Source organism: Sinohyriopsis cumingii, unplaced genomic scaffold (assembly GCF_028554795.1).
Source record: "Sinohyriopsis cumingii isolate HCF-2022 unplaced genomic scaffold, ASM2855479v2 utg000873l, whole genome shotgun sequence".
In the NCBI taxonomy this organism is placed as follows: domain Eukaryota; kingdom Metazoa; phylum Mollusca; class Bivalvia; order Unionida; family Unionidae; genus Sinohyriopsis; species Sinohyriopsis cumingii.
In genome coordinates this window covers 960,040-1,032,128 of record NW_028315938.1, presented here as the reverse complement: position 1 = coordinate 1,032,128, position 72,089 = coordinate 960,040, and the positions used below count along the sequence as shown (strand labels likewise).

The 72,089-nt window shown below is 41.2% G+C and overlaps 1 protein-coding gene and 1 pseudogene across 1 annotated transcript; one reads left to right on the top strand and one right to left on the bottom strand.

Moving 5' to 3' along the window:
- The first annotated feature begins 35,190 nt into the window (after positions 1–35,190).
- Positions 35,191–43,644, top strand: LOC149773141 (uncharacterized; annotated as a pseudogene).
- Positions 43,645–43,993: 349 nt separating this feature from the next.
- On the bottom strand, positions 43,994–45,791 carry LOC149773140 (uncharacterized). Its single transcript, XM_089946713.1, has one exon. The coding sequence runs from the start codon at positions 45,104–45,106 to the stop codon at positions 43,997–43,999; it is 1,110 nt and encodes a 369-aa protein (XP_089802839.1). The 5' UTR covers positions 45,107–45,791; the 3' UTR covers positions 43,994–43,996.
- Between the last annotated feature and the right edge of the window lie 26,298 nt (positions 45,792–72,089).

Sequence of the window (72,089 nt, the reverse complement as noted above, 5' to 3'; positions counted from 1 at the left end):
TGTGAATGCCAGTCTCTTGCATGCATTCGAAATCGAAAAAGATGAAATTGCCTTTCGTCTTGTGACCATCCTCTTTCTCTGGTTGGGGTTGGTATTTTTGCATGTAGCATTGGTGTTCCAAGTCCACGATGTTTTGACAAATGTGACATTTTTTTTTCCTGAACATATGTGTGCCTTGGTACTATTGGTACGTATGCCTTGTCGACAAGTAGGGCACAATCTCAGGAGTTGACAAGCACATTTCTGCCGTGAACCTTGCGTCTTCATATGTTGTTGGTAGCAGGCAGGGTTGACAAACGTGCGCAGACAAGCAGGACAATGCATTGGTTCTTGCCCTTCGCTCAGAGAGGGTTTAGAGGTCAAACATCCTGGGCATTTCGATCCACAATGCTTGTGTTGCTCTCGATTATTATAACCACGGTCACATTTCTCACAATAATATCTGTATCCCAGGAATCCGGGGATGGCGGTAGTGGTATCGAAATGTTCATCGTGATAATAGACATGAATGTATTTTCAGTCAGTAGTGAATGGGGTGAGATTAGCGACAATGGGAATTAACATTAAAAACACCCCCTGGGTAAGATTAGCGACAATGGAAATTTAACATTAACCACCCTGGGTAAGATTAGCGACAATGGAAATTTAACATGGGCAAAAAACCCTGGGTAAGATTAGCGACAATGGAATTTAACATTGGAGAAAGGAAAAAGAAGGAAATATCCATTTTAGCGACAAAGGCATTCGAACAATGGAAAAAATATCGATTCTAGGGACAAAGGCAATTGAACATGGGGAATAGAGTTTGGGTCTGTCTAGGGACAAGGGGAATTGAACATGGGAATAGAGTTTGGGTTTGTCTAGGGACAAAGGGGAATTGAACATGCTAGAAAAAAAAGCTACTTTAGGAACACGGGGAATTGAACATGGGAATAGGGACTGTATAGCGTCAAAGGAATCTAAACAGGGTGGGACTTTATAGCGTCAAAGGAAATTGAACATGGGATTTTTTTTAAAAAAATAATTAAAAAAGGGGTAGGCAATTGAAAGGCTATCTCTTTTCGAGAAATGTGGGTGGCCCTTAAAAGGGCCTTTGGGTTTCTTCTGCTTTCTTCTGCTTCTAATTTCTTCTTTTTCTCCACCAACTTCTTATTTTCTCTCCTACACTCTTTCTCTTCTTTTTTTTCTCCTCCTCTTCTTTCTTCTCCTCTTCTTTCTTCCTCTTCTCATTTTCTTCTTCTTTTTCAATTTGTTCATTCCATCCTCTTATCCTTATCCTTTCCTCTTCATCCTCCTTCTCCTCCTTTATTTCTTGCATGGCACCACTTATTATGTCCTTTACTTTTCTTAAGTTATTAATCTCCATCTTTACTCGATGGGGACTATAAGAATAGTGGTCTTCATTGAGTCTCACTAACATCTGCTCCATCATTCCTAAATTGTCCAGGACGTCTTGTAATTTTCGCATTTTGTCAAGGTGGTTCGAAGCCATCTTCTTTGTAGAATGGTTTGAACGACGAATACTGTGGGTTCTTATACGAAAAGCGCGGACGTGAAGGAAAACATCCCCTAAAAACATAAAATTGATCTTACCTAGATCATGACCAAGCAACGCGCGGACGTGAAGGAAAACATCCCCCTACTTTTCTCATTTCATATGATATACTATCCTCATAAGTGAAGCAACAATAAACAAACCCCAAATCTACTATTTACACACGCAAATCATTAAAACAAAATCCATAATCTACAATCCACACAATCGTACGTGAGCGGTTACAAAACCCAAACTACACTCTCCACATACGCTAAGAAACAATGAACAAAATCCATAATCTACTATCCACACAATCGTACGTGAGCGGTTACAAAACCCAAACTACACTCTCCACATACGCTAAGAAACAATGAACAAAATCCATAATCTACTATCCACACAATCGTACGTGAGCGGTTACAAAACCCAACCTATACTCTCCACATACGCTAAGAAACAATAAACAAAATCCATAATCTACTATCCACACAATCGTACGTGAGCGGTTACAAAACCCAAACTGTACTCTCCACATGCGCTAAGAAACAATAAACAAACCCATAATCTACTATTCACACTAACTTACGTGAGCAGTTACAAACACAAACACACAAACACATACACTCGCACTATGAAAAAAGAGTCAGTGTTTATATTCACACTACTCTACCTACACACATTGGCAAATTGATGGTTATTTCTTTTCTAGAGTATTGGGTAGCCCTGAAAAGGGCTGTTTTTTGGAACTTCATGGACACCTGGTTAATGATGGCACCTTCCAGGCCTGGCGCCACGTACACATCTTGTTCTCCAGTTGCTTTTTACTTTTTTTGGGGAGAGAGCAGAGGGAGGATAAATAGCTTCAGAATCCCAATTTTCTGTCTCTGGGATTCTGAAATTTTCTTCTCTCTTTTTCCTCCTCTTCTTTGTTTCTTCTCTTCTCCTCCTCTTCTTTGTATCTTCTCTCCGCCTCTTCTTTGTATCTTCTATCCGCCTCTTCTTTGTATCTTCTCTCCTCCTCTTCTTTGTTTCTTCTCTCCTCCTCTTTCATCCTTCCCTCTTCCACAATGGCTTCCGCGGCCAGTTCGTTCAACAGGCGCCTGGCATAATCCAGATGCACATGAAGTTCCAACAGTTTCGCTAGGCTGGTGTTCATTCTGGTGTTGATCAATCAACAAGGGTAGCTTGACTGCCGAACGAGTTTCAATTTATACTAAAAGTGCGGACGTGAAGGAAAACATCCCCCTAAAAACATAAAATTGATCTTACCTAGATCATGACCAAACAACGCGCGGACCTAAAAGAAACACTCACTCACATTTTTATACTACCAATTCCTATTCTAAAAAAAATTTTCATTAATCACTTCAATATACTATTCACATACGCAAAGCAATCCAATCAAACCCCCCAAATCTACTCTCCCCACACCTCAAACAGCCAAAAAAACTTGATCTTAATCTACTATCCACACCAACGTACGTGAGATGTTACAAACACAAACGTTTAGCTTAGCTAGTTTGGAGCACATCTTCGTAGGAGGATGAGTCGACAATGGATAGTTAGACTTGAAACAACCCGGTTCTTAAAGTTAAAGCGCGGACGTGAAGGAAAACATCCCTCTACGGTCTTCGACCCGCAACGTTCAATGAGTGTCATGAGAGGGATAGTAAGAAGTCAAAGAGCATAAATCAACATTCTTTTAGCCAAACAAACCACAAAGGCATTTTTTTCAAAACACATTTTTTATTCAAAATCACTTAACATTAACCAACAACTCTAACATTTTTTAACAATAATCCAACAATATAACATCAAACTTTTTTTCAAATGACAAAATTTTTTTTCAATTTACACTCTATTTTAAACAGGGTTGGTAAAGTTGTGAATGAAATTGTGATTTCCACTGTTGCAAGTCATTGAGTCATGGATGGACACTACCTTTCCTAGCTGAAGACAACAAAATAAGCATACTAGTCACAAAATCAACGATTTACTTTCTCATCGTTTCTAGAAAAATCACGATCAAAATAAGTCACTAAATGTTCTTTTGCTGATAATAAGTGATCAATTTCGATCTCGACTTTCTCTTTGAATTTGTCAAAGAGGGCTTTGATGTAATGGATGTCTCGAGTCGTTAATGGAGGACAGAAATGTTCACGCAAGTCTTTATACCACCAACGTAACACGTCTTTTTTAAACAGACTCCAAGCTTCGTCCAGATATTCGTTGACTTTTTCTTCTTGACTGACGTTTTGACATTCATCGTAATCATGCTTCATCCATATCGTAATTGTGTCTTTTCGTCTTTGTGTTGGGATTCTCCTTCCACGGTCTCCTCACATTCCATCTTCAAAGCTTCTCCACTAGGTAAAGAGGGAGAACATTCTTCCATGGCTTCTAATAATCTAGAATGACTTCTCTCAAACTTTTGATTTCTATCGTATTATCGAATTCTGCATACAGGATGACGTTCACTGTCTTGTCCAGTGGTTCTGCAAACTGAAGTTCCACACGAATCTGGCCGGGTTTTATAGGGTGGAAATGTCCCTCGTCGCTGCCCTGGTCTGGAGTGAAATCGAAAGCCCACAAAGAATAGCCTCCTGCGTAATCTTCGTACGTAATGCCGTGACTGGTGTTGGTTCCTAACTGTCCGGTGGCTTCGTACAGGGACAAGTACGATCTCAAGTAATTCATTTAATTGGGAGAAAAGTTAGGTTCGAAAGGTCGGGTACACAAGGTCTTGTCATCGCGACTGACTTCGATTTTCTTCACGTTGAAGTGTTGAAAGTTGAAAGGAATTTTTTTGAAGGCTCCGTTGAAGGCTTCATTCTCGACCATACCAAGGATTAAACGCTTGGGTAACTGTCCTTGAAACAGATGATCTTCGATCATGGAATGATGGCTAGCGGGAATAGTGAACGTTTTCACTTCCACGCGACGTATGGGATACTTGGCTGTCGTTCTGCTCAACGTTTGACTGATGTCGTTTCCCACTGTGGGTAACACTTCCACGCGTCGTACGTAGAGTTTGACGTCCTCGATTTGGCTTTTAGGATTGCCAGCAGCATTATCAGCCAACAAATGGAAAGCGGCACTACTGCGATTCAGTCTCAAGCGAACATTTACCCCGTTCAGCAAATATTTCTCTTGCAACCACATGTCCAAATGCAAACGATCCATCAGTTCTAAACTGTTCTTATTTAAGTTTTTTTTTTCTCTTTCCTCAAAGCCGTCATTGCTTCCATCTATTTTGTCGAACTTGCCCGCTTCGTCAGGTTCCCAAAGCACACAAGCATTGAGATGAGTATTCTTGGCATCTATTCCGTACGTCAAGAGATTTTCCAGGTAGGCACGATAAGGGTAAGTATCCATGCTGCTGCTGACCAGTTTGTTATTCAAGTACAAGTCCACTGAGCTGAACAAGGAATGCATGAAATTGTTGACGGGAGCTATATTCTCACTGTCTTCTACTCCATTACCATCCTTATCTAGAACTTCGACTTTCAAGTTCAAGTAACTGCTATTCAGATCGATGTAATCTTCGGGCTGTCCCTTGATTTCAAACTCGATGGCAAACAGATCCAGTTCCGACTTGAAACAGGCGCATGACTCTCGGTGCATCATTTTTTTGTTGCTGTGTCTCAATAATCGAAAACGTCTAAGTCTCGAACGGTTCTTCTTTTCTTGGCCTTTCTAGTTTTAGAAGTGTGAAGTCTGGTGAAAGGGTGTTTTCTTCGTCGTCTCTTTCTGCCTTCTCCTTGCTGAATGCCTGACTCGGTAGCGTGCAGGGCATTTATAGGTGTGTCTCGTTGGCCCAAAAGGTCTTTACCCGTTTGCAGCAAGACATTTTTGCCTGCCCTCATGAAAGCTTCTTTAGGGTTTTGTTTGTCGATGATGTCATTTTGGAGAAATTCTTTGCCTTGCGTCAGTGCCGCATCTTTCAAGGCGTGCAATCCGCGTGTCACCATCGGTTTCAACACCGGGGCCACCGAACGAAAGGCCGATTTTAACATATCTCCTAAACCGTGTCCTCGCTGTCATGCAACCCCTCGCTACACTGGATACATGACTTACGAGTCGTGAGAGAACCGTTTTCGAAAATGGAGTTTCACCGTGACTTTTCCTTTGGTGAATGGAATATTTTGTCCCAAATCTCCTTTTATAGCAATGTTGACCGTGTCCAAATACGACTTGCTGACAGGCAAATAGTGAGGATGTACAAATTCGCGGTGAACGTGGTAAGTGTTTCCACCTTCCTCGTCAGTGGCCGTGGCAGAATTTACTTTGAAAGGAATGACACGCAGTAACGGCACAGAGGTGTGTCCCACCACGTTGTACTCCACCACATCGGAGTACACGAAGATCAAATTCAGCCTCTGGTTCAGTTCTACCGGGAAACGAAAATACCTCGCACAATGCCCGTTGTTGTCAATGTCTGCTATGTGAATCTTTTTGGTCTGCTTATCCGTGACCAAATTGAGGTCTCCACCCAAAATGTCATACAATTCTGGGCAAAATTTAATACGTATACTTCTATCCTCACTTTCAAATCTGATGAGTAGACGGTGAGACTGTTTGTGGTACTCCATGGTGACACGTTTATTTAGATTGGTCAGAACTTTGTCAAATGCTGCATAGAATTTGTTAGCGATTGCCTCCACCAGATGTTGACAACTAAAATAATGGCCTGAGTTAATTTTAAAGTAATAAATGTAAAAAGGAGGAGAAGTGTCACTGTTGAGTATTGGGGTCTTGGGAAGTGACTTATATTGAGAAGTGGTCGTCATGGTTTGCTGCACTGTTGGGTCCAGAATTTCGACGTCAAAAGTGTTTTGAGTTTCAATGATGTTTTTGATTTGTGTTGGGTGAATCATTTCTACCAAAGCCACTTCCCAATGGGCTTTGTGATCTAATGGGATGGCCTGAGGTAATTTGGCCTTGTAACAGCACAACGTGTTGTGGGGAAACACCTCCATGGAACTGTCACTGGGTAAGGTTAAGTAAAATTGGTTTTGGTGACTCATAATTCCAGAGTTCTGTGGCTGTCCAAGGGGTTACTAGACGTCAGAGGCGTGTCTCCGCTCAAAATGGGGTTCTGGTTGTGGTTGAAGTGGTGACTGGCACTGGCACTGGACACAAGGTTCCCGGGGTTCCCGTTGGAAGAGAATTTCAGGGAGGGATTGGGGAGCAGGTAACCGATGCAACTGCTCAATAAAATGGTCCACAATTGTTTGTCTCCTTGTTGCAAACTCAAATTGGCAATGGCTGCCCCGATGACACAATACACCAGGAAGATTTGGCAGAAAAAGACGATTTGCGGTTTTGGCACACGTTCTCCGCACCACACCCACAAAGGTTGTTTTTGCAAATCTTGCAGAGAAGAACTAGGTGAAGGAGTGGTCGACGTAGCTGCGTCTGTCTGAAAGGGCATGATCGTCACTTCTTTTTATAGTCGATGACTTGCGAAGCGTCGATCCAAGAATCAAAACTGGGTGGATATCCTTTCCAACGTACTTTGACTTCTTTGACACGTCGTTTGCCCACTTTACGGGTTCTGCGTTCGAGAATCCTTTCGATGTCTTACACGTCGTCTTCTTTTCTGGTCACACGTTGTAACTCGGGCAAATAAAACGTTCCTTTCAGCACTTCTCCGTTCATGTCTTCCAATTTATAGACGGCAGGATGACGGCCATGCACTCGTCCAGTGACACGAAACAATTCGGTCGTCCAGTTAGGTAAGTAACCTTTGTCGAAAGTGCGTTTGGTTTTGCCAATGCGCACCGAATCTCCTACGGCCAAATCTCCACCTTCTTGGGGACACCCCTCGTCGGGGACGTACCAAACAGGCGCTCAAACACTTACACTTCGTTCTCGGGAGTCACTTCTTGCGGGGCACGTCCGATGCTTCGATGGTAAGATTGGTTGTACGCTTGCACCAGGTGCGGTAAGATGTCGATGTACTTCAGAGTGCGGTGATGCGTAAAATATTTCCACATGCGTTCTTTCAAAGTGCGTTGAAAACGTTCCACGATGCTGGCTTTGGTTTCGGGATTCTCGGTGTTAAAAAAATGAATGTCACGTTTCTTTAATTCTTTTTGGAAAGCTTGGTTCATAAATTCGGTGCCTTTGTCCGTTTGCCATCGAATAGGGTGACGGCCACTTTGTTTCAACACTCGTTGCAGGGCTCGCACTAACTCGCTGCTCGATTTGGAAGACAAGGGCACGACCCAGGCAAATTTGGAAAAGACGTCGATGACACAAAACAAATATTTGTAGCCACGATTGTAGCTGGCCAAATGAGAGACATCGGCTAAATCGGCTTGCCATTGATGATCGATGCCTTCCACACTGGTGCGACTTCTGGCAAACTTGCGTCGAATGGGTTTGTGTAAAGTGTAGGTAGCTTGTTCTTGTAACCATCGTTGCACTTGAGGTAAACGGAGACTTTTCAATCGAGTTTTGGCAGCACGATACAATTTTTGAACTCCTGCGTAACCTGCAGGATGAGAGGGATCGTAGTAACTGCTGCCTGAGACTTTTTCCATTTTTTTCTGTTTTTTGTGTTTTTGTGTTAATAAGGCACCCACTCTTGGAAGATGCTACTCTTTTTCTCTTGGGGTACTTTCTTGGATTGCAATGCTTTGCGTGTGCGACCGGCAATAGGTGTTGAAGAGGAGGATGTCTGAGCGGGGGATATCGGTTCTTGTTTCACTTCTGTCTTCACTTCTGTCTTCACTTTCTTTTTCTCTTGTGAGGAAGAAGGGGTGGCCATCATCTTTTTAATCCATCCAATTCTGGAGGTAGGTGGTGTTGTTAACTTGCGTACTTTTTCTGGTGGAGTTTGAAACCCTTCTTCTTCTTCTTCTTCTTCTTCTCCTTTTTCTGTCTTGGTCACTGGTAGTGGTGGTACTGGTACTGGTACTGGTGATGGTGCTGGACTTTTCATTAAGGTCTTAAAATCTTTCAGAGTGGGTAGAGCTGTTTCGTCTAAAGCTTTCTGGTGAAAGAGTTGCAGTGTTGTAAGAGTTGACAGTGCTTTTGCGATTTTTCTGTTTCGGACAAATCTTGGCGATCCATCAAGGACTGCAATTCGTGTTGTAACTGGGACATCTCGCTCAAATGGGGATTGGGGGGTAAATGCGGGGTGCGTTGTTCTTGCCAACGATGGTATTCCATCCATCGTTTGTAAGGTACTAAAGCTAGTTTTCGTCCTTCCATGGGGTTGTCAGGGGTCGATTCTGAGATCTTGGGACTTCCGAGGGCCTTTTTATCTTGCTCCCACCAGCCCTCCCAACATGGTTCCCAAGACTCCTTTCAGTAAGGGACCTAACAAGAGGGGTAAAATGCCTCCACGTTGGACGAACATCTTCTTCTTTTGACGAATGGGAATTTTCTTTTGAACTATTTGGCGAAGAACGTGACGATGTTTACCTAAGCATTGTTTCTGGTGTTTGGACAAAGGGATCGTGCCTTTCAAGACGTTCAAACAGCATTCGCACACGGTATCGATGACCTCTTTGGAGGCTGATTGAATGAGTTTTTTTCGTAGGGGTGGAGAAGCTTTGGACAGGACAGATAACATGTCCCCATGTTTAACTAAACGAGGAGGCAGACCTTTTCTTTTCTTTCCTTGGGGCTGTTTAGAAGAGGGATGTTTTCTGGAGGGTGACATCTTTGAGTCTTCAGCACCAAAAACACTGATACCCCTACTTGGTCACAGACCTTTTTTATAATTGAACGCGTCGCCACTGATTGTCTTTACGTCGTATCAGTTTGAGGACAGGCATGACACGTCGTGCAGAGGTACGTAACGGACTAAATCGAGCCAGTTCTTGCTTGGACAAATCCAGTAAACTTTGTAACATGCCCGATCTTTCTTGGACTTTGATTTTGGGAGAAGGTACTTTGTGAGCAGCAGCCACTGCCACTAAATTGGAGGGTCCTGCCACTGGGGAAATTCTTTTTGGGGTCATCAATGTTCTTGGTGTGATCAACGTCTCCAAGTACTCTTCAGTTCTTGGTGTCATCAACGGAGAAGTGGATGAACGTGAGGATGCCGAAGACACAGTCACCGCCGCCGTGGCAGGTCGTGGTTTGCGAGTGTAAAGTTGCGTCCTGGCCGAAGTGCCTCTCTTGCGACTAGTTTTCTTCTGTGGACTTTTCTTTTTCTGGGGGCTTCTTTTCTTTTCCCGGGGTGGCGTCTGGTAAGAGGAGGGTCCCGCCACTGGAGAAGTTCTCTTTGGGGACCTGGTCTTTTTCTTCGTCTTGGAGCTTCGTTTGACTTTTTTCTTGGGGAGAGGTTTGGGGGCATTAGGATCCCATCTTAAGAGAGAGCGAATGATGACCCCTCCTAGAGTATCGCTCCCTCCAGGTTTCAAAATGATTTGTTTTTTTGGTTTGAGTGTCGATGCGAGGATCCGCCAGTTGGACCAAAGCGACTTTGTTTCGATCAAAAAAGCGTTTGGTTTGATGAGGATTCTGAATGATCCCTTGGAGTAATTGACGTGCCGTCACCGTGAACCGTCGTAAGACTTCTTTGAGACTAGCTTCAAAGACACGAGCTCGTGTTTGTGGATTTTTTTCTCGACTGATGCCATACAAGGCACGAATCAATTTGACGGGAAGATGCGACTGAAGGGACGTCATGTTCAAAATGTGTGTGAGACAGACGAAAAGAGTCTGAGGTTTTTATAGATTTTTTTTGTGGAGTGAAATTAAGTCGAGGACAGAGACGTGTATAGGACAGGCCCTCTGTCTTGGCACCAGTGGTGAAACAAGTGGGTACGAAATCGCAAATCCTCGGGGGTCGTAGGTTTCAAATCGACGAGTAAATAGGCGTGTGGAGTTTGAGTGGCATCGTCGTACGCCTGAGTCAGCCAAGGCGTTCCTAACTGTTTGGCTAAGACTTGCACTTGCGATTTATCTCGAGGGCTTTTAAACAAGACCAGGTAATGCGCATTGAGACTGATGGTGCGATGGGCTTTACTTTGTTGAAACAAATTTTGGGTGATGTAAACGACACTGGCATTACGGTGATGCCCTTTGCGCGTAAACCACAGTTTAATTTCTTCTTCGTCTTCTCCTAACATGTCGTCAAAAATGACCAAATGGGTTTGACGGGAGTCAGAGACGATGCCGTCGTCTTCTTTAGGAATGCCTTCCACAAACACGATGGAATCGCCTTGACTTTCTCGCAAGAGGCTGCACGCCGATTGCCACTCTTTGTAACACCACACGATCCGCTGAGGGGGTCGATCGATCAAATGATGTTTATGTTCGATCAAACGTTTGACGAATTCGGTTTTGCCTGAACCGCTAGGTCCAGCAATGAGCATGTTAAACGGATGGCGAAGATACAAAGCCTCTCAACTGGCACGATCTAAGTGTTCGTCGATGACTTTGACAGTAGAGGAAGAGGGAGCAGAGACAGCAGAGGTAGCCATAGTGTCAGGAATGTCACTTGTGGCACGAAAACAAAGAAGACGAGAGTTTATATACTTTTTTCAGAAGACGTTTATTGAATGTTTCAAACATGAATACGAAAGACAAAAAAAATACAAAAAAGCCAAAGACTTAAGTACAAAGATAAAAGGCACATGATAACCATTAACGTGGAATAAACACAAGTGTCTGTACAACATGTTTTGGGTAATGTTCTGACCAGTTCTATAGGGGGTAAGGTCACACAAGTGTCCTCCCGAAAGGGTCTTTCAGGCCTCTCCACGACAGTCCTGTCCTGGGTGACGGGTTCTTCTGGCACCGTCACTAACACAGGTTGAAAAGTCGCAAGGCTCACAATCGCATTCCACTTCGGAAGCCCCACACTTGAATTGTGCCTGTCTAAACTTGTTTTGTGTCCACGTGTTTCATGTATTTGGTTTTGTCGTGAATCATCGGGAAGTAGCGGGAAGGTTCTGTCAAATATTCCGTCTTGGGTAAACACGGTCGTTGTGCCATTTTACCCCACAAGCAATTTAACATCACTTTGGCAGACGATCGCCTGCCTTCGTTTTTCTCGATGTGGTCTAAAGAGATGCCTTCTTGTTCATAGTATTTCTCTTTGAATGTCTTTTCTTCTTCGGAAGTGTGACACCAGGAAGGATAGCCGCTGAATTTTTTTGCTTCAGTTTCAAAAAGGCATCCACGTATTCGGCGAAAATGCCTTTCTGCGTGGGGTCACCCTTGTGGTATTGTTTTGTCTTGGGAAAGTGACAAATTTCGTACACGTCTAACAGTTGCTATCCCATGTCCAGAGCTTTGAACAATTCCACGCTGACCCACGTCCCCGTAAAGGCCCGTTCTTCCTGGGTGTGATGGCAAGGCTGGTCTTGGTTGCACGTTTCGGCACAAGTACGGCACAAAGGAAACATCAGTTTGCCTTGGCAATGGTGAGGTAAGACGGGATGGTACAAGCCCGTGGGCGGTAAAACTTTGCACTTGATCAGACCTTCGTATTGTCGAATGTTTTTCAGGTCGATGTGTTCCGTCAGCAATTGCGGGTGCCCTGCAGGAAAGCGACAATATTTGCACACGTAGGGATACAGCGAACACACGTCCAAGTATTTGATTTCTTCTCCTTTCTCTTCGTCGGCTTGGTACAGCAAACAGGTGGCATTGGTCCTTCCTCCGTACAAACTATCCCTCGGGTTCAGCGGGTCCATGAACTGGTAACTTTCCACGAGGCGTTTAAACTCGGGATCGGTTTTCATACGGTGATCGTACTCGTGTTCCCACATTTCCACCACTTGGTATCCTTCCTGTTCCAACTTTAGGCGCCGCTGACAAGTGTCCTGGTACAAGTCTTCCATGGTTCGTTGTAAAAACTGATTTTTAGTGCTACGATCAGGGTAACAGACGGGACATCCGTGAAATAAGCAACCGTTAAACTCGTACACGATCTTGGGGTTTTCTAAGTCCCAGCCATCGACTGAATGCGTTCCGATGGTCTTTTCGCCTCCTCCGTTGCGGGCATGCTGAATCCATTTGTCTTCCTTGTCGCACAAGTAATGTAACCAACGTAGGGCTTTGGCCGAGTATTGACGTTTGACATAGTGGGTCGTTTGAGGACTGATGACAGCCACGGTGTTTTCAGGCATGAATCGTTGTCGATACACTAAGGAACACGCTTTGGCAATGGTGCAAGCTTCTTTCAAAGGATCGAACCCTCCGTGTTGCATGAACAGTTCTCGAAATTTTCCACAGCAACGCCGTAAAATGTCCACGTCGGAACGACAATACTTTAGCATTTCTTCCTGAAAGTCGAAAGGGTCCGAGGCGTGAGTCTGGTACCACGCGTAGAAAGCTTCTCGTTGTTCGGTACGCATGTTGTCGGGGTCGTAATAGTGAGCCTCAGGCAATTGGGGTAGAACGGCGTGTTGATTGGCTTCCGTATTGAAAAAGTGTGGAAAGTACCCTTTAGCCATTTCTGTCATTCCAAACATTTTAGTCATTCAACTCAAAGGCATGGCCAAATAGCTCATCGAATCTTTAAACTGCACTTGTCCCACTTCCATGAAAATGATTTTGGCTCCGTTCAAAGTGACTTTAGGACGTTCGGTGCCTTGTTCCGTATAGTATCTGAGAAGAAACTGTCCATCGTATCCGGAGAAATTGTAAGCCATCACTGTGGCATGACGATGACAATCTCTGTAACGTTCGATGTCCTCTTGGCTCCACATCTTGTCGATGGGACCTAAGACCCATTGGGCAAAATCGGCTAACGTGTTCGGTCCTCGAAAGATTTTTTCACGCCCTCCAGGAATCTTGCTGCAGTGAGGGCAATGACTGAAGATAGGTTCTTGAATGCACTTCTCGCACGCTCGATGAGCCACGCAGAAATTAGGAATCTGAATGCCAGTCTCTTGCATGCATTCGAAATCGAAAAAGATGAAATTGCCTTTCTTCTTGTGACCGTCCTCTTTCTCTGGTGGGGGTTGGTATTTTTGCACGTAGCATTCGTGTTTCAAGTCCACGATGTGATGACAAATGTGACATTTTTTTTTCCTGAACATACGTGTGTCTTGGTACTATTGGTACGTAGGCCTTGTCGACACGTAGGGCACAATCTCAGCAGTTGACAAGCACATTTCTGCTGTGAACCTTGCGTCTTCAGATGTTGTTGGTAACATGTAGGGCTGACAAACGTGCGCAGACAAGCAGGACAATGTACTCTTTCTTGTCCTTCGCTCAGACAGGGTGGAGAGGCCAAACATCCTGGGCATTTCCATCCGCAATGTTTGTGTTGCTCTCGATTGTTTTAGCCATAGTCACATTTCTCACAGTAATAACTGTATCCCAGGAATCCAGTGATGGTGGTAATGGTATCGAAATGGTCATCATGATAATAGACATGAATTTATTTTCCGTCCTTAAAGTCTTTCCCTCGAAACAACAGAGGTCCGCTCATTACTTGAGGGTGCACTTTCAAGGTGTAGAGTGGAGCTAGGACATCTTGCAATTTCTACATCTCAGGAATGCCACAGGGTGTGTCTTTGGACAGTCCGGCTTATTGTAACAGGAGTTCTGCTTCGTTTCGTTGTTTGGCTCGGTCGGATCGTTGAATAGTTTTCCAGGTTCTTTTCCATTCTACCGTGTCGTTCTTGTTGGCCTAGGTTCGTCCCACAACGATGGCTCGGGCTAAACACATCTGGTCTTGAGAATTGTGAATTTGGACGAGACTCTTTTTGGTGTTGGGAAGGTCGTTCACCAATAACACCTTATTGCGTTGTCCGGTCCCTGGAGGAGGAGAGACGTGGGCCATTTTCAGTGTGGCTTTACCATCGGTGATGTCAAACTGGTCATTAGATTGTTGTACGTGTTGAATCTTGTCCATGACTTTGGAAGGGGTTAGTTCTGCGGGTCTGCTAAACTCGATCCAAACAGGGGATTTCAAGCTGTCGTGATCTATGGATAGTGTCAAGCGATCGTCTTCTTTGGGTTGACATTGTCGCTTGAGTGCGGTGAGCAAAGAATCCCACATCTCGGTGATAAACCCTTCTGCTTTCTCCAATGGTACGTCGGACTTGAAATCTTTAAATTTCACTGTGTAGGTGTAAGCCGTGGTTCTAAATTTTCTAGAGGTGCCCTTTTCCGTCTCTCGAATGGAATAGTACTTTTCAGGGTTGACTAAGGGTGGTGAACTTTGTTTAGAGGGTTCGGATTCTGGTTCACTCATGTCCTCTTCAAAATCACTGGCATGAATTTGTGCCATAACTTCAGCTCTGGTACGAGGCGATAGATCACGTTTCTGCCTCTTACTTTCTTCTTCTTTCTTCTCGAATGAATAGGATCGTTTCATCTTGAGTGCAAAACGTCAAATGACTCAAGTTTAAACACCATAGACTAATTTATATTCATGGTAAACCAGCGTATATAAAAAGGTGTGTGTCTTGTCCTTTCACTATTCATTTCACTCTCAAACCGAGCACAACGATGGAAGAGACTACCCAGATGGAACGTTTCATCAGAGCTTTGCGAGGGGTCATTAGAAAATTCTCTTCAGACCAGCCGACGGACTACTCTCCTTCCTTTCAAGATAAAAGTCAAGATACTTGCTATATCTGTCAGAAGAAAGGGCATTGGTCTTCAGAGTGTCCAGACCGTCAAAAAAGAACAAAAACAGGGGCTAGAAAAGACAAAAGTCAAGATACCTGTTATTTTTGTCAAGAAAAAGGACATTGGTCTCCAGATTGCCCAAAAAAGAAACAAGAGGAGTCGGAAGAAAAGAGGGATTCTTCAGAAGAAGAGAGAGATTCTTCAGAGGAAGAATGCAGCCAGGTGAAGAAAAAGAAACAGGAGAAGAAAAGAAGAAGGGAAGAAAGTGAGGAGGAAGAGGAGGAAAAGCCTGCGACAGTGAAGAAATTGAAAAAAAGAGAGAGTAAAAAAAGAAACAGAAGAAGTGAATGTAATTTATAAAGTGTTCTGTTGTGAATTTGAATTGGATTGTAACTATGGAGAAAAGAATACATTAATTATATAAGGTAAGTGTCTTTGAGTTTTGATTTTAAAATAAGAAGCTACACTCACGCACTCATACACAGACATGTACTATAAGGGTAAAATGTTTTTTTTTGTTGATTTTTGAGTTATTGGCAAATTGAAAGGCTATCTCTTTTCGCGAGAAGTGGGTGGCCCTGAAAAGGGCCTTTTTTGGTGAAGGGGTGAGTTTAAGCAATCAACTTTAACTGCCTTAAGCCTTTGCCACGGCCGAGGCCTACTTCTGATGATGATGATTGGGTTGAAATCACTAAGGGTGGTACGATAGGCTTAGTCACAGGGTTGGCGTGTTTAGCTCTGGAAGGTCGTATTCTCTTCGGTCGTAATAAAGAAGTCTGATACATTTGTTTCAGACTTCTTAACTCCGCTAAAATGTCCAACAGTACCGCGGCCGTTTGATTTTCACATTCTTGTTTCTTTGACGCTACTTCTTGTTGTTGTTGTTTTTTTCTTACCTCTTCTTGTTGCTGTTGCTGTTGCTGTAGGAGAAAAGCTTGCTCCGCTTCCTTTTGTCGTTGCATAAATTTCTCCAATTCTTCTTTATGTCTCTGTCTAAAATTCTCCACTTGCGGTAATGAAGAATGAGACGAAGGTTTCGGAACAAATTCTTGCGAGGTAAGAGTAGTGAAAGGGGTCACCCTACGGACAATGGGAATTAGCATTACAGGGACCCCTGGGTCACTCTACGGACAAGGGAAATTTAACATGGCGAAAAATCGTGGGTCACTCTACGGACAAGGGGAATTAACATGGAGAAAATCGTGGGTCACTCTACGGACAAGGGGAATTTAACATGGCAATAAATCGTGGGTCACTCTACGGACAAGGGGAATTTAACATGGGATTTTTTTTTTAAAAATTTTTTTAAAAAAGGGGTAGGCAATTCAAAGACTATCTCTTTTCGAGAAATATGGCTGGCCCTGAAAAGGGCCTTTGATTTTTATGTTAATGTATTCATTAACATAAATGGCACCGCATTGGTCTTCTTCTTGTCCTTAGGCTGCGTCTTACTGTTGGTCCGTACATCAGCACTCTTTTCAGGCATCCTTGTCTTTCGACGTAGATCCTACGTATCCACAGGCTGGTGTTGGTCCTGTGGACAACGGTCCACTTCGATCGGACATACATGAGCAAGTCTGTCCGAAACATCATGGAAGACACAAGGGTGGATGACTCAACTGTAGTCCACATCTTGAAGCGACGAGAACAGGTGAATCAATGCATTGAACGGCGCTTATTTATAGGCGGAGGAAGGATTGAAACGGATTGAGTTCATTTACCAATCCGAACACGCGTTACAGAATTCAGTCAGCTCGCATCCAATCCGAAGAGAGCAGTCTGTGACGTCACATAGTCTATTTAGATTCGCTAGCGCTTGTGTGCAGTCAATCTATGCGACAGTGATTCAACATGACGGAAACTCAGAAAACGATCCATTGGGGTGCACCAGCAGGGGAGACTGCCCAAGGGAACTCGGACTTACTTTCAGAAGAGGTGAATTGGGATTTTGTGGATTTTCTCTCCTCGCAAGAATTTGTTCCGGAACCTTCGTTACCTTCTTCATTACCGCAAGTGGAGAATTTTAGACAGAGACAGAAAGAAGAATTGGAGAAATTTATACAACGACAAAAGGAAGCGGAACAGGCTTTTCTCCTACAGCAACAGCAACAAGAAGAAGAGGTAAGAAAAAAACAACAGCAAGAAGAAGTAGCAGCAAAGAAACAAGAGGGTGAAAATCAAACGGTCACGGTACTGTTGGACATTTTAGCGGAGTTAAGAAGTCTGAAACAAATGTATCAGACTTCTTTATCACGACCGAAGAGAATACGACCTTCCCGAGCTAAACACGTCAACCCTGTGACTAAGCCTACCGTACCACCCTTAGTGATTTCAACCCAATCATTATCATCATCATCAACATTACGCAGTCCAGAAGTAGGCCTTGGCCGTGGCAAAGGCATAAGGCAGTTAAAGTTGATTGCTTAAACTCACCCTTTCACCATGAAGAAAAAGGCCCTTTTCAGGGCCACCCACATTTCTCGAAAAGAAATACAATTTCAATTTGCCAATAACTCAAAAAAAAAAAAATAAACCCCACCCATTTTACCCTTATTGTACGTGTCTGTCTATGAGTGCGTGAGTGTAGCTTCTTATTTTAAAATCACAACTCAAAGACACTTACCTTATATCATTCATTTATTCTTTTCTCCATTTTTTACAATCCAATTCACAATTCACAACACAACACTTTAATGAAAAGTTCATTGATTTCTTCTTTTCTCCTTGTTTAGTCTCTCTGTTTTTTGAATTTCTTCACCGTCACACTCTTTTCCTCTTCTTCCTCCTCACTTTCTTCCCTTCTTCTTTTTTTCTCCTGTTTCTTTTTCTTCACCTGTCTTCTTTCTTCCTCAGAAGAATCCCTCTCTTCCTCTGAACAATCCCTCTCTTCTTCTGAAGAATTCCTCTTTTCTTCTGACTCCTCTTGTTTCTTTTTTGGGCAATCTGGAGACCAATGTCCTTTTTCTTTACAATAATAACAGGTATCTTGACTTTTGTCTTTTTTATCCCCTGTTTTTTTTCTTTTTTGACGGTCTGGACACTCTGAAGACCAATGCCCTTTGTTCTGACAGATATAGCAAGTATCTTGACTTTTATCTCTAAAGGAAGGAGAGTAGTCCGTAGGCTGGTCTGAAGAGAATTTTCTAATGACCCCTCGCAAAGCTCTGACGAAACGTTCCATCTGGTCAGTCTCTTCCATCGTTGTGCTCGGCTTGAGAGTGAAATGAATAGTGAAAGGACAAGACACACACCCTTTTATATATACGCTGGTCTGCTATGACTATAAAGTAGTTTATGGTGTTTGAACTTGAGTCATTTGACTTTTTGCTTTCAAGATGAAACGATCCCATTCATTCGAGAAGAAAGAAGAAGAAAGTAAGAGGCAGAAACGTGATCTATCGCCTCGTACCAGGGCTGAAATCTTGGCACAAATTCATGCCAGTGATTTTGAAGAGGACATGAGTGAACCAGAATTTGAAACCTCTAAACCAAGTTCACCACCCTTTGTCAACCCTGAAAAGTACTATTCCATTCGAGAGACGGAAAAGCGCTCCTCTAGAAAATTTAGAACCACGGCTTACAAATACACGGTGAAGTTTAAAGATTTCAAGGCTGAAGTGCCGTTAGAGAAAGCAGAAGTGTTCATCACCGAGGTGTGGGATTCTTTGCTCACTTCACTCAAGCAGCAATGTCAACCCAAAGAAGACGATCGCTTGAGACTTTCCATACAACACGACGGTTTGAAATCCCCTGTTTGGATCGAGTTTAGCACCCCTGCAGAATTGACTGCTTCCAAAGTCATGGACAAGATACAACACGTACAACAATCTAATGATCAGTTTGACATCACCGATGGTAAAGCCACACTGGACATGACCCACGTCTCTCCTCCTCAAGGGACAGGACGCAAAAAGATGTTATTGGTGGACGACCTTCGCAACACCAAAACGAGTCTCGTCCGAATTAACAACCCTCATGACCAGATGTGTTTAGCCCGTGCCATCGTGGTGGGACGAACCTATGCCAACAAGAACGACACGGTAGAATGGAAAAGAACCTGGGACACTATTCAACGTTCCGACCGAGCCAAACAACGAAATGAAGCAGAACTCCTGTTACAACAAGCCGGATTGCCCAAAGACACACCCTGTGGCATTCCAGAGATGCAAAAATTGCAAGATGCCCTAGCTCCACGATACACCTTGAAAGTGCACCCTCAAGAAGTGCGCGGACCTCTGTTGTTTCGAGGCCAAGACTTTAAGGACGGAAAATACATTCACCTTTATCATCACGATGACCATTTCGATACCATTACCAGTATCACTGGATTCCTGAGATATGTTTATTATTGTGAGAAATGTGACTATGGTTATAATAATCGAGAGCAACACAAACATTGTGGATGGAAATGCTCAGGATGTTTGGCCTCTCCACCCTGTCTGAGCGAAGAACCAGTGCCTTGTTCCACTTGTCTGCGCACGTTTGTCAGCCCTAAATGTTACCAACAACATTTGAAGACGCAAGGTTCACAGAAGAAATGTGCTTGTCAACTGCTGAGATTGTGCTCTACGTGTGAACAAGTCATACGTACCAATAATACCAAGGCACACGTATGTTCAGGAAAGAAAAAATGTCACATTTGTCACCACATCGTGGACTTGGAACACCAATGTTACGTGCAAAAATACCAACCCCCACCAGAGAAAGAGGACGGTCACAAGAAGAAAGGCAATTTCATCTTTTTCGATTTCGAATGCATGCAAGAGACTGGCATTCACATCCCTAATTTCTGCGTGGCTCATCGAGCGTGCGAGAAGTGCATTCAAGAACCTATCTTCAGTCATTGCCCTCACTGCAGCAAGATTCCTGGAGGGCGTGAAAAAATCTTTCGGGGACCAAATACGTTAGCCGATTTTGCCCAATGGGTCTTAGACCCCGTCGACAAGACGTGGAGCCAAGAGGACATCGAACGTTACGGAGATTGTCATCGTCATGCCACGGTGATGGCTCACAATTTTTCCGGATACGATGGACAGTTTCTTTTGAGGTACTATACGGAACAAGGCACCGAACGTCCTAAAGTGACTTTGAACGGGGCCAAAATCATTTTCATGCAAGTGGGACAAGTACAGTTTAAAGATTCGATGAGCTATTTGGCCATGCCTTTGAGTCGAATGCCTAAAACGTTTGGAATGACAGAAATGGCTAAAGGGTACTTTCCACACTTTTTCAATACGGAAGCCAATCAACACGCCGTTCTACCCCATTTACCTGAGGCTCACTATTACGACCCCGACAACATGCGTACCGAACAACGAGAAGCTTTCTACGCTTGGTACCAGGCTCACGCCTCGGACCCTTTCGACTTTCAGGAAGAAATGCTAAAGTATTGTCGTTCCGACGTGGACATTTTACGGCGTTGCTGTGGAAAATTTCGAGAACTGTTCATGGAACACGGAGGGGTCGATCCTTTGAAAGAAGCTTGCACCATTGCCAAAGCGTGTTCCTTAGTGTATCGACAACGATTCATGCCTGAAAACACCGTGGCTGTCATCAGTCCTCAAACGACCCACTTTGTCAAACGTCAATACTCGGTCAAAGCCCTACGTTGGTTACATTACTTGTGCGACAAGGAAGACAAGTGGATTCAGCATGCCCGCAACGGAGGGGGCGAAAAGACCATCGGAACGTATTCGGTCGATGGCTGGGACTTAGAAAACCCCAAGATCGTGTACGAGTTTAACGGTTGCTTATTTCACGGATGTCCCGTCTGTTACCCTGACCGTGGTACTAAAAATCAGTTTTTGCAACGAACCATGGAAGACTTGTACCAGGACACTTGTCAGCGACGCCTAAAGTTAGAACAGGAAGGATACCAAGTGGTGGAAATGTGGGAACACGAGTACGATCACCGTATGAAAACCGATCCCGAGTTTAAACGTCTCGTGGAAAGTTACAAGCTGATGGACCCGCTGAACCCGAGGGATAGTTTGTACGGAGGAAGGACCAATGCCACCTGTTTGCTGTACCAAGCCGACGAAGAGAAAGGAGAAGAAATCAAATACTTGGACGTGTGTTCGCTGTATCCCTACGTGTGCAAATATTGTCGCTTTCCTGTAGGGCACCCGCAATTGTTGACGGAACACATCGACCTGGTCAACATTCGACAATACGAAGGCTTGATCAAGTGCAAAGTTTTGCCTCCCACGAACCTATACCATCCCGTCTTACCTCACCATTGTCAAGGCAAACTGATGTTTCCCTTGTGCCGTACTTGTGCCGAAACGTGCAACCAAGACCAGCCTTGTCAGCACAGCCAGGAAGAACGGGCCTTGACGGGAACCTGGGTCAGCGTGGAATTGTTCAAAGCTCTGGACATGGGATACCAACTGTTAGAAGTGTACGAAATTTGCCACTTTCCCAAGACACAACAGTATCGCAAGGGTGACCCCACGCAGAAAGGCATTTTCGCAGACTACGTGGATGCCTTTTTGAAACTGAAGCAAGAAGCTAGCGGCTATCCTTCCTGGTGTCACACTCCCGAAGACCAAATACAATTCAAAGAGAAATATTACGAACAAGAAGGTATCACTTTAGACCACATCGAGAAAAACGAAGGCAGGCGATCGTTTGCCAAAGTGATGTTAAATTGCTTGCGGGGTAAAATGGCACAACGACCGTGTTTACCCAAGACGGAATATTTGACAGAACCTTCCCGCTACTTCCAGATGATTCACGACAAAACCAAATACATGAAACACGTGGACGTCGTTCGAGAGAATTTGATCTTGGTCAATTACGAAGAAGATCTGGACTTTGTACAAGACGACCCTTTTGGAAATGTCATCATTGCGGCTTACGTGACAGCCCATGCTCGCTTAAAATTGTACGAAGCTTTAGAACTGTTAGAAGAACGCGTCCTGTACTTTGACACGGACAGTTGCATCTACATCCATTACCCGATTCAACATCACCCTAGCATCGAAGGAGACCGTTTAGGAGCCTGGACAGACGAGCATCCCGACGACAAGATTCTAAGTTTTGTCAGTGGCGGTCCCAAAAATTACGGCTACCAATACCGGGACAAACAAAGAGAAGTGCACACGACGTGCAAAGTGAAAGGACTGACTCTGAATTATCGTACCAGTCGAGTGGTCAACTTTGGGGTAATGAAAGAAGCCTTGCAATCGGGAGAGGATGGAAACTTTAAAGTGACCACTCACCAACCGAACAAGATTGTACGTTTACCCACTCATCACATCGTCAGTCGGCCCTTGGAAAAAGTCTATCAAATCGTGTACCAGAAGCGAGTTCGACTTCCCAATCATTTCACCTTACCGTACGGTCACGTCGGTATTGGTCTGTATATAAAAAAGGAACCCTAGGCAAGATCGATAGTTCATTGTGACTACCAAGACCGAGCGAACAAGATGAATACTTTGAAAAAGACATCGTTCCAGTTTGGGGATTGTAAAAAAGTTGTATCTTCCTCTAGTGTGACTAATACTGGATGGATAAGACCCATGCATTGCGACGGAAAATGTCCGGAAGGAAACTGCGATTGTCCATGTGGTTACCATTGTAATTGCGTAACGGAGTTTGCAGACGAGTGCGATTGTGAGCCTTGCGATGGGACCGATGCTGCACGTTGTGACCTGAGTGATGCCGTAAAGCATCATGGGAACTTTGTTTTCACTGCCCCTGTCATGGAAAGTGATGCTGTGCGTGTCAAACCTGAGGGATGCGAAAGCGATGCCGCTCGTCCTCTTAGACATTTTACCGGGTTTAAAGGGGAATGTTCACCTTCACGTCTACCCCCCTACGGATGTCATCCAGCCCTGAGCAAACTCCTGTTCATGTCACCCAACCCTTATCGAAACGAACCTGTGAAAGACGAATATTCGTTTCCTGTGCGTTTGTCGGAATACTGCGACTTTGAAAATCGTCTTCAATCGTTCAAAGGAAAATGGCCAAAGTATCTGGGAGGACCGACCCCCGAAGAATTAGCCAGAGCCGGATTTTTCTACTTGGGCGAAGGAGATAAAGTCAAGTGCTTCAGTTGCGGTGTGTCACTTCACCACTGGGAACAGCAAGATTCGGCCTACGTTGAACATGCTCGATGGTCACCGAATTGTCATTACTTACCCTTAGTGGGACCGAGACATTGAAGAAACTTTTTACCATAATCATCTGTTCATGGATACTTTACAAGAGAACATTCGTGCTTTGCCTGTGGAGTTGAGAGAACGCATTTATCGAGAGCTGGTCAAAATACAAGTGAAACGTAAAGAACAATTGCATCCGTTACGTCACCGGTGTTTGAACCACTGGTACCTGAAGGCTATACAAGGACTGATTCAATTGAAAGTGTTCCATTGGACAGACATTGATCAACGACCTCCTGGTTATAAAAAGGAATGGTTTGGTATTGACGGTTCTATCTACTACATTGTAAACGTACTGCATCGAATTCCAGAGGAAGAGTTAACGAATTACCAACATCTTGAACACAATGTCAACTTGGTGAAAGAGGAAACTTCTGAACGAATTGTAATGTGTAGATTAGTGACTCAACGATTTAAATTCGACACTGAAGTGAAACCATGTTTGTGCAAAGAGTACATTTCTTGTGTCAGACCAAAGAGGATTTAGTATGACCTATTCATGGATACTTTGCTAGAGAACATTCGTGCTTTGCCTGTGGAGTTGAGAGAACGCATTTACCGAGAGCTGGTGAAAATACAAGTGAAACGTAAAGAACAATTGCATCCGTTACGTCACCAGATCTTTAACCACTGGTACCTGAATGGTATAAGAGAACTGATTCGTCAGAAATTCTTTCAATGGTCAGACATTGTTCAACACTTTGAGGTCGCTAATGATCGACATGTTCATAATTATGGTTACTTCGAGATTCACCTAGTGCAATGCATTGAGGAAGACAAGTTAAAGGATTACAAACATATTTTACGTGGAATCTACTTAGAGGAAGAGGAAACACCTAAACGAACTCTGACGTTTCGGTTACAGTATGCAAGATTTAGATTCCCTACTGGAGAACGAAGATCTCTGGCTAGAAAGTACGTCTATTGCATCCGAAAAAAAGAGAATATAAAAAGAGGCTGCCATGCCACGGTTTATGTCACATGTCATCCAACAGATTCCGTGGAAGGAACTCAATGACCATATTCAAACCGTGGATCATTACCATCAATTATTACAAGAACTGTATCCATTCAATTTTGGACGACAAGTGGTGTGTGTCTTAGTGACTTGTTTTCTGGGATTTCGTTTACCAGCCGATTCTTTGTGGACTCTTTACGATCAGTACTTACCACCTCCATGGCCTTAAATGGTCACGAAAAACTCCTTTTGTTCAAAGCCTTGCGTTTTCATCTGGATACTTCTCGACCTCAACAGGAAAAAAAGATTCGTCAACTTTTAGCGACCCAAGACGTGTATGACGATGTGTGTGTAGCTTGTGACTTACACCCTCATTGGACAGATGTTCGTGATTGGAAAAAGGGGGGTTTTGAGGTTTGGACCCAAGAAGTGGCCCAGTATGCACAAGAGTTGTTCAAGGAAAAAAGTTACTTTTCAACCCGTGTTAGTGACGGTGCCAGAAGAACCCGTCACCGAGAACAACCACTCGCTTCAGGACAGGACTGTCATGGACATGCCTGAAAGGTCATTCCGGGAGGACACTTGTGTGACAATACCTCATGTAGAGACTGTAAGAACATTACACACTGTCCCTAGGACATCTTGGTTAACCAAAACATGTTGTACAGACACTTGTTTATATTCCACTTTGATCGCTTTGCTGTGTTTTATATTCCTGTACATCACTATTTGGGTTGTATGTATTTTTGTCTTTCGTGTTCATATTTGAAACATTCAATAAACGTGTTCTGAAAAAGTATATAAACTCTTGTCTTGTTTGTTTTTCGTGTCACAAGTGACATTTCTCATACCATGGCTACCTCTGCTGTCTCTGCTCCCTCTTCCTCTACTGTCAAAGTCATCGACGAACACTTAGATCGTGCCAGTTGGGAGGCTTTGTATCTTCGCCATCCCTTTAACATGCTCATTGCTGGACCTAGCGGTTCAGGCAAAACCGAATTCGTCAAACGTTTGATCGAACATAAACATCATTTGATCGATCGGCCCCCTCAACGGATCGTGTGGTGTTACAAAGAGTGGCAATCGGCGTACAGCCTCTTGCGTGAAAGTCAAGGCGATTCCATCGTGTTTGTGGAAGGCATTCCTAAAGAAGACGATGGCATCGTCTCTGACTCCCGTCTAACCCATTTGGTCATTTTCGACGACATGTTAGGAGAAGACGAAGAAGAAATTAAATTGTGGTTCACGCGCAAAGGGCATCACCGTAATGCCAGTGTCGTTTACATCACCCAAAATTTGTTTCAACAAAGTAAAGCCCATCGCACCATCAGTCTCAATGCGCATTACGTGGTCTTGTTTAAAAGCCCTCGAGATAAATCGCAAGTGCAAGTCTTAGCCAAACAGTTAGGAACGCCTTGGCTGACTCAGGCGTACGACGATGCCACTCAAACGCCACACGCCTATTTACTCGTCGATTTGAAACCTACGACCCCCGAGGATTTGCGATTTCGTACCCACTTGTTTCACCACTGGTGCCAAGACGGAGGGCCTGTCCTGTACACGTCTCCGTCCTCGACTTCATTTCACTCCCCATGAAAAAATCTATAAAAACCTCAGACCCTTTTTCGTCTGTCTCACACAGTGTGAACATGACGTCCCTTCAGTCTCATCTTCCCGTCAAATTGATTCGTGCCTTGTATGGCATCAGTCGAGAAAAAGATCCACAAACACGAGCTCGTGTCTTAGAAGCTAGTCTCAAAGAAGTCTTACGATGGTTCACGGTGACGGCACGTCAATTACTCCAAGGAATCATTCAGATTCCTCATCAAACCCAACGCTTTTTCGATAGAAACAAAGTCGCTTTGGTCCAACTGGCCGATCCCCGCATCGACACTCAAACCAAAAAACAAATCATTTTGAAACCTGGAGGGAGCGGTACTCTAGGAGGGGTCATCATTCGCTCACTCTTAAGATGGGATCCTAATGCCCCCAAAGTTATCCCTAAGACAAAAGTTCAACGAAGCCCCAAGAAGAAAAAGAAAAAGACCAAGTCCCCAAGAAGAACTTCTCCAGTGGCAGGACCCTCCTCTTACCAGACACCACCATCACCCCGGAAAAAGAAAAGAAGCCCCCAGAAAAAGAAACAGAGAAAAAGTCCCCAGAAAAAGAAAAGTCCACAGAAGAAAACTAGTCGCAAGAGAGGCACTTCGGCCAGGACGCAACCTTACACTCGCAAGCCACGACCTGCCACAGCGTCTCCGGCAGCCTCACGTTTGTCCACTTCTCCGTTGATGTCACCAGGAACTGAAGAGTACTTGGAGACGTTGATTACACCAAGAACTTCTCCGTTGATGACCCCCAAAAGAACTTCCCCAGTGGCAGGACCTTCCAATTTAGCGGCAGTGGCTGCTGCTCACAAAGTACCTTCTCCCAAAATCAAAGTCCAAGAAAGATCGGGCATGTTACAAAGTTTACTGGATTTGTCCAAACAAGAACTGGCTCGATTTAGTCCGTTACGTACCCCTGCACGACGTGTCATGCCTGTCCTCAAACTGATAAAACGTAAAGACAATCAGTGGCGACGCGTTCCAGTATAAAAAGACCTGTGACCAAGTCGGGGTATCAGTGAACTTGTAAAAGATGTCACCTCCAAAAAGCCACAAAAGAAAGAGACAAAGGCAGACGCGTCATCCGACAAAGCGCTTAGCCAAGCATCGACGTTACCCTAAAAAAAGACACAGTCGTTCCAAGAAAAAGAGGCGCCAACAAAGGGGAGGATTCCTTGGCGATTTTCGGAAAAACATTGTTACCTTTATGACAAAGCGATAGTCCCAAAAAAAAGATAAAAGGGTGTGCGTTAAGTCATCGACGTTAGTGTCTGTTCGGTGAATGTCCCGGAACCCACAAGCAAAAAATGTCACCCTCCAGAAAACCCCAAGGAAAAAAAAGGAAAGGACTGCCACCACGTTTAGCCAAACATGGGGACATGTTATCTGTCCTGTCCAAAGCTTCTCCACCCCTACGAAAAAAACTCATTCAAACGGCCTCCAAAGAGGTCATCGATACCGTGTGCGAATGTTGTTTGAACGTTTTGAAAGGCACGATCCCTTTGTCCAAACACCAGAAACAATGCTTAGGCAAACATCGTCACGTTCTTCGGAAAATGGTTCAAAAGAAAATTCCCATTCGTCAAAAAAAGAAGATGTTGGTCCAACGTGGAGGCATTTTACCTCTCTTGTTAGGCCCCATACTAAAAGGAGTCTTGGGAACCATGTTGGGAGGACTGATGGGAGCAAGATAAAAAGGCCTTCGGAAGTCCCAAGATCTCAGAATTCACCCCTGACAACCCCATGGAAGGACGAAAACTAGCTTTAGTGCCTTACAAACGATGGATGGAATACCATCGGTGGCAAGAACAACGCACCCCGCATTTACCTCCCAATCCCAATTTGAGCGAGATGTCCCAGTTACAACACGAATTGCAGTCCTTGATGGATCGTCAAGATTTGTCCGAAACAGAAAAATCGCAAAAGTATGGTCAACTCTTGCAAAGACTGCAACTCTTTCACCAGAAAGCTTTAGACGAAACAGCTTTACCCACTCTAAAAGATTTTAAGACCTTGATGAAAAGTCCAGCACCATCATTACCACCACCACCACCACTGTCATCCCCAACCGTCACCAGAGATGCTACCCCACAAAGACCTGAGGAAGAAGAGACGCGCGAAGTGTTTCAAACACCGTCAGCAGCTCCCATTTCGAGTAAGATTGCAGGATCCTTGTTGACCCCGTCCCCCACACCCCAACGAGAAGAAATGAAAGCTTGGGTTAAAAAGATGATGTCCACGCCTTCTTCGACAGAAGTGAAAAAGAAAGAAGGGAAACCAGAAGTGAAAAAAGAAAAGAAAACCAAAGCCATTCCATTGCCACCTCCACCACTACCTTCGACTTCTACTCCCGTAGCCCATCGGACACGTAAATCCGTTTCCAAACCACCCTTTCGACCCACCCAAAGTAGCATCACCGAAGAGTGGGTGACTTATTAACACAAAAATGGAAAAAGTCTTAGCCAGCATTTACTACGATCCCTCGCATCCTGCAGGTTACGCAGGAGTTCAAAAATTGTATCGTGCTGCCAAAACGCGACTGAAAAGTCTCCGTTTACCTCAAGTGCAACGATGGTTACAAGAACAAGCTACCTACACTTTGCACAAACCCATTCGACGCAAGTTTGCCAGAAGTCGCACCCGAGTGGAAGGCATCGATCATCAATGGCAAGCCGATTTAGCCGATGTCTCTCATTTGGCCAGCTACAATCGTGGTTACAAATATTTGTTTTGTGTCATCGACGTCTTTTCCAAATTTGCCTGGGTCGTGCCCTTGACTTCCAAATCCAGCAGCGAGTTAGTGCGAGCCCTGCAACGGGTGTTGAAACAAAGCGGTCGTCGCCCTCTTCGATGGCAAACGGACAAAGGCACCGAATTTCTGAACCAAGCTTTCCAAAAAGAATTAAAGAAACGTGACATTCATTTTTTTACCACCGAGAATCCCGAAACCAAAGCCAGCATCGTGGAACGTTTTCAACGCACTTTGAAAGAACGCATGTGGAAATATTTTACGCATCACCACACTCTGAAGTACATCGACATCTTACCGCACCTGGTACAAGCGTACAACCAATCTTACCATCGAAGCATCGGACGTGCCCCGCAAGACGTGACTCCCGACAACGAAGTGCTGGTGTTCGAGCGCCTGTTCGGTACGTCCCCGACGAGGGCTGTCCCCAAGAAAAGTGGAGAGTTGACCGTAGGAGATTGGGTGCGCATTGGCAAAACCAAACGCACTTTCGACAAAGGTTACTTACCTAACTGGACGACCGAATTGTTTCGCGTCACTGGACGAGTGCATGGCCGTCATCCTGCCGTCTATAAATTGGAAGACATGAACGGAGAAGTACTCAAAGGAACGTTTTATTTGCCCGAGTTACAACGTGTCACCAAAAAAGAAGACGACGTGTACGATATCGAAAGCATTCTCGAACGCAGAACCCGTAAAGTGGGCAAACGACGTGTCAAAGAAGTCAAAGTACGTTGGAAAGGATATCCACCCAGTTTCGATTCTTGGATCGACGCTTCGCAAGTCATCGACTATAAAAAGAAGAAGTGACCATCATGCCCTTTCACACAGCAACAGACGCAGCTACGTCGACCAGTCCTTCTTCCCCTAGTTCTTCTGTGCAAGATTTACAAAAACAACCCTTGTGGGTGTGGTGTGGAGAACGTGTGCCTAAAACGCAAATCGTCTTTTTCTGTCAAATCTTCGTGGTGTATTGTGTCATCGGGGCAGCCATCGCCAATTTGAGTTTGCAACAAGGAGACAAACAATTGTGGACCATTTTATTGAGCAGTTGCATCGGTTACCTGCTTCCCAATCCCTCCCTGAAATTCTCCTCGAACGGGAACGTTGTGTCCAGTGCCAGTGTCAGTGCCAGTCACCACTCCAACAACAATCACAACCAGAACCCCATTTTGGGCGGAGACACGCCTCTGACGTCCAGTAATATCCCCTCGGACAGCCACAGAACTCTGGAATTATGAGTCACCAAAACCAATTTTACTTAACCTTACCCAGTGACAGTTCCATGGAGGTGTTTCCCAAGAACACGTTGTGCTGTTACACGGCCAAATTACCTCAAGCCATCCCCTTAGATCACGAAGCCCATTGGGAAGTGGCTTTAGTAGAAATGATTCACCCGACCCAAGTCCTCAATGTCCTTCCCAATCAAAATAAATTTGATGTGGAAGTTTATGACGAACAAATACAACAGTGGATGGATACCCATAGCAGATATGACAAGAAAAACCGTAACAAAGAAAATCCAAAGTGGACTGACTATCAGTTGTTCATTCCCCCAGGCTATTATTTTAGTGGTCAACATTTGGTCAGCACCATAGCCACCAAGTTTAATGGCGTGTTTGGGGAAGCTTTTAAGAATGTCAAGAACAAAACTGTCACCCTGGAATACCACAAAACAGCTCGTCGCTTCCTGATGAAATTTCCTGAGGGGGAAAAAATCATGGGTTTCTATTTTAATGATGAATTGTTTGACATGTTGGGTGGTGACATAAAGATGAGGAAGAAAGTAGAACAAACACTACCCCAAAGAACCATCATTTACGACAACGATACTTTTGTCAAGTATTTTCGTACCCCGGTAGAACTGAACCAAGGACTGAATTTGATGTTCGTGTACTCCGATGTGGTGGAGTATAACGTGGTGGGACACACCTCTGTGCCGTTACTGCGTGTCATTCCTTTCAAAGTGGATTCTGCCACAAACGCTGACGAGGAAGGTGGAAACACTTACCACGTCCACCGCGAATTTGTCCATCCTCACTATTTGCCGGTCAGCAAGTCGTATTTGGACACGGTCAACATTGCTATAAAAGGAGATTTGGGACAAGATATTCCATTCACCAAAGGAAAAGTCACGGTGAAACTCCATTTTCGAAAACGGTTCTCTCACGATTCGTAAGTAAGTCATGTATCCAGTGTACCGAGGGGTGGCACGACAGCGAGGACACGGTTTAGGAGATATGTTAAAATCGGCCTTTCGTTCGGTGGCCCCGGTGTTGAAACCGATGGTGACACGCGGATTGCATGCCTTGAAAGATGCGGCACTGACGCAAGGCAAAGAATTTCTCCAAAATGTCATCATCGACAAACAAAACCCTAAAGAAGCCTTCATGAGGGCTGGCAAAAATGTCTTGCTGCAAACGGGCAAAGACATTTTGGGCCGACGAGACACACCTATAAATGCCCTGCACGCTACCGAATCAGGCATTCAGCAAGGACAAGGTAGAAAGAGACGAAGACGAAGAAAACACCCTTTCACCAGACTTCAAGCTAGAAAGGCCAAGAAAAGAAAAACCGTTCGAGACTTAGACGTTTTCGATTATTGAGACACAGAGAAAAATGATGCACCGAGAGTCTTGCGCTTGTTCCAAGACGGAACTGGATCTGTTTGCCATGCCCCCCACCATGATGACCATGCAAGAATCCCAGTGGGTGGAATTTCATCCCGTCTCCTCATTGACGGAATCAGCTCCCATCGAGTTCGAAATCAAAGGACAACCCGAAGATTACATCGATCTGAATAGCAGTTACCTGTACTTGAAAGTCAAAGTAACCGAAGCGAACAACGGTGCCATAGACAATGATGATGTAGTAGCTCCCGTCAACAATTTCATGCATTCCTTGTTTAGCGAAGTGGACTTGTACTTGAATAACAAACTAGTCAGCAGCAGCATGGATACATACCCTTACCGTGCCTACCTGGAAAATCTCTTGACGTACGGAATAAATGCCAAGGACAGTCATCTGGATGCTTGCGTGGTATGGAAACCTGACCCAGCGACTAAGTTCAACGCTATTGTACTTGCTACGGATGCTTCACATTCAAAGGGATTTGTAGATCGACGAGCAAAAATTGCTGGAAGTCGTAGTTTAGAACTGATGGATCGCTTGCATTTGGACATGTGGTTACAAGAAAAGTATTTGCTGAACGGGGTGGATGTCCGCCTGAGACTGAATCGCAGCAGTGCCGCTTTCCATTTGATGGCTGCACAAAATTCCACTTACAAAACCATCATCCAAGAAGCCAGGCTCTACGTACGTCGCGTGGAAGTGTTGCCTAAAGTAGGTAACGACATCAGTCAAACGTTGAGCAGAACGACCGCCAAGTATCCCATACGACGCGTGGAAGTGAAAACGTTCACCATTGCCTCTGGACTCCGATCCATGATCCAAGATCATCTGTTCCAAGGACAGTTACCCAAACGTTTGATTGTTGGTATCGTCAAGAATTCAGCCTTCAACGGAGCCTACCACGAAAATCCTTTTGAGTTTCAACATTACAATGTGTCCAAGATCGAAGTCAGTCGCGACGGCAAGACCTTGTGTACCCGACCTTTCGAGCCTAACTTTGCCCAGAAGAATTATTTAAGATCGTACTTGTCCCTGTACGAAGCCACGGGACAGTTAGGAACCAACACCAGTCACAGTATTAAGTACGACGATTATGACGGAGGCTATGCTTTGTGGGCTTTCGATTTCACTCCTGACCAAGGCAGCGACGAGGGACATTTCCACCCTATAAAATCTGGCCAGATTCGTGTGGAAATTCAGTTTGCAGAAACTTTACGCGCAGAACACACAGTGAACGTCATCCTGTATGCAGAATTTGACAATACGATAGAAATCAACAGTTTGAGAGAAGTCATTCTAGATTATTAGAAGCCATGGAAGACTGTTATCCCTCTTTACCTAGTGAAGAAACTTTGGACATGAAATGTGAGGAGACCGTGGAAGGAGAATCCCAAGACGAAGAAATTGTCATGATGAAGTCGAGATGGCCAGAACAAGAAGCCCATTTAGTCTCCTGTTTTGCCAAACACTTGGTCGACAAAATGACGGAATTGATCAAGAAAAATTGCTATGGATGTCAAAACGATCATCCCAGTCAAATTCAACACGATAAATGCCTGATATTAAGTCAAGAAGAAAAATTGGACGAGTATCTGGACGAAGCTTGGAGTCTCATCTCGAACAAAGACGTGTTGCACCAGTGGTATAAAGACTTGCGTGAACATTCTTGTCCACCATTAACCACTCAAGAGATCCATCGTATCGAAGCTCTCCTGAATCAGAGTGAGGAAACAGAACGAATAACCGTTTATTCGTCAGACATTTTCAAGCAAAAAGTCAGAATCGAATTGACCACTTATTATTACCTGTGAAGAAGAAAAAAACACACAAATCAATGGATACCTGGGAACTTTATTACCTTTTGAACCATAGTTCGTATACGGCTTCTTGGAATCCTGTCGTCTGTGCTAAAGATGAACTCCCTCATCGCAAACCTAAAGACCATCAAGCTTACGTGATCAACACGGACGAAAGTCATCTCCCAGGAACCCACTGGGTAGCCGTCTACTTTCCTCAAGAAGGATGTGTGGAATATTTTGATTCGTACGGATTGCCCCCTTTGGAAGACAATATCATCGACTTTATGAGAAGAAATGCTCAAACCACCCGATTCAATAACGTGAAATTACAAGGCACAGATTCCTTGGTGTGTGGACAGTACTGTGTGTATTTTCTGCATCATCGCAGCCTGGGCTATTCCTTAGAACATTTAGTGACTCATTTTGATCCTCGTTCTTCTGCTAGAAACGATGTGAAAGTAGATCGATGGTTCTGTGACCATTATGCTTATCTTTTGTCTCAAGCTAGGAAACGTAGTGTCCATCAATGGCCTAATGATTTCCAACAGTGGAAATCACAATTTCATTCACAACGTTGTCAGCCCTGTTTAAAGTAGATCGTCCATTGAGAAAAAAAGTGTTTGTAATTTGAAAAAAATTGTTTGATGTTATCATGTTGGATTATTGTTAAAAATGTTGATGTTTAGTGTTAAGTGATTTTTTGAATAAAAAATGTTGTGTTTAGAAAAAAATGCCTTTGTGGTTTGTTTAGCTATAAGAATGTTGAATTGATGCTCTTTCATTTCTTACTATCCCTCTCATGAACGTTGCGGCTCGAAAACCGTGTGGGGGATGTTTTCCTTCACGTCCGCGCTTTCACTTTAAGAACCGGGTTGTTCCCAGTCTAGCCATCCATTGTCGACTCATCCTCCTAAGAAGATGTGCTCCAAACTAGCTAAGCTCAACGAAGCCTACGTGAATCTGCATAGGGTCAGACACAGTCTGATACCGAAACCAGAAGAAATAGAGAATGTGAGAATGTTAAAAATCACTGAAGACCTGATAGAAGAGCTCTTCAGAGAAGAAATGAACAGGGAGAAAGAAGAATGGACAGAGAAGTACAGACTTCAGAGACAGCAGCAACAGCAGCAACAGCAGCAGCAGCAGCAGCAACCTGAAGCTGACAGAGGCTTTGTCGATTGTCGTATCGACACCAAAGAATTCTTCTTCTCTTTCCGAAGAAGCAGACCTATCGCCAGAAAGTCTATCCTCAGAGGACATCGCATTCTTAGAAACTAAAAAGAATGCCATAGCAAAAAAAACAGCCCTTTTAAGGGCTACCCAATACTCTAGAAAAGAAATAACTATTAATTAGCCGATGTGAGTAAGTAGAGTAGTGTGAAAATAAACACTAACTCTTTCTTAAAAAATTTTGAGGGTATGTGTTGGTGTGTTTGTGTTTGTAAGTGATAAAGTAGGTTGGTGTGGATAGTAGATTAAAATGATGTTAGTTTTTTGGGCTGTTTGAGGTGTATATTTGGGGTTAGATTGGATTGCTTTGCGTATGTGGATAGTCTATTGAAGTGATGGGTAGCATAAAAAAGTGAGCGAGTGTTTCTTTTAGGTCGGCGCGTTGTTGTTGTTTTTTGGTCATGATCTAGGTAAGATCAATTTTATGTTATTAGGGGATGTTTTCCTTCACGTCCGCGCTTTCAGTATAAATTGAAAGTCGTTAGGCAGTCCAGCTACCCTTGTTGATTGATCAACACCAAAAAAAATGAACACGAGACTTGAGAAACTGTTGGAGCTTCATGTGCATCTGGAATATGCCAGGCGCATATTAAATGAACTGGCCGCGGAAGCCATTGTCGAGGAGGGAAGGATAAGAGAGGAGGAAAGAAGAAACAAAGAAGAAGAAGAAAGAAGATATAAAGAGGAAAGAAGAAACAAAGAAGAGGAGGAGGAAAAGGAGAGAAGAAATTTCAAAATCCCGGAGAGCGAAAATTGGGATTCTGAAGCAACATATCCTGCCTCTGCTCTCTCCCCCCAAAAGGTAAAAAGTAACTGGGGGATAAGATGCGTATGTGGCGCCAGGCCTGGAAGGTGCCACCATTAACCAGGTGCCCATGAAGTTCCAAACAAAACAGCCCTTTTAAGGGCTACCCAATACTCTAGAAAAGAAATAACGATCAATTTGCCAATGTGTGTATATAAACACTAACTCTTTTTTAAGATAGTGTGAGGGTATGCGTTTGTGTGTTTGTGTTTGTAAGAGCTCAGGTATGTTTGTGTGAATAGTAGATTATGGGTTTCATAGCGTATGTGAAGAGTAAAGTTAGGGTTTTATTATATGAAATGAGAAAGTAGGGGGGATGTTTTCCTTCACGTACGCGCGTTGTTGGGTCATGATCTAGGTAAGATCAATTTTATGTTTTTAGGGGATGTTTTCCTTCACGTTCGCGCTTTGAGTATAAAACTAACAGTGTTGGCCATTGGAACCCATTCTACGGAATAAGCAAACAAGAAGATGCCAGCAGCTTCAGCTTTATATAACAATCTTATGGGAAGTTGGTATTGGATGGTAGATGGATTGAGTGTAGTAGAAAGGGTTGAACAGGAATGGAGGTATGGAGTGACAAAAGACTTCGTCTCAAGACAAGTAACCAGCCTCCACTTATCCGTAAATATTGTAAAAGAAATGATACAGGATGAGGAGAAGAGAATCAGAGGTTTAATTAACCCACCGTATGTCAAAGTGGGTAAGTTAAAAGAAGCGATAGATCATGTGACGAGTGCAAGGTGCTTTCTAGAAGACATTGTAGAATGGACAGATTGGTGTTTCGCGAAGTGGGGGTTAGAAAAACTTAAGAAAGCTGAAGAACTAATGAGGAATGTGCTGACCGAAGAGGTCAAGAAGATCAAAGAAAAGTGGTTAAAGGAAAGACAAGAAGAAGAAAATAGAAAAAAAAGGGATGAATTCGAAAAACTGAACACAAACTGGATGAAAATCCAAGAGAAGTTCCGGGCCATGGGCCACCCGGACTGGTTGCCGGAAACAGAAAAGAAAAAGAAGAAAGGAATGATGGACAAAATAAGAGGATGGTGGAAGAAGTTAAGAAGTTAAAAGAAGAAGAAGAAAAAACCCAAAGGCCCTTTTCAGGGCCAGCCATATTTCTCGAAAAGAGATAGTCTTTGAATTGCCTACCCCTTTTTTAAAAAAATTTTTAAAAAAAAAATCCCATGTTAAATTCCCCTTGTCCGTAGAGTGACCCACGATTTATTGCCATGTTAAATTCCCCTTGTCCGTAGAGTGACCCACGATTTTCTCCATGTTAATTCCCCTTGTCCGTAGAGTGACCCACGATTTTTCGCCATGTTAAATTTCCCTTGTCCGTAGAGTGACCCAGGGGTCCCTGTAATGCTAATTCCCATTGTCCGTAGGGTGACCCCTTTCACTACTGGTAAGAAAATCCACAAAATCCCAATGTACCTCTTCTGAAAGTAAGTCCGGGTTCCTTTGGGTGGTCTCCACTGCTGGTGCACCCCAATGGATCGTTTTCTGAGTTTCCGTCATGTTGAATCACTGTCGCATGGATTGACTGTACACAAGCGCTAGCGAATCTATATAGACCACGTGACGTCACAGACTGCTCTCTTCGGATTGGATGCGGGCTGACTGAATTTTGTAACGCGTGTTTGGATTGGTCAACAAACTCAATCCGTTTCAATCCTTCCTCTACCTATAAATAAGCGCAGTTCACTGCATTGATTCACCTGTTGTCGTCGCCTCACGATGTGGAATACAGTTGAATCATCCACCCTTGTGTCTTCAATGATGTTTAGGACGGACATGCTCATGTATGTCCGGTCCAAGTGGACTGTTGTTGATAGGACATATACTAGTCTGTGGATGAGAAGAGTTTACATAGAAAGACAAGGATGCCTTAAGAGGGTACTTGTGTGTGGACCTGCAGTTAGAAGGAGTTTAAGAAGAAGAAGATGTGACAGATGCCGTCTATGTTAATATTAATATTAACATAAACCCCAAGGCCCTTTTCAGGGCCACCCACATTTCTCGAAAAGAGATAGCCTTTCGATTGTCTACCCCTTTTTTTAATTTTTTTTTTTTAAAAAAAATCCCATGTTCAATTCCCCTTGTCCCTAATGTAGTTTTTTTTTTCTAACATGTTCAATTCCCCTTGTCCCTAGACAGACCCAAACTCTATTCCCCATGTTCAATTGCCTTTGTCCCTAGAATCGATATTTTTTTTCCATTGTTCGAATGCCTTTGTCGCTAAAATGGGTATTTCCTGTTTTTTCCTTTCTCCAATGTTAAATTCCATTGTCGCTAATCTTGCCCAGGGTGGTTAATGTTAAATTTCCATTGTCGCTAATCTTACCTAGGGGGTGTTTTTAATGCTAATTCCAATTGTCGCTAATCTCACCCCATTCACTACTATCATAGGAGCACGGAAGTGTCCACAAAGGAAAACTTCGCGAAAGTCGCACGTTTCGCAGCCCGTAACTTCTGTTTGGTACAACGCAGAAAAGTAAATGATGGCTTGATGGATAGAAAAATATCTCAGAAGTAAAACAATCCATATAGTATGGTCGCGTACCTTTAAACACGGAAATAGCAGAAGGAAATCGAGGGTCATGGGTGGAGCGAAGCATTTGGAAGTTCCGTACCTTCTCTTTTATATATTATGATAGAGAGGGTCCTACGTCAAAACGGGTCATGGGGATCATCTATGGTATTTTTGTCATTCTGCATGATTTTTGTCCTTTAGATTATTATTTTTTTCTTAACATCAAGCTCGCGTCGAGCACCTGTGCTTAAAATGGGATCATAATGCTCCCAAAGTTCTTCCCAAGACAAAAAGCCACTCCCAAGAAAGCCAAACGAAGTCCCAAGAAGAAGAAGAGCAACCGTTGAGAGTTTAATGGTTTAAAACAGTATGTTTTGTATGATCATATGAGAACTGAAAGTACATTATAACAATGCAATTTATGACATAACATCACACATTAACACTTTTGTCTCTAGCATGAAATACTGTATACGGGTCATTCTCAAAAAATATTGATAATTGTGTGATTTCTGGTATATTTAAACCAATTTTGATTTAATTCCACCCTTTTTAGCTTGCAATGTCAATTTAAGTTATTACAAAAATAAATTTTAATGGAAAATGGTTCATTCCTTGTCTGAATTTTTCAGCGTTTGCCCCTTGGTTCATTGAATTTTGTAAAATCTTGATGTGATTTCGCCGTAACACAATCAATTTGTGTTAATTTATATCACATATACTAAAGTTTTTTCCCTAAACCTTCAGGTTATTATTGTATCACATTGTTTCTTCATAAATATCAGTCTTATTTACACCAAAAGATTGTGAAACTTATAGGAATTTCCAATAAATTCAAAGTGCATTTCGCCGTGTCCCTTGTGTTACTCAATATATCATTATCTGAGTAAGAGTTGTCTTTCTTATGGAATAATTTCATAAATAGTTTCTCCCTCATGTAGAACTTCCTCTTTGGAATTATTGATAATGGAGCAGACGATATGATGCAGCAAGGACGTTTTTATTAAGATTAAAGGTATGTATGGTAATGCCGTAACTTTCATTTCTGTCCACATTGTTACTCCATATATAAACAGTAAATATATTGATTTTATAATAAATTTGTGTGTAGCATTTGTATATCACACCATGGTTAAAAATATTGTTAAATCATTCTGCTAGGGAGCATATATTGTGAAATAAATGAGAAACACAGGTAAATATGTCCTTTGTGTTACTGTCCCTTGTGTTACTGTAAAAAATGTAACACAAGGGACTGATTTAATAACAATAGTGACAAAATTATTGTCTTTCACGGCATAGCATTTTATGAATAATAAAATTATGATTTGATCATAAGTAAACGCTTATTTACCTGTTTGCATTCAATGATAAACCACTGGATCACAAATTTAAATGAACCAAAACTGTCAAATAGAATTTAGTAACACAAGTGACAAATACGGTAACACAAGGGACATAAACTATATATTTTTTTTTCAAAAGTTCAAGCATACATTTTGTACAAGAAATAAATTTAGGATAAGTTACATCATTCTTTATAGCAAAAATAACAGAAAATATTAGAATATAACATCGAAATACTTGCATAAGATGAGTTTACTTTTCAGTAGAAATAAATATTATTAACCACATCCTTAGTAACACAAGTGACTAAAAAAATACCAAGCTTAATTATTTGATAGCACTACAAAACAGCAGTGGAAAAAACAATATATAATTGATGGTTGTCCATTGTAAAGATATTTTGTCATTCGTTAACATACGCATTACTGTCTTATATTGTTGCTACCATTAATATAACCACAAAGAATAAAAACGAAACTTTTTATGCCTTTTTATCTTTTTATGTGATTCTCTTGTTTACCCCAAAAATCTAAAAATAAGGGAATGGACAAAAAAGCTTTTATATACTTTTATTTGATGATAATGAACCATTGGTTTCTTTTATTTTTCAGAATGTAAAGTAGAATCATAATGGCCTTAACAAATGCAGAAAAACAACGTCGTTATCGACTAAAAAGAGATGCCGATCCGTTAAGAAGAGAGGAGCACAAAGCAAAATGCAGGGCAAAATACCAACAAGATCTTGGAGTCGGCAAATTAAAACTTATAGGAAATATGACTCCCCGAGAACAAAGAAAGCAGAGAAAGGAATGGAGAAAAAGGAAAACAACTCAACGCAAGAGGAAGAAGGAAGATAATGAAATTCTTACGCCTCCTTCATCACCTAGAGAAACAGCTCAACCAATGGGGCATCAAAACACTCGTAGAAAGAAAATACTAATGGTAAAATGCTATCGAGACAACTTAAAGTTGAAAGAGAAGCTCGAAGCTCAGAAAAAACTTACACATAAACTTTATGTCCGACTTCAAAGAGCTAAGAAGTCACAAGGAAAAGGATCTGTTCCAGATACACCAAGGTCAAAGACAAAGAAATTGTTGAGAAACTGGAACACAGAGCAAGGCAGCATGACTCGAAAAGAAAGACGAGAAATGAAGAGCAAGGCTACAAAAATCCTCTTATTTCACTTTTCCCTGAATGAAGATCTTAAGGACAAGTATAGACGCTCTAAGAACAAACAGAAGAAGTACTTATCAGAGATAATAAGAGGTAGACTATTAAAGAAGTACAAATTATGAAATAGAGCAAGAACAGAGTTTCAAATTCAAACAAGTAATGACCGTCTTAAGAAGGGTTCAGTGTCATACAGATTAAGAACGAAGATTTGGAATTTCTTTGAAAGGGACGATAATAGTAAACTCACTCCTGGAATAAAGGAAACAGTTACGAAAAAGGGTGTTAAAAAACAGAGGCGAATTTTAACCGACACAATTTACAAGATACATGAGAAATTTTTACTTGAGAACACAGATTTTAGTATTAGCTACTCAACATTTTGTAGACTTAGACCATTTTGGGTCCAACCTCCAAAAGAGAGAGATCGTGATACTTGCGCATGCAAGCACCATGAGAATATGCAATATCTTGTAGATGCACTCTATAAGCTTAAACGTATCGAAACAAAAAACCTGTCAGAACTTACAAAAATTTTCAGTTGTAACATCAAAGATCTTAACTGCATGTATGGATAATGTGAGAAATGTGCTGGGGTTAATATATTGAAAAACAACGGCGAAGACAACAATGCTGAAACAACCTGGTTTCAATGGAAAACAAAGAAAGAGAAACGAATCGTTAAAAATGAGGAGCGAGAGGTCACGCTTACTGTTAAAGAGACAGTAACAGATTCAATCAACTCATTAATGGACACATTTGCCACTGACATGAAGCGATTTAAGATACACTGCTTCAATATAGCTAACCAAATGGACTACTACAGAAAAACCAAAGAGAATCTTCAGCCAAATGAAGCTTTTATACATGTGGATTTCGCTGAAAATTTCCAATGCAAGCTATCAAACGAAATACAAAGTATGCATTTCGGGGCTTCAAAGAAGCAAATTACCCTTCACACAGGTGTTTGTTACACTACGTTAAGTTCCGAGACATTCTGTGCTGTTTCAGACAGTTTGGAGCATAGTCCTAGCTCAGTGTGGGCATTCATTGAACCATTATTAGACAAAACCTTGAAGGAAAATCCAGCTATTGATATCTTTTTCAGCGATGGCCCAGCAAGTCAATATAAACAGAAAGGAAACTTTTTACTATTCACTAAAGAGATGGCTTCACGAAATGTAAATGGTGAATGGAACTTTCACGAGAGTGGTCACGGCAAAGGAGTGCCAGATGGTGTCGGTGGAGCACTTAAGCGAAGGGCAAATGAATTAGTGCTTCACGGAGTTGATATAACAAATGCTCAAACATTTGTTGAGAATATGAAGAATTCATCAGTGTTTGTTTATGAAAGAGGACAAAAAACAATAGATGACAAGACTGTTATCCTTTCAAAAGAGAAAATGAAACCCGTTCCAGGAACCATGAAACTACACCAGATAAAGTACTCAGGATATGGAGGAATATTGTATAGAGATGTTAGTTGTGTTTGCTATGAAGGTTCTTATCATACAGAACACCAAATGAAACATCATTGCCTAATTGATGGAAAAGTGGAAACAAATTCATACAGTAAAACACCAAATGGCAAATTTCAAAATGAGACAGAAACTAAGCATGAGAAAAGTAAGGACACTAAGAAGGAAGAAATCAAACCGGTACAAACAAAGCATCAGCCAAAGATAATAGGTGACTCAGCCACCAGAAAGGCTTTTTTCTCAGAAATGTTGGTAGAACTCGGACAATGTCAGACGTTTAGTGACATTAAAGAAAAATGTGTACACATACATCAGCTTATAGATGAAAAGAGATATACATTGAATTTTGACTTCTCTCCGTTTATCATGAATGAAGGAATTGAAGTCGATGAAAACACTCTACTGCTTTGTCCCTCTGACATACCAAAGGACACCACACTATATCCTGTTATGATAACTGCTGACGGCAATTGTTTACCTTATTCAGGAAGTGTGATTGCTTCTGGAAATGAAGATATGGGGGAAGAAATGCGAGTTAGAATAATAATTGAATCTTGTATCCACAAGGAATCATATTTGAACCAGACATTCTTAGAACGAGGAACTGACGATCCAGTGAATGATTCTCTTGCAAAAACATATGCCTTCTATTCTGACGAATATTCAGATGAAGCACTCTCTGATGGACAAATCAAACGGATCTATGAAAAGGAAATCATGACAATCTGCAAGAACAAATCCTATATGGGTATATGGCAAATATTTGCACTATCGAGTGTACTTTGTCGCAGAATATTTTCCGTCTATCCTTTATTAGGAAACCCAAATGTAAGAAAGGATCTACACCGATTGGTTAAACCGAGGGAAGAAAGATCTACTCAAACGAGCTACATAATGTGGACAACAACGAGACAAGACATGTCAAAACATAATTGGATTCCTAATCATTTTGTCACAATGTTGCCGATGGATCGACCAAATACAAAGATTTCTGTAGATGAATCAGTGAAAGATATTGAAATTCAGAATGTTATGCCAGAAACAGAGGACAAACAAGAGACAAAAGCTAACGATTCAGAAACAAATCATCATGAATCAGAGAACACTGAAAGTAAGTCTGAACTCAATGAAAGCACCGAGAACATCAGGAGTCATTTTGATATTTCTGATTTAAGTCCTCAAGATTTATTGGGAAAGTTTGTATTAGTGAGTTATGACAATAAACCATATCCTGGAATAGTAACAGACTGTGATGAAACTGAAGTATATGTCAGCTGTATGCACAGGGTTGGAAGAAGTTTGGAGAATTCCTCCTTTTATTGGCCACTTGCTGTTAGAGATGAGTGTTGGTATGATATGGAGAATGTTATTGGAACTATTCCCGACCCCAAGCTTGTTGGACAAAAGTACTGTGTTGATAGTGAACTGTGGGCCTTAGCTTTACAAAATTTGAAAAAATGACATGATTATTTAATTTGTATTGTGAATTTTCCTCAATTTTACCATCTATACACGATGAATTGAAAGTGACTTCATTAGAAATTTCTTTTTCAATTAATAATCGAATATGTTGAGGTTTAATCTTCACAACATCCAACAAATATTTTTATAACGGAGGAGAGAAGTACAAAACTGTCCTTTGTGTTACTTTTTATTCCCTTGTGTTACCAAAATCAGTAAATCAAAAATCAAGGACCAGTAAACTGTGTTCATTCAATCATAGATGAATATTTTGGACTTTATGATGTAACAATAACAATGAATATTCTTTAAAAAAAATAGATGTTACATTTGTTTAATGTTTGAATATCACTTGTGTTACCATTTGAGTCATTTATGTTACATTATTGTCCCTTGTGTTACATGTCAAATATTAACCAGTTAAAAATTATTTTGCCATTCCAGTTGTTCAAGATTCGACATTAGAACCATTTTGATGACACTTGTTAACATATAGGATAAAAATAAGAAATAAGTAAATTCTTTTGGAATTATAATCAAAAATATGTGAGTTAGATTTTACCTTTTTACTAGGTCATTTTATAAATCTAAGAAAAAAAAGATAAAAACAGATAAGAAAAAAAAAATCTTGGATTAGTTGAGTAATTTTCATATATCACAGATGTTAAGCTGATTACATCGTTAATATTAAAGATAATTCGGAGAAATAATTCTTATATTGCATTTGTAACACAAGGGACATTTACTAGTAGCAAGGAGCTATATTTTCAATTTTAATATTTTGTATGAATTCAAAGTTGGTGTTCATTGTTTGTTTTACACATTTTAATGGTTAAGTGATGAAATAAAGCTTACATTGATGAACTTTGTGTGGTTTCATTATCCAAAAAATCAGGAATAAGATTTTGACCTTTTTTGAGAATGACCCATACACTTTTAACCTTTCAGTAACCATTAGGTCACAAGCGTCACATTTTTAATGATTTTATTTCTCCAATATGTATCCTCATGTGCTGCTTTCGATTTCCACTGTCATTAAACATTTTTTCACATACGTCACACTTAAATGGTTGTTCTCCCGTATGTATTCTCATGTGCACTCTCAGATGTCCACTCCGACTAAACATTTTATCACATACTTTACACTTAAATGGTTTTTCTCCAGTATGTATCCTCATGTGTTGTTGTAGACTTCCACTGGCACTAAAGGTTTTTTCACATACTTCACACTTAAATGGTTTTTCTCCAGTATGTATCCTCATGTGCATTTTTAGAGTTCCATTACAACTCAATATTTCACCACACGCTTGACATTTTGCTGGCTTTTCTCCAGTGTGTATCCTGGAATGTACCTTTAGACCATCAATCTGTCTGAATGTTTTATCACATACTTCACATCTGAATGGTTTTTCTCCGGTATGTATCCTAGTATGTACCATTAGACCTCCACTCTGTCTAAAGGTTTTATCACATTCTTCACATTTGAATGGTTTTTCTCCAGTGTGTATCCTCATGTGCTTCTTCAGACTTCCATTCCAACTAAACCTTACATTACATACCTCACACTTATATGGTTTTTCTCCAGTATGTATTCTTGTGTGTGCTTTCAAATTTCCACGCTGACTGAACAGTTCATCACATACTTCACACTTAAATGGTTTTTCTCCAGTATGTATCCTCAGGTGCTGTTTTAAATTTCCAATTTGACTAAACATTTCATCACATACTTTACACTGAAATGGTTTTTCTCCAGTATGTATCCTCACGTGCTGTTTTAGACTGCCACTGACAACAAAGGTTGCATTACATGCTTCACACTTATACGGTTTTTCTCCAGTATGCAACCTCATGTGTACCCTCAGGCTTCCACTCTGACTAAACTGTTCTTCACATACTTCACACTTAAATGGTTTTGCTCCAGTATGCATCCTCATGTGCAGTTTTAAATTTCCACTCAGACTGAACATTTCATCACATACTTTACATGGGTATGGCTTTTCTCCAGTATGTATTCTCATGTGCCTTTTAAGACCATGACTGCGACTAAATGTTTTATTACATACCTCACACTTAAACATTTTATGACTCAGCTTTTCACTGTTACTAACATATCATTAGTCATCAATCTTCAAAATGTAGGTGTCTTTCTAAAGCATGCATATGTCGACCTTCAATGCACATCATTGCAAATAATAAACATGACATTTGAATGGTTTTGTCTGCTCTATGTATTATCTTGTGAACACTTAACCTTTCACTCTTAATACAGATTTTATCACAGACTTTTCATTTTAATCCAATATGTATCCTCGTATTTTCCCTTATCGGTGACGGCTCCGCATCTGAGAAACAAACCTAAACACCGACAAAAGGCAGAAGGCAATCAGAAGGCACAAAAAATACCCAGTAAAAAGTCACAATCAAATACAAAAAGGCACTAAAATGCACAAGAAACCAATTGCTTTTCTGTAACTAAAACTACAACAAAAGTGTGCTTAATACAGATTTTATCACAGACTTTTCATTTTAATCCAATATGTATCCTCGTATTTTCCCTTATCGGTGACGGCTCCGCATCTGAGAAACAAACCTAAACACCGACAAAAGGCAGAAGGCAATCAGAAGGCACAAAAAATACCCAGTAAAAAGTCACAATCAAATACAAAAAGGCACTAAAATGCACAAGAAACCAATTGCTTTTCTGTAACTAAAACTACAACAAAAGTGTGCTTAATTTCTTTGTTTCTTTTATTTCGTGTATACGACGACTGCTCTCATTTTGAATGCGTTTCGCTACTGTACCGGTGAACTGATAAATATTATACCATGTGCATTTAGTGGTCCAGATATTCTCGTCCAAAACACAAAACACTTGAAATACCATAATTGGTGATATAACAATTATTACAACAATGTAGGCTTCTTATAACAATAATACTAATAATAATACTATTACTACTACTACTATTATAATAATAAACAAGAACATATTTTGTACAAGTAAAATTAAAAAGAGCGCATCTAATCACAGTAATTCAATGCTGTGGGGCATTTCTGTGCACTTAAGGTTTTCGTCTTTAATACCGAAGCAAAACGCATACCGAAAAATAAAATACAGCAATGTTTACCATTTGAAAAGAGGCAATTGTCACCAAAATATGTTGTTCAAAATAATATTAACAATACCACCCCCGTATTTTCCTGACTCACGATATCTCGGCCTATTCTGCGTTGAAAAGATGTAATATTTATTAATTAGGCACTAGAAATGAAATGCATTACTTTGGACTGCTTCTGTCTGCATTTCATTCGCGTAATTAGGTCAGGTTTATAGCTAGTTTTACAAAATTCATCGTTGGGCCCAGAGTGGCCGAGTGTTCTAAAGCGCTCTCCGTCACGGATCACTGCCATCTCACCTCTATCTGCGCGGGTTCGAGTCTTGGGTTCGGCCAATGTGGATGTGTGAGAAAGCTTGCCAGTAGTTGGATTAAACCGTTTTCAACCGGTTTTGAAAAAAAAAAGACTGGAATGAACTGGTTAGAACCAAATGGAACCAGATTGGTCCGGATGAAACCAGCTTAATCCGGTTCAAACCGGTCAAAACCAGTCCAAAGTGGACTAAAACGATGAAATCTACTTGGATTAAACCTGGTCCAACCTTTTTTGAACCAGCAAAACTGGAATGAACTGGTTTGAACCAGATGGAACCGGTTTGATCCGAATGGAACCGGTTGAAACCGGTTCTAACTGGTCAAAACCAGTCCAATGTCTACTGAAAAGATAAAATCTACTTGGATTAAACCAGTTTGAACCGGTTTTGAACCAGGAAAAACTGGAATGAACTGGTTTGAACCAGTAGGAACCGGTTTGATCCGAATGAATCCGGTTTAAACCAGTTCTAACCGGTCCAAACCACCCAAGGTTGACTAAAAATATGAAATCTACTTGGATTAAACCGGTTTGAACCGGTCTTGAACCAGGATTGACTGGAATAAACTGTTTGTACCAGATGGAACCGGTTTGGTCCGGATGGAACTGGTTTAAACAGGTTGTAACCGGTGAAAACCAGTCCAAAGTGGACGAAAACAATGAAATCTACTTGGATTAAACTGGTTTGAACCGGTTTTGAACCAGGATAAACTGGAATGAACTGGTTTGAACCAGATGGAACCGGTTTGGTCCGGATGGAAGCAGTTTAATCCGGTTCAAACCGGTCAAAACCAGTCCAAAGTGGACTAAAACCATGCAATCTACTTGGATTTAACCGGCTTAAACCGCCTTTGAACCAGGATAAACTGGAATGGCATGGTTTGAACCAGATGGAAGAGGTTTGATCCGGATGGCACCAGTTTAACCGGTTCTAACAGGTCAAAACCAGTCCAAAGAGGACAAAAAGCATAAAATCTACTTGGACTAAACCGGTTTGAAGTGGTTATGGACCAGGATGAACTAGAATGAACGGGTTTCAACCAGATGGAAACAGCTTGGTCCAGATGGAACCGGTTTAAACCGGTTCTAAGCGGTCAAAAGAAGACCAAAGTGGGTTAAACCATGAAATCTACTTAGATTAACCGGTTTGAACCTGTTTTTAACCAGGACAAATTCGAATGAACTGGTTTGAACCAGATGGAACCCGCTTGATCCGAATGGAACCTGTCTAAACCTGCTCTAACCGGTCAAAACCAGACCAAAGTGGACTAAAACCATGAAATATACATGGATTGAAACGGTTTGAACCGGTTTTGAAACAGGATAAACTGGAATGAACTGGTTTGAACCAGATGGAACCGGTTTGGTCCGGATTTAACCAGTTTAATCCGGTTTAAACCTGTCAAAACCAGTCCAAAATGGACTAAAACCATGAAATCTACATGGATGTAACCGGTTTAAACCGGTTTTGAACCAGGATAAACAGGAATGGCATGGTTTGAACGATATGGAACAGGTTAGTTCCGGATGGCACAGGTTTAATCCGGTACTTACCGGTCAAAAGAAGACCAAAGTAGATTAAACCATGATATCTACCTGGATTAAACCGGTTTGAACCTGTTTTAACCATGACAAATTGGAATGAACTGGTTTGAACGAGATGGAACCCGTTTGATCCCAATGGAACCGGTTTAAACCGGTTCTAACCAGTCAAAACCAGACCAAAGTGGACTGAAACCATGGCATTTACATGGATTAAACCGGTATGAGCAGGTTTTGAGCCAGGACAAACTAGAATTAACTGGTTTGAACCAGATGGAACCGGTTTTGATCGGATTCAACCGGTTCAAACCGGTTCTAACCGGTAGAAAACAGTCCAAAGTGGACTAAAGCCATGAAATTTAGTTGGATTTAACCGGTTTGAACCGTTTCCGAACCAAAATAAACTGGAATGAACTGGTCTGAAACAGATGGAACCGGTTTGATCCGGATGGAACTGATTTAAACCGCTTCTAGAATGTCAAAACCAGTCCTAATTGGACTAAAACGATGAAATCTACTTGGATTAAACCGGTTTGAACCGGATTTGAAACAGGATAATCTGGAATGTATTGTTTTGAACCAGATAGAACCGGTCTGATCCGGTTGAAACAGTATTAAACCGATTCTAACCGGTGATAACCAGTCCAAATTGGACTAAAACCATGAAATGTAGTTGGATTAAACAGGTTTGAACCGGTTTTGAAAAAATAAACTGGAATGAACTGGTTTGAACCAGATAGAACTGATTTGATCCGATTGGACCCGGTTTAAGCCGGTTCTAAACGGTCAAAACCAGTCGAAATTGGACTAAAACCATGAAATCTACATGGACTAAACCGTATTGAACCTGTTTTTAACCAGGACAAATTGGAATGAACTGGTTTGAACCAGATGGAACCGGTTTGATCCGGTTCTAACCGGTCAAATCAGTCCAAAGTGGACAAAAAACATAAAATCTACTTGGACTAAACCGGTTTGAAGCGGTTATGAACCAGGATGAACTAGAATCAACTGGTTTGAACCAGATGGAACCGGTTTGGTCAGGATGGAACCGGTTTAAACCGGTTGTAACCGGTGAAATGCAGTCCATGGTTGATTAAAACGATCAAATCTATTGATTTTAAACCGGTTTGAGGCGGTTTTGAAGCAGGATAAATTGGAATGAACTGGACTGAACCAGATAGAAGTTGCTTGATCCGGATGGAACCGGTTTGATCCGGTTCTATCCGGTCTTAACCAGTCCAAAGTGGACAAAAACCATGGAATCTACTTCGATTAAACAGGTTTGTACCGGTATTCAACAAGAATAAACTAGAAAGAAGTGGTTTGAAGCAGATGGAACCGGTTTGATCCGAATGAAACTGGTTTAAACCGGTTCTAACCGGTCAAAACCAGTCCAATGTTGACTAAGACCATGAAATGCACTTGGATTTAACCGGTTTGAACCGGTTTTGAACCTGGATAAACTGGAACGAACTGGTTTGAACCAGATGGAACAGGTTTGGTCCGGATGAAACCAGTTTAAATCGGTTCTAACCGGTCAAAACCAGTCCAAAGTGGACTTAAACGATGAAATCTACTTGGATAAAACCGGTTCGAAATGGTTTTGAACCAGGATAATCTGAAATGAACTGGTTTGAACGAGATGCAACCGGTTTGATGGGATTGAACCAGTTTAATCCGCTTCTAAACTGTCAAAACCAGTCCAAAGTGGATTGAACCATGAAATCCACTTGGATTAAACCGGTTTCAACCGGTTTTGAACCAGGATAAACTGGAAGGAACTGGTTTGAACCAGATGGAACCGGTTTATACCGGTTTCAACAGGTCAAAACCTGTCCAAAGTATTGTTTTGAACCAGATGGAACCGGTTTGATCCGGTTGAAACAATTTTAAACCGGTTCTAACCTGTCAAAACCAGTCCAAATTGGACTAAGACCATGAAATGTAGTTGGATTAAACCGGTTTGAACTAGTTTTGAAAAAATAAACTGGAATGAACTGGTTTGAACCAGATGGAACCGGTTTGATCCGAAATAAACCGGTTTAAACCGGTTCTAACCGGTCAAAACCAGTCCAAAGTTGATTAAAACGATGAAATCTATTGATATTAAACCGGTTTGAAGCGGTTTTGGACCAGGATAAACTGGAATGAACTGGATTGAACCAGATGGAAGCGGTTTGATCCGGATGGAACCGGTTTGATCCGGTTCTAACCGGTCTTAACCAGTCAAAAGTGGACTAAAACCATGAAATCTTCTAGGATTAGACAGTTATGACCCGGTATTGAACAAGAATAAACAATAATGAAATGGTCTGAACCAGATGGAACCGGTTTGAACCGAATGAAACTTGTTTAAACTGGTTCTAACCGGTCAAAACAAGAACAATGTTGACTAAGACCATGAAATGTACTTGGATTTAACCGCTTCGAACCGGTTTTGAACCTAAAGAAACTGGAACGAACTGGTTTGAACCAGATGGAACCGGTTTGTTCCGGACAAAACCGGTTTAAACCGGAAACAACCGGTCAAAACCAGTCCAAAGTGGACTTAAACGATGAAATCGACTTGGATAAAACCGGTTCAAACCGGTTTTGAACAAGGATAATCTGAAATGAACTGGTTTGAACCAGATGGAACCCGTTTGATCGGATGGAACCGGTTTAAACCTTTTCTGACCAGTCAAAACCAGTCCAAAGTGGATTAATTCATGAATCTACTTGGATTAAACCGGTTTCAACCGGTCTTGAACCAGGATAAACTGGAAGGAACTGGTTTCAACGAGATGGAACCGGTTGGAACCGGTTCTAACCTGTCAAAACCAGTCGAAAGTGGACTGAAACCATGAAATGTAGTTGGATTAATCCGGTTTTAACCGGTTTTGAACAAGGATACATTGGAATGAACTGGTATGAACCAGATGGAACCGTTTTGATACGGATGGATCCGGTTTAAGCCGGGTCTAACCGATCAAAACAAGTCCAACATGGACTTAAACCGTGAAATCTACTTAGATTAAGCAGGTTTGAACCGGTTATGAACCAGGATAAACTGGAATTGACTGGTTTGAACCAGATGGGACCGGTTTGATCCGGATGGAACCGGTTTAAACCGGTTTTAACCGGTCAAAACCCGTCCAAGTTGGATTAAAACCATGAAATCTACTTGGAATAAACCGGTTTAAACCGGTTTTTGAACCAGGAAAAACTGGAGTGAACTGGTTTGAAACAGATGGAACCGGTTTTATCCGAAAGAAATCGGTTTAAACCGGGTCTAACCTGTCAGAACCAGCCCAAACATGACTAAAACCATGAAATCTACTTGGATTAAATAGGCTTTAACCGGATTAGAACCAGGATTAACTGGAATAAACCGATTTATACAAGATGGAACCGGTCTGGTCCGGATGGAATGGGTTTAAACCGGTTGTAACCGGACAAAAGCAGTCCAAAGTGAACTAAAATCATGAAATCAACATGGATTAAACCGGTTTGAACCGGTTTTGAACCAGGATAAACTGGAATGAACTGGTTTGAACCCTATGGAACCGGTTTGATCGGATGGAACCGGTATAAACCGGTTCTAACCGGTCACAACCAGTCCAAAGTGGACTAAAACGATGAAATCTACCTGTATTAAACCGTTTCAACCGGTTTTGAAAAAGATAGACTGGAATGAACCGGTTAGAACCAGATGGAACCGGATTGGTCCGGATGGAACCGGTTTAAACCGGTTCTAACCTGTTAAAACCAGTCCAAAGTGGTTTTCAACCATGCAATCTACTTGGATTAAACCGGTTTGACCCGGTTTTGAACCAGGATAAGCTGGAATGAACTAGTTTGAACCAGATGGATCCGGTTTGATCTGGATGGCACCGGTTTAAATCGGTCCTAACCGATTGAAACCAGTCTAAGGTGGACTAAAACGATGAAATCTACCTGGATAAAACCGGTTCGAACCGGTTTTGAACCCGGATAATCTGGAATGAGCTGGTTTGAACCAGATGGAACCGGTTTGATCGGATGGAACCAGTTTAAACCGGTTCTAATCTGTCAAAACCAGTCCAAAGAAGACTAAAACCATGAAATCTACTTGCATTGAAAAGGTTTGAACCGGTTTTTAACCAGGACAAACTGGAATGAACTGGTCTGAAAAAGATGGAACCCGTTTGATCCGAATGGAACCGGTATAAACCGGCTCTAACCGGTCAAAACGAGACCAAAGTGGACTTAAACCATGAAATCTACTTGGATCAAACAGGTATGAACCGGTTTTGAACTGGAAAAACTGGTCTGGATTTAACTGGTTTAAACCGGTTGTAACCGGTCAAAGCCAGTTCAAAGTGGACTAAAATAATGAAATATACTTGGACTAAACCGGTTTGAACCTGTTTTTAACCAGGATCAACTGAAATGAACTGGTTTGAACCAGATTGAACCGGTTTTTAACCAGGACGAACTGAAATGAACTGGTTTGAAAAAGATGGAACCCGTTTGATCCGAATGGAACCGGTTTAAACCGGCTCTAACCGGTCTAAACGAGACCAAAGTGGACTTAAACCATGAAATCTACTTGGATGAAACTGGTTTGAACCGGTTTTGAACCAGCATAAACTGGAATTAACTTTTTGAACCAGATGGAAACGGTTTGGTCCGGATGGAACCAGTTTAATCCGGTTCAAAACCAGTTCAAAGTGGATTAAAACCATGAAATCTACTTGGATTTAACCGGATTTAACCGGTTTTGAACCAGGATAAACTGGAATGGTATGTTTTCAACCAGGTGGAACCGGTTTGATCCGGATGGCACCGGTTTAGCCGGTTCTAACCGGTCAAAACCAGTCCAAAGTGGACTAAAAGCAAAAAATCTACTTAAACTAAACGCTATGAAATGGTTATGAACCAAGATAAACTAGAATGTACTGGTTTGAACCAGATGGAACCTGTTTGGTCCGGACGGAACCTGTTTAAACCGGCTCTTAAAGGTCAAAAGAAGACCAAAGTGGATTAAAAAATGAAACCTATTTTGATTAAATCGGTTTGAACCTGTTTTTCACCAGGAGACATTGGAAAGAACTGGTTTGAACCAGATGGAACCCGTTTTATCCGAATGGAACCGGTTTAAACCGCTCTAACCGGTCAAAACCAGACCAAAGTGGACCAAAACTATAAAATCTACTTGGATTAAACGGGTTTGAACCGGTTTTGAACCACGATAAACTGGAACGAACTGGTTTGAACCAGAGGGAACCGGTTTGGTCCGGATGGAAGGGCTTTGAACTGGTTCTAACCGGTCAAAAGCAGTCCAAAGTGGACTAAAACCATGAAATCTACATGGATTAAACAGGTTTGAACCGGTTGTGAACCAGGATAGATTGGAATGAACTGGTTTGAACCATATGGAACCGGATTGATCGGATGGAACCGGTATAAACCGGTTATAACCGGTCAAAACCAGTCCAAAGTCCACTAAAACGATGAAATCTACTTTGATTAAACAGTTTTCAACCGGTTTTGAAAAAGATAGACTGGAATGAATTGATTAGAACCAGATGAAACCGGATTGGTCCGGATGGAACCGGTTTAAACCGGTTCTAACCTGTCAAAACCCGTTCAAAGTGGAATACAACCATGAGATCTACTTGGATTCAACCGGTTTGAACCGGTTTTGAACAAGGATAAACTGGAAGGAACTGGTTGAACCAGATGGAACCGATTTGATCCTGATGGAACCGGTTTAATCCGTTCTAACCGGTCAAAGCCAGTCCAAAGTGGACTAAAACGATGAAATCTACTTGGATTAAACCTGGTTCAACCGGTTTTGAACCAGGATGACTGGAATGAACTGGTTTGAACCAGATGGAACCGGTTTGATCCGGATGGAACCGATTTAATCCGGTTCTAACAGGTCAAAACCGGTCAAAAGTGGACTAAAACGACAAAATCTACTTGCACAAAACCGGTTCGAAACGGTTTTTTAAGCAGGACAAACTGGAATGAACTGGTTTGAAACAGATGGAACCCGCTTAAACAGGCTCTAACCGGTCAAAGCGATACCAAAGTGGACCAAAACCATGACATCTACTTGGATTAAACAGGTATGAACCGGTTTTGAACCAGGATAAACTGGAATGAACTGGTTTGAACCAGATGGAACCGGTTTGATCCGCATGGATACGGTTTAAACCGGTTCTAACCTGTCAAAACCAGCTCAGTTTGGACTGAAACGATGAAATCTACTTGGATTAAACCAGTTTGAACTGGTTTTGAACCAGGATGATCTGGAATGAACTAGTTTGAACCAGACGGAACCGGTTTGATCCGGTTGAAACAGGTTTAAACCGATTCTAACCGGTCATACCCAGTCCAAATTGGACTAAAACCATGAAATGTAGTTGGACTAAACCGTTTTGAAACGGTTTCGAAGCAAGATAATCTGGAATGAACTGGCTTGAAAAAGATGGAACCACGTTGATCTGCTTGGACCCGGTTGAAACCGATTCTAATCTTTCAAAAAGAGTCCAAAGTGGACGAAAACCATGAAATCTACTTGGATTAAACCGGTTTGAACCAGTTTTGAACCTGGATAAACTGCAATGAACTGGTTTGAACAAGATGGAACCGGCTTGATCCGGATGGAAACGGTTTAAAACGGTTGTAAGCGGTCAAAACCAGTCCAAATGGGCCTAAAACGATGAAATCTGCTTGGTCTAAACCGGTTTGAACCGTTTTTGAAAAGGATACCCTGGAATGAACTGGGTTGAACCAGATGGAACCGGTTTGATCCGAATGAAACCGGTATGAACCGGTTCAAACAAGTTAAAACCAGTCCAAATTTGATTAAGACCATAAAATCTACCTGGATGAAACCGGTTTGAATCGGTTTTGAACCAGGATAAACTGGAATTACCTGGTTTGAACCAGACGGAAGCGGTTTGGACCGGATGGAACTGGTTTAGACCGGTTGTAACCTGTCAAAACCAGTCCAAAGTGAGCTTAAACCATGAAATCTACTTGGATTAAACCGGTTTGAACCTGTTCTTAACCAGGACAAACTGCTATGTAGTGGTATGAACCAGATGGACCCCGTTTTATCCGAATGGAACCGGTTTAGACCGGTAGTAACCGGTCAAAACCAGTCCAAATTAGACTAAAACCATGAAATCTACTTGGATTAAACCGGTTTGAACCGGTTATGAACCAGGAAAAACTTGAATGAACTGGTATGAAGCAGATGGAACCGATTTGATCAGAATGGAAGGGGTTTAAACCGGTTCTAACCGGTCAAAAGCAGCCAAAGTGAACTAAAACCATGAAATCAACATGGATTAAACCGGTTTGAACCGGTTCTAAAGTAGGATAGATTGGAATGAACTGGTTTGAAGCAGATGGAACCGGATTGGTCCGGATGGAACCGGTTTAAACCGGTTCTAACCTGTCAAAACCAGTCCAAAGTGGAATACAACCATGAAATCTACATGGATTCAACCGGTTTGAACCGGTTTTGAACCAGGATAAACCTGGAAGGAACTGGCTTGAACCAGATGGAACCGGTTTGATCCTGATGGAACCGGTTTAAGCCGTTGTACCCGGTCAAAAGCAGTCCAAATCGGACTAAAACGATGAAATCTACTTGGACTAAGCATGTTTCAACCGGTTTTAAACCAGGATGACTGGAATGAACAGATTTGAACCAGATGGAACCGGTTTGATCCTGATGGAACCGGTTTAAACCGTTCTAACCAGTCAAAACCAGTCAAAAGTGGACTAAACCGATGAAATCTACTTGGATTAAACCGGTTTGAACCGGTTTTGAACCAGGATTAAATGGAATAAATTGTTTTGAACCAGATGGAACCGGTCTAGTCCGGATGGAACTGGTTCAAACAGGATGTAACCTGTCAAAACCAGTCCAAAGTGGACCAAAACAATGAAATTTACATGGATTAAACTGGTTTGAAGCGGTTTTTAACCAGAATAAACTGGAATAAACTGGTTTGAACCAGATGGAACCTGTTTCGTCCGGATGGAACCAGTTTCATCCGATTCAAACCGGTCAAAACCAGTACAAAGTGGACTAAAACCATGAAATCTACTTGGATGTAACCGGTTTAAACCGGTTTTGAACCAGGATAAACTGGAATGGTATGGTTTCAACCAGATGGAACAGGTTTGATCCGGATGGCACAGGTTTAACCCGTTCTAACCTGTCAAAACCAGTCCAAAGTGGAACACAACCATGAAATCTACTTGGATTCATCCGGTTTCAACCGGTTTTGAACCAGGATAAACTGGAATGAATTAGTTTGAAACAGATGGATCCGGTTTGATCCGGATGGAACCGGTTTAAATCGGTTCTAACCGGTCAAAATCAGTTTAAGGTGGACCTAAACGATGAAATGTACTTGGATAAGACCGGTTCGAACCGGTTTTGAATCCGAATAATCTGAAATGAACTGGTTTGAACCAGATGGAACCGGTTTGATCGGATGAAACCTGTTTAAACCGGTTCTAACCTGTCAATACCAGTCCAAAGTGAACTAAAACCATGAAATCTACTTGCATTAAACCGGTTTGAACCGGTTTATAACCAGGCTAAACTGGAATGAACTGGTTTGATCCAGATGGGACCGGTTTGATCCGCATGGATACGGTATAAACCGGTTCTAACCTGTCAAAACTAGTTCAAATTGGACAAAAGCGATGAAATCTACTTGGGTTAAAACCGGTTTTAACCGGTTTTGAACCAGGATATTCTGGAATGCACTAGTGTACACCAGATGGAACCGGTTTGATCCGGTTGAAAGAGGTTCAAACCGGTTCTAACCGGTCATACCCAGTCCAAATTGGACTAAAAATATGAAATGTAGTTGGATTAAACCAGTTTGAACCGGTTTCAAACCAAGACCAACTGGAATGAACTGGCTTGAACCAGATGGAACCGCCTTGATCCGCTTGGACCCGGTTTAAGCCGGTTCTAACCTTTCAAAACCAGTCCAAGGTGGACCATGAAATCAACTTGGATTACACCGGTTTGAACTTTTTTTGAACCAGGATAAACTAGAACGAACTGGTTTTGATCCAGATGGAACCGGTTTGGTCCGGATGGAAGGGGTTTAAACTGGTTCTAACCGGTCAAAAGCAGTCCAAAGTGAACTAAAACCATGAAATCTACATGGCTTAAACCGGTTTGAACCGGTTTTGAACCAGGATCAAATGGAAAGAACCAGTTTGAACCAGATAGTGCCGGTTTGATCCGGATGGAACGGTTTTGAACCTGGATAAACTGGAATGAACTGGTTTGAACCAGATGGAACACGTTTGGTCCGAATTTAACCGGTTTAAACCTGCTCTAACCGGTCAAAAGGAGATCAAATTGGACTAAAACCATGAAATCTACTTGGATTTCAACTGTTATGAACCGGTTTTGAACAGGAAAAACTTGAATGAACTGGCTTGAACCAGATGGAACCAGTTTGATCCGGATGGAAATGGTTTAACCGGTTCTAACCGGTCAAAACCAGTCCAAAATGGACTAAAACGATGAAATCTACTTGGATCAAACCGTTTTCAACCGATTTTGAGAACGATAGACTGGAATGAACTGGTTAGAACCAGATGGAACCGGATTGGTCCGGATGGAACCGGTTTAAACCGCTTCTAACATGTCAAAACCAGTCCAAAGTGGAATACAACCATGAAATCTACTTGGATTCAACCGGTTTGAACCGGTTTTCAACCAGGATAAACTGGAAGGAACTGGCTTGAACCAGATGGAACCGGTTTGATCCTGATGGAACCGGTTTAATCCGTTCTAACTGGTCAAAACCACTCCAAAGTAGACTAAAATGATGAAATCTACTTGGATCAAGCCTGGTTCAACCGGTTTTGAACCAGGATGACTGGAATGAACTGGTTTGAACCAGATGGAACCGGTTTCATCGGGATGGAACCGGTTGAAACCGGTTCTAACTTGTCAAAACCAGTCTAATATGGACTAAAACCATGAAATCTACTTGGATTAAACCGGTTTGAACCGGTTTTGAACCAGGATAAACTGGAATTAACTAGTTTGAACCAGATGGATCCGGTTTGATCCGGATGGAACCGATTTCAACCAGTTGTAACCCGTCAAAACCAGTCAAAAGTGGACTAAGAGGATGAAATCTACTTGGAGAAAGCCTGTTCGAACCGATTTTAAAGCAGGACAAACTGGAATTAACTGGTTTGAACCAGATGCAACCCGTCTGATCCGAACGGAATCGGTTTAAACAGGCTCTAACCGGTCAAAACGAGACCAAGGTGGACCAAAACCATGAAATCTACTGCGATTAAACAGGTATGAACCGGTTTTGAACCAGGATAAACTGGAATGAACTGGTTTGATCCAGATGGAACCGATTTGATCCGCATGGATACGGTTTAAACCGTTTCTAACCTGTCAAAACAAGTCCAAATTGGACTAAAACGATGTAATCCATTTGAATTAAACCGCTTTGAACCGGTTTTGAACCGGGATAAACTGGAATGGACTGGTTTGAACCAGATGGAACCGATTTGAACGGATTGAACCGGTTTAAACCGGTTCTAACCGGTCAAAACCAGCCCAAAGTGGATTTAACCATGAAATCTTCTTGGATTAAACCGGTTTGAAGTGGTTTCGAACCAGGATAAACTGGAAGGAACTGGTTTGAACCAGATGGACCCGGTTTGATCCGAATGAAACCGCTTTAAAGCGGTTCTAACCGGTCAAAACCAGTCCAAAGAGGACTAAAACCATGAAATATTATTTGATTAAACCGGTTTCAACCGGTTTTGAACTAGGATAAACTGGAATGAAATGGTTTGAACCAGATAGAACCGGTTTGATAAGGATTGGACCGGTTTAAACCGGTTCTCACCGGTCAAAACAAGTCCAATGTTGACTAAGACCATGAAATGTACTTTGATTAAACCGGTTTAAACCGGTTCTGAACCAGGATAAACTGGAATTAACTGGTTTTAATCAGATGGAACCGGTTTGGTCCGGATGAGACCGGTTTTAACCGGTTGTAATCGGTCAAAACCAGTCCATATTGAACTAAAACGATGAAATCTACTTGGATAAAACCGGTTGGAACCGGTTTTGAACCAGGATAATCTGAAATGAACTGGTTTGAACCCGATGGAACTGTTTGATCTAATGGAACCGGTTTAAGCCGATTCTAACGTGTAAAAACCAGTACAAAGTGGATTTAACCATGAAATCTTCTTGGATTAAACTGGCTTGAACTGGTTTTGAACCAGGATGAACTGGAATGAACTAGTGTGAACCAGATGGATCCGGTTTCATCCGGATGGAACCGGCTTAAACCGGTTCTAACCTGTCAAAACCAGTCTAAATTGGACTAAAACCATGAAATCTACTTGGATTAAGCCGGTTTGAATCGGTTTTGAACCTGGATAAACTGGAATGAACTGGTTTGAACCAGATGGAACCTTTTTGATCCGAATGAAACCGGTTCTAATCGGTCAAAACCAGTCCAAAGTTGACTGAAACCATGAAATCTACTTGGTTTAAACCGGTTTGAAGCGGTTTTGAACCAGGATAAATTGGAACGAAATGGTTTGAACCAGATGGAACAAGTTTGGTCCGGATGGAACCAGTTTAAACCGGTTCTAACCTTACAAAACCATTCCAAAGTGGACTAAACCATGAAATCTACATGGATTAAACCGGTTTGGACCGGTTTTGAACCTGGATAACCTGGAATGAATTGGTATGAGCCAGATAGAACGGGTTTGATCCCGATGTAAGCGGTTTAAAGCGATTCTGACCGGTCAAAACCAGGCCAAAGGGGAATAAAAGCATGAAATCTACTTGGATTAAACCGGATTTAACCGGTTTTGAAGCAAGATAAACTGGAATGAACTGGTTTGCACCAGATGGAACCTCTGTGATCCAGATGGAACCGGTTTAAAAAATTTCTAACCGCCAAAACCGGTATATATTGAAATGAAACCATGCAATATACTTGGATTAAACCTGTTCCAACCAGTTTTGAAACAGGATAAACTGGAAATAACCGGTTTGAACCAGATGGAATCGGTCCGATCCGGATCCAACCAGTTTAAACTGATTCTAACCGGACAAAACCAATCAAAAGTGGTGTAAATCCAAGACATCTACTTGGATTAAACATCTTTAAACCGGATTTGAACCATGATAAACTGGAATGAAATGGCTTGAACCAGATGGAACCGGTTTTACCTGGTTGGAACCGGTTTTAGCCGGTTCTAACCGGTCAAAACCAGTCCAAAGTGGACTAACAACATGAAATATACTTGGATTAAACCGGTCTGAACCGGTGTTGAGCCAGTGTAAACTGGACTGAATTGGTTCCAACCAGATGGAACTGGTCTGATCCAGATGGAACTGGTTGAAACCGGTTCTTTCCGGACAAAACTGTCCAATTAGGCCTAAAACCATGAAATCTACCTGGATTAAACCGGTTTGATCCGGTTTAGAATCAGGATAAACTGGAATGAACTGGTTCCAACCAGGTGCAACCTGTTTGATCTGGATTGAACCGGTTTAAACGGGGTTTAACCGCTCAAAACCAGTCCAAAATGGACTAAAACCATGAAATCTATTTGGATTAAACCGGTTTGAAAAGGTTTTGAACTAGGATAAACTGGAATGAGCTTGTTTGAACCAGATGGAACCGGATTGTTCCGGATGGAACCGGTTTAAACCGGTTTTAACCGGACAAAACCAGTAGACAGAAAGTGGACAGAAACCATGAAATCTACTTGGATTAAACCGGTTTGAACCGGTTTTGAACCAGGATCAAATGGAAAGAACTAGTTTGAACCAGATGGTACCGGTTTGATCCGGATGGAACGGTTTTGAACCTGATATAACCGTTCCAATCCAGTGCAAAGTGGACTAAAACCTTGAAATCTACTTGGATTAAACCGGTTTGAACCGGTTTTGAACTCGGATCAACTGAAATGAATTGGTTTGAACCAGATGGAACCCCTATGATCGGGATGGAACCGGTATAAACCTTTTTTAACCGGTCAAAGCCAGTCCAAAGTGGACCAAAGTCATTAAATCTACTTGGATTAAACCGATCTGAACAGGTTTTCAACCAGAATAAACTGGAATGAACTGGTTTGACCCAGGTATAACCGGTTTGATCTGGATGGTACCATTTTAAACCGGTTCTAACCTGTCAAAACCAGTCCATAGATGAATAAAACCATGAAATCGACTTGGATTAAACCAGTTTTAACCGGTTTTTAACCAGGATAAAGTGGAATGAACCGGTTTTCTACCAGATGGAAAGGGTCTGATCCGGATGGAACCAGTGTAAACCGGTTCAAACCGGTCAAAACCAGTCTTAGGTGGACTAAAACAAGAAATCTATTTGTATTAAAACGGTTTGAACCGGTTTTCAACCAGGATAAAAGGGAATGCACTTGTCTGAACCAGAGGGGACCGGTTTGATCCGGATTGAACCAGGTTGAACCGGTCAAAAGCAGTCAAAAGTGGACTAAAACCATGGAATCTACTTTGGGTAAACCGGTTCGAACCTGTTTTGAACCAGGATAAACTGAAATGGACCCGATTTGATCCGGGGGGCAAACCGGTTCTAGAGGGTCAAAACTAGTCCAATCTGGAGTAGAACCATGAAATGTACTTGTATTAAACCGGTTTCATCCGGTTTTGAACCATGTTAAACAGAAATCAACTGGTTGGAACGAGATGGAACAGGTTTAGTCCGGATGGAACCGGGTTAAACCGCTAGTAACCTGCCAAGACCAGTCCAAAGTGGACTAAAACAATGAAATCTACTTGGATTAAACCGGTTTGAAACTGTTTTCAACCAGAATATATGGAATGAAATGGTTTGAACCAGATAGAAATGGTTTGATTAGAAAACAGTCCAAAGTGGATTAAACCCATGAAATCTGCTTGGATTAAACCGGATTAAACCGGTTTTGAACCAGTATAAACTAGAATGATCTGGTTTGAACCAGATGGAAGCGATTTGATCCGGACTGAACCGTTTTGTACCGGATGTAACCGGTCAAAACCATTCCAAAGTGGACTAAAACCATAAAATCTACTAGGGTTAAAGCGGTTTGAACCGCTTTTGAACCAGGATAAACTGGATTGAACTAGTTTCAACCAGATTGAACCGGTTTGATCCGGACTGAACTAGTTTAAATTCTTCTACCCGGTCAAAACCAGTCCAAAGTTGACGAAGACCATGAAATCTACTTGAATTAAATCGGTTTGAACCGGTTCTGAGCCATGAAACCCTGGAATGACCTGTATTGAACCAGATTGAACCGGTTTGATCGAATGAAACCGGTTTAAACAGGTTTTAGCCTCTCGAAGCCAGTCCAAGGTGCACTAAAACCATGATATCTACTTGGATTAAACCGGTCTGATCCGGTTTGAACTTGGATAAACAGGAATGAACTTGCTTGAACCAGATGGAACCGGTTTCATCCGGAAGGAAATGGTTTAAACCGGTTCTAGGGGGTCAAAACAATTCCAGAGTAAACTAAAACCAGAAAATCTACTTGGATTAAACCTGTTTGAACCGGTTTTGAACGAAAATAAACTGGAATGAACTGAATTGAAAAAAATGGAACAGTTTGATCCGGATGGAACCGGCTTAAACCAGTTCTAACCGATCAAAGCCATTCCAAAGTGGACTAAAGCCGTAAAATCTACTTGGATTAAACCGTTTTGAACCCTTTTTGCACCATTAGAAACTGGTATGAACTGTTTCAAACATGGAAGTGGTTTGATCCGGATGGAACCGGTTTCAACTGCTTCATCGTTGTCAAAACCAGTCCAATTTAGACTAAAACCATGATATCTACTTGGATTAAACCGGTTTGTACCGGTTTTAAACCTGGATAAACTGGGATGAACCCTTTGGACCAGAGGGAACCGGTATGATCAGGATGGAACCGGTTTAAACCGGTTCTAAGGCGTCAAAATCATTCCAAAGTGGACTGGTAATATGAAATCTACTTGGATTAAACCGGATTGAACCGGTTAGACCAGCATAAACTGGAATAAACTGGTTTGAATCAGATCGAACGGGTTTCATCAGCATGAAACCGGTCAAATCCAGTCCAAGGATGACTAAAACCATGAAATCTACTTGGACTGAACCGGTTTGTACCGGTTTTAAACCAGGATATACTGGAATGAATTTTTTTGAACCCGATGGAACCAGTTTGGTCCGTCTGGAACCGGTTTACACCAGTTCAAACCGGTCAAAATTAGTCCAAAGTGTGCAAAATTCATGAAATCTACTAGGATGAAACCGGTTTGAACCGGTTTTGAACCAGTATAAACTGGCATGAACTGTCTTGAACCAGTTGGGACAGGCTTCATCCCGATGGAACCGGTTTAAACCGGTTCTAAGGGTCAAAACCATTCCTTAAGGGATTAAAACCATGAAATCTCCTTGGATTCAACCGGTTTGAACCGATTTAAAACCAGGCTAAACTCCAAATAGCTGGTTTAAACCTGATCGAACCGGTTTGATCCGGACTTAACCGGTTTGATCCGGTTGTAACCGGTCAAAGCAATTCCAAAGTGGACTAAAACCATGAAATCTACTTGGATTAAACCATTTTGAACCGGTTTAATCCAGGATAACTGGAATGAACTGGTTTGCTCCAGATGAAACCTGTTTGACCCAAATGGAACCGGTTTAAACCGGTTCTAAGGGTTCAAAATCATACCAAAGTGTACTAAAACCATGCAATCTACTTGTATTAAACCTTTTTGAACCGGTTTTGACGCAGGAGAAACTGCAATGAACTGGTTGGAACGATTTGAAACAGTTTTGATCGGATGTAACCGGTTTAAACCGGTTCCAAGGCGTCAAAGCACCATGAAATCTACTTGGATTAAACCAGGTTAAACTGGAATGTACTGTTTCAAACCAGATGGAACAGATTTGATCGGATGCAACTTTTTCTAAACCGGTTCTAACCGACCAAAATCAGTCAAAAATTGGACTAAAACCATGAAATCTGCTTGGATTAAACCGGTTTGAACCTGTCTATAACCAGCATAAACTGGAATAAACTGGTTTGAACTAGATGGAACCCGTTTGATCCGCATGGAACCGATACGAATCGTTCCTTGGAGTCAAATCCAGTCTAAAGTTGTATAAAACCTTGAAAACAACATGGATCAAACCGTTTAGAACCGGTTTTGAACCATGATCTGCTGGAATAAACTGGTCTGATCCGGATGGTACCAGTTTGATCCGGATGGAAGCGATTTAAACCGGTTTTAACCGGTCAAAACTGGTCCAAATTTGACTGAAACCATAAAATATGCTTGAACTTAATCGGTTTGAACCGTTTTTGAACCAAAATAAACTGGGACGAACTGGTCTGGACCAGATAGAACTCGTTTGATCCGGATGGAATCGCTTTAAACCGGTTCTAATCCGTCAAACCCAGTACGACGTGGACTAAAACCATGATTTATACTTGGATTAAACCAGTTTCAACCGGTTTCAAACCAGTTTAAACTGAAATGAATTGGTCTGAACCAGATGGAACCGTTTTGATCCGATTGGAACCGGTCAAAACGGATTATCACCTGAAACAACAGTCCATAGTTGATTAAAACCAAGAAATCTACTTGGATTAAACCGGTTTGAACCGGTTTTGAACCAAGATAATCTGGAATGAATTGCTTTGAACCAGATGCAAGCGGTTTGATAGGATCGAACTGGTTGAAACCGGATCCAACCGGTAAAAACGATGCCAAATCGGACAAAGCCATGAAATCTACTAGGTTTAAACCGGTTTTGAACTAATTTTGAACCAGAAGAAACTGGAATGAATTGGCTTGAACAAGATGGAACCGGTTCAATCCGGATGGAACCAGTTTAGACCGGTTCTAATTGGTCAAAAGCAGTCCAAATAGGTCTAAAACCATGAAATCTACTAGTACTACACCCTTTTAAACCGGTTTTTGTACCAGGAAAAACTGGAATGAACTGGCTTGAACAAGATGGAACCAGTTTGATCCGGATGGATCCGGTTTAAACCGGTTCTAACCTGTCAAATCCAGACCAATGTGGACTAAAACCATGAAATCTACTAGAGCTAAACCGGTTTAAACCGTTTTTAAACCAGGACAAACTGGAATGAACTGGTTTGAATTAGATGGAACCGGTTTGATCAGGATGGAACCGGACTATACCGGTTGTAACCGGTCAAAAGCGGTCCAAAGTGAACTAAAACCATCAAATCTACCTGGATTAAACCGGTTGCTTTCTTTCCGTCAGTAATTGAAAATTTCAAATCTCGAAATAAGTCGTTGTTATTGATTTCATTATGCTTCGATTACTTTATATTTATGTGATGATTAAAAGCATGTAACGATACATGGTTTATATAAAAGGAAGTGAATGTTTATGTGACATTGAAATTTGTCTTATATACAGTTTTGAAGTCAAGTTGCAATGAATTTTCAGTGTCTTCTGCCCTGTGATTGGTTGCAAACACTCACCTGAGATATTACGCCTAAATGTGTACACATTGGTAAATTATAGCGACTACTTCTGGGTGTCAATTGGTTTTTAGTGTACATTTTGTGAAGTATATTCTTTGTGAGCTCCATAGTAATAGGGATAATAATGTCTCCCCATCACCTCTGGTAACTTAATATAAACATTTTTAAGCTAGAATAAATCTCCGATTTAAAGTTAAACTACAATAACACTGTCCAACGGGAACTTCAAAACTCTTTCATGTAGCAAATAGAACAAAAGGGATGGATTTAGGGCAATTCTACGCCCATAGGTTAGTGCAGTTTTACTTCAAGATTGTGCTACGGTCACAAGTTGTGCAACGCCATGGTCATATGAAATACTGAGCACATCCAATGGGAAACAATTCAACAACCGTCATCCAGATCAACACTAGTATTGTGTTTCTGTACAGGGTACCTAATCTTATCTAGGAAAGAGTTAATGTTATATTTAACTCAATATTAACAAAGAACGAAGTGGCTCCTCGATTCGCAGCCAGCAATGACGGAGATCGATGATCTGGCGGCACATGAAGATGACAAGTATCTTATCAGAAATGGATGTTTGTAACTCTAGTAATTGCTTAAGTTTCAACAAATGTAATCAGTTGAACGAGGGAAACCTCTACACATACAGTAGCAAATATCAAATAAATAACTTGTTTTTACTTAGTTTAATACCTAGACGTAAGTATTTAAAAGAACCATCAGAACGATAATACAAATTCCAAACGTTTCATAAAGCAGGCAAACACGTGGTTTGGCTGTTATATTTGCCTGCCATCTATACACCCCGAAGAACATGCATGACTAAGATGCCTACTCTGTCTGATCTAGAAAGTTGTGTCCATGAGATAGACTCCAAAATTATTCATAATAGTGTGTAAAGAGCAAAATCAAAGAAGCAACTAAGTTTCCCTTTTATCAGACACCAGGGATATATTCAACTCACAAATACAAATTATATGAACATTTTTGCCTTTTTGTTTTGGAAGTCATTTTAAGACACAATACAGATTCAAAATAAATATTTATGTACCAGCCGCACTTTGATATGATATAGGCTAGAAAAAAGAACCTTACATTATATGAAATCTCCTATCAAACAAACATGTATTATGATACAGAAATGATACTTTGTTTTGCCGTGCAGACTTTACGGTAGAAAATAAAGGCACGAATTCAAGGCAGACAATGAAGGATTCAAGGACTTTGCACTGTGTCTCATATCCACTTAATTTTATCTAACCGCATTTTCCGTTTACACTCTTCTATGGAAAGCATAATATATTATACCAACAATTACGATACTTTTCACAGTATAGACAAAACCTTAATTCAGTAGATAATTTTTAATCGGTTAAATATAAATATGGAGTAGAACATCCGTTATGTATATTTAATTTATTCTATGTGTTTGACTTTGTTCCATAGCTAAAGGTCGTGAATTGAGTTTTTATGTTTGAGCTTGTTGTGATAGTGATTGCCGATTGATGATAGAATTTGGCATACCTGACTTTTGTCACCATTTTAAGTAGTAAAAAATATGTTTACTACAGTTCAAGTTCAACGGTTATGCAAAGTTTTCGCGGAAATGAATAGTTTACAGTAACATTCTATTGCGGCGTAGGCAAATGAAATATAGACTTGGTAAACAATTATTCATTCTGTTTTAAGATCAGTGTATGGAATCATTTACGGTTGTTGTAATTAAAGACGAATTATATATTAAAGGTATTCATTGGAATTTCAAAGCTCCCATTGAAATTTTAGACTAAAACACTACTTTGTAACTATTGAGAACTCATTAAAAATACATTACGGATTGTATAATTGTGGTATATCAGGATCTTCAAGACTATATAACTTCATTCAGAACATTCTATATTATTGGACTATGTGATACGGCATTTAGGACTACATTCGGGATTGAATTCCAAAATTGTAAAAGCCTCTTAAATTTTCACTTTCTAACTGAGTTAAATACATTATTTTTAATAAACGTGTTAGCTTTGCTTTAGTTATATAGTCCAAGATCTAGAGTTGTAACACATAAAACAAACAAAGGATTAGGAAAATTTCAAGTGATGGTTACGTGTTTGTCCTCTTTTTTTTAGTGAAGTGTTCAGCCCTCATTAACATTTTTCTAACGTTTTTCTTCAATGAATAAACCCCGTTTTGATGATAACCACTTTTCCGGTCAGATTAAATTGTGCTTAGGAAAGTGAACAAGATCCAACAAACAATTGTAATTTTTACATTTCAGTATACTTCAGTCATCAGCATTCAATTGTGTGCAGTTGAATGTTAAAATTAGAAATAAATTTCTACTCGAAAAGAACTGGTTTCACTTTGTAATGTCTGAAACGTTATACACAACCAAAAGGCCTTTATGTCATGATATTTCCTGTGATGTTTGTGAGCAATTTTTTCAGAGTGTAGTGTCCGAGACACTGTATGACACACTGCCATTATTTTCCTAAGCTAGAAAAGCGCTGGTGTAGTGAGTAGTATACATAACGAACATGTCTATCAAATATGTTTGAAGCTGTCTTAGCAAATCTGGAGACTTCAAAAAAAGGTTGACATTAGAGGTTTTGGTTTCTAGAAAACATTTTGTTTTGTCATGTACACTTTCGTAGCACGTGGTCCAAAACGAATCATAAATAGCCATTACACAGTTTATACACCGACAAAGTTTTGAGCATTGCGTTGACAAATATACTTTTTTGAATATTACTATTGTAAGGCATTTCTTGCCAGCATAAAATGCCTACAGAAGTAATAAATGAGCAGGTTGTATATATTATTTGTGTAAGATATGTGGAAGACCTTTTTAGAAGATCCACAATAGTTTTACCTTTACTATGTGTCAACTTTAGCATGAACATTCCATACAGTTTTTTTTTAAATTGGTTTCTTTATTTCAAAACTGGTGGTGTCCTGTACCTGTTGCCCTGTGCGTATGTGTGTTTTTAATAGAATCTTAGTGAATTGATAAATGGAGGAGTAAGGAAAACTTTCAAATCCACTACATGTTCAAACATAACGAGCCATGCATATGTAAGGTTATATTCGAGACTATACAAAAACATTAGCGAAAACCAAACAAACAGCAGAGGATCTACATATTTGCTTATCTGGACTTTCCTTGCCTTTTACGTTCTTGCGGAAAGATTTGATGTGGCTCAGACATTTTTATTTATTTTTGAATATGCCCTGTTCAGTTGCACAAAAGCTCTTCGAATCCAGGCATACACGATCCTCTTATGCCAGGGAACCGCGCACATTTTGTCATAGTCTATGCTAACCGTTATATTTGCAACTTAATAAAACAAGCAAGATTCTGATTTGGACGGCACAGTTGCAACATTAGCTTGGGCTATATGGTAGGATTCTGTTTTGATTTCTTTAGAATGGGAAATTAATCAAAGCCTGGAAAGAAATACATTATACGATATCAAGTCAGCTTTTGGTGGTCTAGACGGCATTATGAGAATTTGTACAGATATGTTAAATTCTTAACGACAGCAATGCAAAAAATAAAAGTTCGTATATCTAAGGCAAACTATGGTAGTCTTGAAAAACGGTATTAGACCGGGATCTTTCTGTGTTTTGCATTGATAAAAGTTATATATTGATGTTTGTTCTGTGTACCTCCATAGGCAAATAGTTTCCATCGATGGCATGCTCGGATCCAGGTTTATCAATCTTTCCCCAATGGAAATCAAACTGCTTTGCTTTGTAAACATCTGTCAGACCTTCCGCAGTAATGGAACTGGGCTCACCCTTCATTTCCTCGACTGCAAGGAAGATTCAAAAATGTATCCCGTTCCTATTCCAATCCATGCATGTTAACGCATTTATAGTGAAACTATGCTTATTTACAGGATTCCAAACAAATATAAAGAAATCTTTCTCTCCTGGTATTGTTTAATACTTAAGTTCCTTCTTTGGATTTATTTTTATTCTCATACTGAAAAAGAATCTTCATTGCACGCACGTTTTCCAGTTTGTCACTTTATGTCACTATGAATACAAGAGCAAGCATGATCGATTTTTACTTTGATACATTTATGTATATTTCTACTAACGTTAATAAACCTGAATGAGTATTCTTTGTATGTTCATAATCATCGTGTTGCTTTAAGCATACGTATAAAAATACATGTAGCTTAATCCGTACACACTAAACACAATATTTGTGTATTACTTTTTGTAGTCAAAGATATTATAGATTAACGGTCTTGATTGATGACTTCATATTACATAATTTATTACAGATATCCTCTTACCGGTATACCCCTTATTTTCTAAACGCATTTGCAATTTGGATGGCTAGTCACAATCTTTCATATGAACTGGAACCAGCCGTTCTCTATCCACGACAGCCTCATTCGTTAGGATGCTGACAGGCGATTGACGCAATCCGGCACAATGAGGAAAGTTATCACTCCAAAGACGTGGTCCTTAATGTGATAAAAAAGAAGTGTTAGGTCTTATGAAATTATCGCCAAAAGATTCATTATTGCTCCCTTATTTAATGTAGAGGGTTAATGTATATAGCACTTCCTTCGGTAATGCACGAAAAACTGCAAAGCATACAACCATTTGTCACAAAATATTGTTGAAATATCCCACTAATACAATCTCTGTGCTAGAACCATTCGTTGACTAATTGGTGACGTGTGCTACAACCAGGTGTTTAATTTACTCAGTTTCAAATAATTCCTGATGTCATTGGCATTCCATATATTGCAAGACCTGTAAATGATATATTGTTGTATTTTTTAGGCATGCACGCACGAGCAAACGCACAAGGTGTCTAACGCAAAATCTAAACATTAAAATTTGGTCCTATAAGACCTGATATAATCCGGGTATCTCAACACGCCTACCGCTATCTATGTCGAGGACTAAGGTTCATTCCATTGAATGTCAAACATCAGTTCGCCATTATAGAACAAGAACTGCAAATATGCAATATACAAACGATATAACTGCGTTAATTTCTAACCATAGAAAACGGTAGAGTTAATGTTCTTTGTTCCAGGGCACAATTAGACAGGCAACGTAGTGTTTGATTTCGTTCTTATGGATATTTAATACTCATAGCTTCTTTAAGATAAACTTATCACACATGAGATCAACCAAACATATCGTCTCGTTTCCCTTGGAGCAAGCTATACGTCAGCTCGCACGTGGTGCGAAATATGTCACTCACTTACCAATGTTTTATGGATGCGTTACATTTGTATGACTTTTTTACAGCATGAAATTTATTGCTTCCAATACCAAAATAACGCACATGCGTAATCGAAGGAGTTCCGTGTAACTTTTCCGCTTGAGTGTGCATACAGATCCACGGCATTTCAAAATAACTTTCCGTCGGTACAATGTATCAATAACATATTACAAAAATTAAAAAAAAAAAAAACTATTGTAAACTCGTGCAATTATCTAAAGTTACTGACTCCAGTGTTATCTAGAAATGGTAGGAACAGGATTTGCTCAGTTTGGGCGCCGAAACGAGTGTTTCCGGAAGCTATACGTTCACAACGGAGACGGTTTCCGGAATTGGACGTCTTGAGGCAGTAATAGTATATGATGAAATCACGTGACAGCAAGATAATTTTTTATTAACTTGATTGATAACTCGTTTAGGACAAATATATATGGCAGCTAGTCTCCTTGTAGTGATGATTAATTTTTTAAGCTATACTGGTATTATAATAATTCTATATGAATTACAGACTTTGGTGCTTCCAACAGCCAGACGTACTTGCATTATCTTAACTGGTACATTTAACTCATATGCACAGAAGTAATGACTCTTGATCAGGGTCTCTTCATCCTACCTGTTTAAGGTGCATGCTCATTTTGCAATGAAAAATAATTATAATGCTACTAAATATATCTTAAAGGTCCTTAACTGTAATGACAGCAATATTTGCAAATATCGTCATCAAAAGTTGTCTCTCTTTGATTAACAGCTTGCTGAGTTACGTTGAAGGTATGTCCAACTTGGTGTATAACTAATTTTATTGGTGATTTTAATTCTTTTCATGGATGTCTCCTGACCTTTGGATAATCTTGATTATAATTTGCAACATCAGCTGTTTCATATATATATAGGGAATTTGTTTATGCTTAAAAGACTCACTGAGGATTGCAACTTTTCATTATGAAATGCCTAAAAGGTTTTCGGACGTTTATTTTCCATTCATTATAACAATTTAATTCAAGCGCTACATTTGACTTGCAAAAATACTACTTCTACTTAATCAGACTAAATACGTTTTTGAGAAAAGGAGAGTAGCTCGCTGTAAAAGAACCTAATGACCTACGCTTCCAATAAGTTAAGAAGGGCATGCAGAATCCGAACTTCTAATGTGTATGTAATGAAATATTTAGGCATACCTAATTATATATATATATATATATATATATATATATATATATATATATATATATATATATATATATATATATATATATATATAATACCTAATATACAT

Excerpts from the sequence above, each read along its gene's own strand:
- LOC149773140 (XM_089946713.1), bottom strand. The coding sequence starts at position 45,106 with ATGTTTAAGTGTGAGGTATGTAATAAAACATTTAGTCGCAGTCATGGT.